The sequence below is a fragment of the Ovis canadensis genome, chromosome 15, assembly GCF_042477335.2.
Source record: "Ovis canadensis isolate MfBH-ARS-UI-01 breed Bighorn chromosome 15, ARS-UI_OviCan_v2, whole genome shotgun sequence".
Taxonomy (NCBI): Eukaryota; Metazoa; Chordata; class Mammalia; order Artiodactyla; family Bovidae; genus Ovis; species Ovis canadensis.
Genome location: NC_091259.1, coordinates 37,343,119 through 37,405,933, shown reverse-complemented (window position 1 = coordinate 37,405,933; position 62,815 = coordinate 37,343,119). Strand labels below are relative to the sequence as shown.

Genomic DNA, 62,815 nt, shown 5'->3' with positions numbered 1-62,815 from the left:
AAGAAAACAAGAAGCCTGTGAGGAGCTTTACTTGTTTAAAGATCTTTCTGGAAATAGCATGGGGAATGAATTGGCAGCAGGTAAGAGACTGGTTCATTGTGTCAGGGTTGGTCTATGTGGCCAATAGAATAGGACAGAAATGACAGTAGGTCACCCCTGAGGCTACGTCCCAAAAGCCATCACACCTGCCCCCTTGCTCTCATGGCTTGCTCACCCTGGAGGATATGGGTGCACCTCCATGGGGAGGTCCACGTGGCAGGGACCAAGCAATGGCAGCCCACTCCAGTGCTCTTGCCTGGAAAATCCCATGGACGGAGGAGCCTGGTGAGCTGCAGTCCATGGAGGCGCTAAGACTCTTCTTAGCAACTTCACTTTCACTTTTCACTTTTATGCACTGGAGAAGGAAATGGCACCCTACTCCACTATTCTTGCCTGGAGAATTCCAGGGATGGGGGAGCCTGGTGGGCTGCCGTCTATGGGGTCGTGCAGAGTCAGACATGACTGAAGCGACTTAGCAGCAGCAGCAGCAGCAGCCAAGATCCAAGGGGGAGCTGAGGCCTCCAACCCACAGCCATGTGAATGGGCGAGCTTGGAGACAGATCCTCTGGACCCAGTCAGTCCTTCAGGTGACTGTGGCCCAGGCTGACACCTTCACTGAAGCTTCATGAGACAACCGGCTAAGTCTTACTCAGATTCCTGATTCTCAGAGCAAATGTTTGCTTTTATAAGCCACTAAATTTGGAGATTAGCTGCTATGCAAGAATTGATAACATTCTTTCCTGGAGAATTCCATGGACAGAGGAGCCCGGTAGGCTACAGTCCATGGGATCACAAACAGTCAGACATGACTAAGTAACTAACGCTTTCACTTTTTTCACCAATATCTTGGGGAAGTCAGATGAAAGCGACGTTTTCATGTGAAGTGAAATGAAGTGAAAGTATATAAGTCTGGAGCACAGGAGAGAAGTCTGGGATGAAGAAAGGGAAGGTGGACAATGGCTAAAATCATAAATGTAAGGACTTCCCTGGTAGTCCAATGGTTAAGAATCCGCCTTGCCATGCAAGGGATGCCAGCTTGATCCCTGATTCAGGAAGATTCCACATGCCAAGGGGCAACTAAGCTCGTGAGCCACAACTACTGAAGCCTACGTGCCCGAGAGCCTGTGCCCTTCGACAAGAGAAGCCACCGCAATGAGAAGACTTTGCACTGCAGCAAAGAATAGCCCTTACTAGAGAAAGCCCACACAGCTCCACACAATACAGAATAAAAAATTTTTAAAAATCAGAAATGTAGAAGAGTCCTGGAAGACAGTGGTAGAAGGGAAGGATAAGAAAGCCAAGTACAGAATACTAGGGAACCCAGTGTCTAAAGGACAGATGGAGTGAGAGGAGCTGATGGAGGAATGAGCTTTAGGAGAAGAACCAGGAGAAAGTGGATGGATGGTTTTGCAAAGGAAATGTCAGATGGTATGAAGGTCAGGATTGGAGTCCAGTGGCTAAGACTCTATGCTCCCAAGGCAGGGGCCCTGGGTTCCATCCCTGGTCAGGGAAGTAGATCCTACATACTGCACCTAGAGATCCCGACTGCTACATCTAAAACCCAGCAGACCCAAATAAATAAATATTTTAAAAATATATTTATTTATTTGGGTCTGCTGGGCCTACCTTCTTGAAGGGTGTTGTGTGTCCTTCAGAGTAGGTTCCTGCAGGTGAGCGGGGCAGCAGCCAGATAGCAAGGGTTCAGGGATAACTGGGAGTAGGTGGAGTTAGAACTGTGTAGACTTCTCTGAAGAAACTTGGCTGCAAAGGGAAGGAGACAGATAACCGGAGGGAATTGTGGGTACAGAACAATCTCATCTGTTTTGTTTTTAAAGTTGAAGAGGGAATTCCCTAGTGGCTCAGGGATTAACACCTCATGCTTCCAATACAAGGGGCGCAGGTTTGACCCCTGGTTGCGGAAATAAGATCTCACATGATGTGCCATGCCGTGCCTTGCCATGCAGCCAAAATTTTTTTAATAAAATAGAATAAAGCATGTTTAAAACATAAACTAAAGATAAAGAGAACGGAAGGTATAATTTATGGAGAGCCTCCCGCAGGAGGGAGAAGATGGCACTCAGAAGTGGAGGTATTAGCCTATGGCAGTAGGGATGACACTTTCTAGCAGAGAAGAGAACAGGAGCAATGGTGCAGAGAAATCTTATACCTTCGGTGGGGGGCAGGGGTGGAGAGAAATGGGTTGGGAAAGGCTGGGAGATGAAAGAAGAAAGCTAAGGGAGCTCCCTCCTGAATATCTCTGCTTTCCCTGGAAAGTAGAAAGCTCATTGGGGAGGGAGGTTTGGGGCCTGAAGAGCTGTTGGGGGAGAGGAAGACACAGCTACCAAGAACCCTGAGGAAGACTGTGTTTGGAGAACATGGACAGCTGAGTGGGGACCACTGGTCTTCAGGGGCATGTGTATTAGTCAGGGTTCTCCAGAGAAACAGAACCAACAGGATGTGTATATATAGACAGATTTATTTTAAGGAATTTGCTCATGAAGTTGTGGAGCCTTGGCAAGTTCAAAATCTGAGAGAGGCGGGCAGGTTGGAAACTCAGGAAAAGAGTTGCAATTTTGGAGTCCAAAGGCAGTCTGTTGGCAGAATTCCTTTCTCCTAGTGGGGAGAGGGTGGAGGTCACCTTTGCCACATTGGAACCTTCAACCTTCACCCATATTGTGAGAGAATCTACTTTACTCAAACTCCACTAATTTAAATGTTAATCTCATCCAAAAAACACCATCACAGAAATATCCAGAATAATGGCTTGACTAAATATCTGGGCAACATGGCCCAGCCTGGTTGACACATACAATTAACCATCATACGGACCGTGACATGTTGGGAGTTTTTCAAATTACTCAACAGCTGGAATGTAGAAATGATAAAACTGTCTGGTTGTAGTGACTCAGGGTTAGGGTTTTCAAGGCATGGAAAGTTGAGGGTATTGGCAAGAGTGGAGGGATGGAGAAAAGATCTAGGCTGCTTTCAAGACGGAGCAATAGATAGGACAGGAAAAAGGATGGAAGGAGCGGGTGTTCAGTGAGGTCAAGGTAGAACAAGGCGTGGGAGAGGTGAAGGAGCAGGGGTTTGTGGACGTGGCAGGAGGTGACGTGGGGCTGAGGTGGGGCTGGGCGGCAGCTGAGGAGACAGAGCCAAGGTCTTCACTGCAGCTGGATGGGATCAAAGTGTTGCGAGGCTGGCAGGGGCTGCAGACCCAGTGTCTCCAGGGTCCAGGCAGATAACAGAAGTAGTAAAACCAGGTGGGTGAGACTGGGGCCAACAGGAGAGAGTGTAGCAATATGAGCTCCGTCTACTGAAAGAGTTGCTCTGGGGAAAGGGGAACGTAGTATGGTCACACCTCTGCGCTTTTTCAGGAGAAGCTAGAAATCTAAATTTTTTTGTAAAATGATCATATTTTCAAATTTTAAACTAAATATATATTAGGAAAATGCACTTTGTGAGCCAAACAATATACACCTCCGAGGCCAGCTTTGCCCTGGGGTCCCCAGGTCGTGTCATTTGGGACATAGGATGTTGGAAAGGTATTTGAGGCTGGAGCAGAAAGGCTGGAGGGTGTGGAAGCAACTAGGGGTTCAGTGCAGCCAGTGGGTGGGATCCTAGGCAGGAGGGTTTTCCACAGACAGCAGGAGCCTCCGACAGGGTTTGAGCAGGGAAGTGGCATAATTCATTCTAGTTGTAGAAAAATTACTGAGAGAGTAGGTGGAGGCTTGATTGTGGGGTAATTAAGCTTCTCCTTAGGCTGAAGGAGAGCTAATCCATACAAGAAATAATGATCGCCTGAATTAATTTATTCAATAAATGTTTATTAAATGCCTTTGCATCAGTCACTGTGCTAAGAGCTGGACATTCAGAGGTGAACAAGACATTGTTCTCCCTTAAATTATGGTCCAGTGGAAGCTACTGAAGAGGCCACTACTCACTGTGTCAGGGTTTTGGTGGAAGATGTAATAATAACATTTATTATTTATTGAGTGCTTACAACATGCCAGGCACTGTACTAATCCTTTATGTTTATTTTCTTGTTTAATCCTCATGACAACCTCTATTATTATTGTCCTTATTTTATTGTTTATAATAGTGAAAAAATATTTATTTATATGGCTGTGCCTTGTCTTAGTTGCATCATGAGGAATCTTTTATTTGCGGCATGCAAACTCTTAGCTGTGGCATATGAAATCTAGTTCCCCAACCAGGGATCAAACAGGAGCCCCCTGCACTGGGAGCGGGGAGTCCTAACCACTGCACCACCAGAGAAGGCTCTCTCCTTATTTTATTAATGAGGAATCTAAGGTCAGAGAACTTAAGTGACTTGTCAGAGAGGCACCTCACAGAAGGGGCCAGGGTAGTTCCAAAGGGCTTCCCAGAGGAAGCGGTGATTAAGCGAAGACCTGAAGGTTGAGTAGGAATTAGCAGTGTGAAGGCAGTAGGGGAGGAGTGGAGAGGGGAGACTGTTCTAGGCTGTTAGGGACCAAAGTGAGGGAATGCGCCCATCAGTGGGGGACAAGGTGGGGGCGTATCAGAGTGGATTTTGAGAGAGTCACTGGAGAAGTTACTGGGACCAGATGAAAAGTTTTGCAAGCCCCATTAAGCAATTTAAGTTTTTTAAAATATGATTTATTTTTGGCTGTGCTGGGTCTTCACTGTTGCACGTGGGCTCTCTTTAGTTGTGGTGAATGGGGGCTACGCTGGTTGCGGTGCACGGGCTTCGCACTGCGGTGGTTTCTCTTGTGGAGCTCTGGCCCTAGGGTGCTTGGGCTTCAGCAGCCATGGTGCATGGCTTAGTTGCTCCAAAGTAAGTGGAATCTTCCTGGACCAGAGATTGAACCAGTGTTCCCTGCATTGCAGGTGGACTGTCAACTGCTGGACCACCAGGAAAGTTCTAAGCAATTTTAATTTTTATCCTAAGGCTAAAAGGAAGCCCTTGAAAGGTTTTAAACTGCAGAGCATCATGATCAGATTTGTATCTTATAAAGATGGCTTTTGCTGCAGTGCAGAGATTTTGTTGGGTGAACAGCTGGGAGATATTTTGGACATCTCTGACATGCTGTGGAGATAAGATTCCAGGCAAAAGATGATAGAAGAGGAGATTGGGGGGTGATGGTTGGTTTGGGAAGGCTGTGGAGAGGGGTGAAGAGCAGAGTTAATGATGCCTCCCAGGTCCTGGCTAGGGCAGCTGGATGGAGGATGGCAACATCACTAGCTGGGCATGCGTTGGGGTTGGAGGGACAGATTTGTGGAAAGGGGGTAGAGATCATTGAATTTGCTGAGTTGAGGTGCTGGAGGACACCCAGGTGGAGGTGTATGGAAGGTGGGTGGGTGCATTTTCTGGAGCCCCAAGGGTTGTCGGCTCAGATATGACAGCTGCAATCTTGGAGAGAAGGATGTGCCAAGTAAGAGGACAAGGTCAAGGAGAGAAACTAGGGAACACCAATACTATGGGCAGAGGAACAGAGGAGCCTGCAAAGGAGACTGAGTGCATGTGTGCTCCATAGCTTCAATCGTGTCCGACTCTTTGAGACACTATGGACTGTAGCCCGCCAGGCTCCTCTGTCCATGGGATTGTCCAGGCAAGAATATTGGAGTGGGTTGCCACTTCCTTCTCGGGGGAATCTTCCTGACCCAGTGACTGAACCTGAGTCTCTTTTGTTTCCCACATTGGCGGGCGGATTCTTTACCTTCAGCACCAACTGAGGAGACTGAGAAGCTTCCCAAAAGGAAAAGAGAAGAGCCAGGAGAGGTATCTCAGGCACAGAAAGGAGAACACTTCTGGGAGGCACGTTCCCCATCTAGTTGGTGCTCAGCAAATAAAGAGCCGTGACGTGTGCTCTGTGCACGTGGCAAGTAGGAGTCATGGAGACTGCTTCAGACTAGGGGGACTCTTGAGTGAGGGGGACTGGGCTGGGCATGAGGGTGTTAAAGGCTGGCCGGTCTGGGAGGAGCTGGGTCTGAGGCTCGGCGAAGGGCGAGTTGGCCAGTCTGGGGAGGACAGGTGTGAAGGAGGACACCGAAGAGGCTCTTTTTCTCACCCCCACCCTCCTGCAATCCAAACCCTTTTGGGTCTGGAACCTGTGATGCGAACAGGGAAGGAGGGTCAGGAGGGCCATCCTGGATGTTGGTGGCTTGTGGAAGAGATGGTGTGAAATGAAGCAACAGAAGCGGGTTGATCTAGATCAGCTTTCCCTCAGGCCTCAGGAGGAAGGAGGTTTACCTCTGTTCCCCACCCCACCCCGGCCTCCGCCTCCGCCCCTGCCCCCGCCCCACCCCCTCCTCAACCTCCTCTACAGGGGTGGGGGGCAGGGACCTGGGATCTCCAGCTCAGAGACAAGCTGGAGCCACTACAGGCGCGCACGCGCGCGCACACACACACACACACACACACACACACACTCTTCCTGGTTAGGGTGTGGCTCAAGCCAGCCCCCAGAAAGAGTTGTTTCAAGGTAGCCAGGTGGGCCAGAGGGCCAGAATCCCCTTGAATCCCAGGGCATCCTCCTGAGGGGGAGGGTGGTCTTGGCAGAACTGCCCAGGCCACAGCCTCTGACTTGGCCTTCTCCCACCTCCTCTGGCCCTGTTTAATATGCGCGTCAGCTACGGTGCCCTTTGCAAAACTGTTATTTGTACAGAAGCCCGAGGGAGGAGGAGGGAAGCCGCGCCCCACTTCGCCCCCTCCAGGCACTTCACTTGCAGGGACCTGCAGTCAAATACCAGCCCCCGGTCCCTCTGGCTCACTAGCTCAGAGGCTTGCAAACCAAGACCGCAGGTTCCCCGGCTCCCCACGTGGCCGCGCTGGAGTTCCTCCGCAGCACTGCCGGAAATGGTCTGGCCTCTGCGCTTCCCCCACTCCCACGGTCCTCCCCACCTCAGCCCTTCCTCCCCACTCCCGCAGCCCTGAGCTCAGAGCACCCCGGCGCCTCCCACTGAGCCCAGAGTCTGGCTGCTGTGGTGTATTTTCCTCCCGTTTTCCCAACTCTATCTCTCAGAACGGAATGAGAGCCCCTAACTCATCTACCCCTCCCCTCCCCACCCCCAACAGCGCCCATCCTGCCCCGTCCAGTCCCAAGGGGGTGCAGGAAAAGCCAGGCACTTCGACACAGGTTCTGCAAGGTAGGCAGAGGGCTAGGAAGGGAGGAAATGGCTTTGGAGGAGATGGGCCCCACCGCGCCCCACTCTGGCTGCTGCTTGCCAGCTTGGGGCCTTGTTCGAAGTTTCCTGCCTACCAGTGGAGGCGATCAAATCTCCCTCCAAGGGCTGTGCTGCAGACGGAATGAAAAAACGCCTGAGGTGCCCAGCACAGTGTTTGGCACATAGTAGGTGCTTAAAACAAGTTCCCTCCTCTCTCTTCACTGATGAAGAGGTAGAATGACAGAAACTAGGGTCTATGGAGAGAACTCTTCAAGAGCCTAGGAAGCCTAGGGTAGGGGGGCGCCTGGGGCCCTCCTTTGCTCCTTGCTCCCCACTGGCCTTCCCACTGGCCACACAAAACCTCTGAGAAAGGCATTCCTATGTATTAAGGAGGTCTGGTGGGGAGGGCCTGAGGTGGGGACACTGCCTCTGGGTCTTGAGCAACCCTCCCTCTCCACTCCCCCAACTCATAATCCGATTTATATTCCTACTCCCTCCTCTGGACCCGTCACCATGGCAACAGTTTTCTCAGTTGCACTTCATCAGTTTCTCGGCAAATCTTTTTTTCTGCCCCCTTCTTGAGTCTGGTTTTCCCTTCTATCAGTCTGCCTTTTTCTGTACCCATGGTGCTCACCTTTCCCCACTCTCCCACCTGCCTCCCCCCACCCCCACCCCTTCAGCTTTTCTGTTTCTCTCTTGCAGCTCACTTTGTCCCTGCCTGCCCTTCTCTACACTTTCCCCTTGTCTTTTCCTTCTCAAGTCCAGGATTGTAGTAACAAGCTAGAGCCTATTGGCTGGACAAGAGCTTGAATTCCTTCTGACATTAGGGTAGAAAAGCGGAGAGTTGTGGAGGGACACAGTTTGAGTTCCAGTGGGCTCTGGACAGAGGTCAGTGATGCGAAGGTGGATGGAAGGTCTCATCTCTATTCAGTTCTGACCAGGGGGCAGGAGATGGGAGTGGGGGCATGGGGGGATCAGACAGTTTCTTCAGTCCCAAACAGAATCAGTGTGGTTCTGGGAGGTCCCCCATGGCACAGTCCTTGGTTCACTTCCCAACTCACCCTCAGAGACCTCACGCCATGCCTACAACACCCAATGGCATGGGGTGTGTCCCAAATACATGAATCTGGCTCTGACTTCTCTCCAGGCTTTACTCAAGTCTCTTACTTTCTCGGGGTCAGAACCAGGGTATACTTCTCATCATGCTTGATTCAACAACTCTAACCATGAACCTGTCTTCTGAACACCATCACCCCTCCTTATAGTACTTCCTCATCACCACCCAGTGTAAAAACATTGGTGCTACCTGTGAGTCCTCTCTCTCTGTCATCCTCCATATGTAGCTAGAGTTCAAGAGGTATCAATTCTTTGTAAGAGGAGAATCTGCTTCTATCCCTGTACCCTTTCATCTAGATGACCTGAGACCAAGTTCCCAGTGAGTCACTTGGGGCTCTCCCTATAGCCTCATTCTCTCTGGGCCGCCTAGAAAGATAGTCTCCTCTTAGAAACCAGACCCATCTGAGACATGACTTTCTTCTCTCCTTTTTTCTCTACCTGATTTATTGAGTGTGCATGCTCAGTTATGTCTGACTCTTTGTGACCTCGTTGACTGTAGCCTGCCAGGCTCCTCTGTCCATAGGATTTCCCAGCAAGAACACTGGAATGGATTGCCATTTTCTCTTCTAGGGGATCTTGCCTACCCAGGGACCAAACTGACATCTCCTATGTTGGCAGGTGAATTCTTTACCACTGAGCCATCTAGGAAGCCTAGATTTATTGCACACCCATTATGTATTAGGCTCTTTATATATGTCATTTAATTTAATCTTCACCCTAGTCTATAAAGTAGGTATCATTTTACAGAAGAAGGAATTGATGCTCAGAGTGGTTAATCTGTCCAAGTTCTACAGCTAGTAAGCAATAAGGCTAGGACTCAAGTCCAGATCTGTGGAGTTCCACAGTTAGTGTTTTATTCTGTTGCTATACCTAGAGTCTGCTTCCAGGTGACTCTTCTACTCAAAAACTCTGTTCTGGTTCTGAGCCTTCCGACTTTCTTAATCTTCTGTTAGGCTTGTGAGGTTCATTATGATCTGACCCATTCCACCTACAAGACCCTGGATCTTGCTACTTCTCAGTATGACATGGACGGGTATCAACCAGGAACATTTGTTTGCTTTAGGACTTGCCTTCATCTCTGTCCTGTTAAATATTTTTATATAGTATATACAAAAATATAGTATCACATTTCACAGAGATAAACCTCGAGGTATAGCAAACGCTTTGAAAGACAGGCTAAGGATCCAAATATCATCTCCATGCGTAGAATGGTAGGAAAACCCAACAAGATGAAATGATCAGAGATCTGTGTAAGATCCCAGCCACACACACAGACTACACGTCTTAGAGGCAGTTCAGGTAAAACAGAATCAGGAGGATTAGTAAATTCAGTCCGAGTCATCAGTGTAACACGGTCACCAAAAGTGAATCCAAGCTTAAGCCATATTAATAGAGGTTTAGTTTTTGGAATAAAGGAGAGGACTGATAGTCCTGCTTTACTTTAAGCTGGCCAGGTGTCATTGTGGGCATAACATTAGTGAACTGGGAATGTTTAGGCCAGAGAAAAGAAGAGTCTGAAATCATTAAAGCTTAGATATATGAAGGGCCAGGAGGTAATTCATGGACTAATGAATAGAGACCACTAGGAGATAGAATTCAGCTCAAAGGAAGGAAAAAGATGTTCATAAGTGGAATGGACTGTCCCATTACTGGAGATATTCTTCAAGATGCTGATATACTGCTTGCTTGGGATGTTAACAGAGAGCTGAGAATCAGAAAGAATTAGAGCTAGGTAGTTGGTCTTTGTGGAGAAGGCAATGGCTCCTCACTCCAGTACTCTTGCCTGGAAAATCCCATGGACAGAGGAGCCTGGTAGGCTGCAGTCCATGGGGTCGCTAAGAGTCGGACATGACTGAGCGACTTCACTTTCACTTTTCACTTTCATGCATTGGAGAAGGAAATGGCAACCCACTCCAGTGTTCTTGCCTGGAGAATCCCAGGGACGGTGGGCTGCTGTCTACGAGGTCGCACAGAGTCGGACACGACTGAAGCAACTTAGCAGCAGCAGCAGCAGCAGCAGTTGATCTTTGAGACCCCTTCCCACCAGGATCTGTGATTCCTCCTGCTTTGGCTCCATCTGCGCCCCTCACCAAGGCCTCTGTGGTCCCCTGTACCTGAGGTCAGTTTCCTGTTTCTCTTCCATGTCGACCAAAGGATGCAACCTGCACTGGTTGCATCAACCTCACATCTTTTAATGATTTAGCATCTTTTATTGTTCTTTAGTTGTCCCCATTTTATAAGCTCCTTTAGGGCAGGTGCCTTTATTATCTGTTACAGGATAAAAACTTCTGTTCTCAGACTCCCTCTGCCCTGCAGCCCCTCACCCCCGAGATAATTTTATCCCTCACTTGGTGTTGGAAATCTTGTCGTGGCCTGCTCAGGGCTTTTGTAACATAGAGCTGGGAGAGTAGGAGGTGATAGATAAGACTAGAGAGACAGGAGACAGGTAACTTTCTTGTGGGTTAGGGAGAATCTGGGTAATGGGTGAAGGAAAAAAGAAAATAATGAAACCTGAGAGGCTAAGCTACTCTAGGAAAAAGTAAAAAGAAGGTGACTGGCGAAAGAGACAGAAAACTGTTTTGAATACAAAGAACAGAGAGAGGCAGAGAAGGAGGCTGATTTAGGGTTTGCAGAGAGCAATTTAACTGCTGCAAGGTTTAGCAGAATAGAAGAGGAAAGGGAATTTGAACAAGATGTGCTGTAGGTTAAGAACTGGATCACCTTCAAGAGATAAAAGTAAATAATGCTCTGTGGTTACCTGAATGGGAAGGAAGTCCGAAAGGGAGGGGCTATATGTATACACATAGCTGATTCACCTAGCTGTGGAGTGCTGTGCTAAGTTGCTTCAGTCCTGTACGACTCTTTGTGACCACCATGGACTGTAGCCCGCCAGGCTCCTCTGTCCACGGAATTCTCCAGGCAAGAACACTGGAGTGGATTGCCATGCCCTTCTCCAGGGAATCTTCCTGGCCCAGGGATCAAACTGGAGTCTCTTACACCTAACCTGCATTGGCAGGTGGGTTCTTTACCAGTAGTGCCACAGTAGAAACTAAAAGAACATTGTAAAGCAACTATAGTCCAATAAAAATTTTAAAAAAGAAAAAAAAAAAGAGATACAAGTAAAAATTGTAATTCCTTTTCGAAATTATTCTTGTTTGGGACCCCGGAATATACTCAGGCTACACATTTGTCACTTTCATATGACCTGGCATGGTATCGAGGTATCAGTGCCTGCATCAAGCAGCACCTAGTCCCTGCAGATAGAGCAGACATAGTCTGCTGGGGTTATGGGGTCCTGCAGAAAGGCAGAAAGTGAAGTGAAAGTGTTAGTTGCTCAGTTGTGTCTGACTCTTTGAGACCCATGGACTGTAGCCTGCCAGGCTCCTCCGTCCATGGGATTTTTCCAGGCGAGAATACTGGAGTGGATTGCCATTTCCTTCTCCAGGGGATCTTCCTGACCCAGGGATTCAACCCAGGTCTCCTGCATTGCAGGCAGACTCTTAACTGTCTGAGCCTCTGGGGAAGCCCCAAAAGGCAGAAAGGTTAAGCGTTTACCCTACTTCAGAGTTATAGCTTTAAAAAACACATCCTAATCTGAGATTTCAAGTTACAAATACTCCAGGAGTTAGAATTTGCTATAGGTCTCGACAGATGGTGAAAACGAGGCCCAGGGAAGTTATTCAACTTGCTCAGAGTCACAGGCCTGGGAATATGTCTGGCCCAAGGCTCTGTCCACAATCCTGGGATGCCTTTTTAGATTGAGTCAGAGAACTACGTGCATGTAAATAGGGTCATGATGAGAGAGGAAAGGGCGGCTGGGAGACTGGGAGTTCTGACCACCTCTCCCTCTGTTTAGAGCCATGTACCAGGCTCTGGGGGACGTCCAGATAAGGAGGCCAAGCCTGCCTTCCCAGATCTTATGGCCTCACTGGGAAATGAGCCAGACGCAGGAAGAAGTCCAGTGGAAAGTTGGAAGCAAGTGCTGCAGTGGTGTCGTGGAAAGAGTCTGGACTGGGAGTGAGGAGACCCGGGCGCCCCTTCCAGCTGTCACTCACCATCCATGTGATTTCAGGCCTGTCCTTTTACCACTCTCTGCCTCAGTTTCCTTACCTCTGAATATCCTATCTCTTCAAAATAAAAGCTCTATGGTGCTACATGGGCTTCCCTGGTAGCTCAGATGGTAAAGAGTCTGCCTGCAATGCAGGAGACACAGGAGATGCAGGTTCCATCCCTGGGTCAAGAAGATCCCCTGGACAAGGGAATGGCAATCCACTCCAATATTCTTGCCTGGAGAATCCTCATGGACAGAGGAACCTGCAGTCCGTGGGATCACAAAGAGTTGGACATGGCTGAGTGCGGGAAGAGCAAATTAATGCAGCTGCACTATATTGATATTTAGGGGGTGCTGTCCCCCAGGGCTCACCCCTCATAGCACAACCTCAGAAAGGCTCTTGCTTTGAGTTGATGACACGAATTAAATGTTCCCAGGACTCACAACTGCCAGGCAACCTGGGAGGTGAGGAGTAGGTGGTGACTCAAGTGGCTTTCTCTAGGCCTTGCCTCCGCCAGCCTTTCCTAGGCTTATGAACTCTGCCTTCTATTCCCAAGCTAGCCAGAGCCACATAATTGTTTTTCTCTGAACAAACTAAGCCTGCTATCTAACTGCTATCTTCCTGATTAAAAAGAGCCTGGAGATAAGCGCATCCAACTCTCTTGTTTTTTGAAGAAACTAAGGTCCAGAGATGAGGCTGACTAGTCCAAGGTCATATGCTCTTGGCTTTCCGGCTAGTCTCCTTTCTTTTGGAACTTGGAGAACTTAATAGAAATGGATTGTTGGTGAATGCAGCCTTGGCGATCTCTCTTTTTTAAAAATTTATTTATTTTTAAAATTCATTTTTATTTTTATCTGGCCTGCGTCTTTGCCACTGCGCATGTTGGCTGGTGAGCAGGGGCTACTCTAGTTGTGGTGGGCTGGCTTCCCTTGTTTCAGAGCAAGGGCTCTAGAGCACTGGTTCAGTAGTTGTGCTGCACGGGCTTAGTTGTTCCGCTGCATGTAGTATCTTCCCAGACCAGGGATCAACAAGCAATAAAACCCATGTGCCCTGCCTTGGCCTTCAGATTCTTAACCCCTGGACCACCAGGGAAGTCCTCAATAGATATTTTTTGAACAAATAAGTAGATGTCAGAGAAGGATTCCTGGAGGAGTCAGGTATCATAGCCTCCAAGTAGGACAGGATTGTCCTTGGTTGGGTGAACTTCTTATGGGAAAGGAAGTCTTAGATAGAAGATAATGGGAAATGGGAAATGGGGGAGGGAAGGAAGTAGGGGGAAAAAAGGAGAAAGCAACCCTTGAAGGTCACTAACCTGGGAGGGTTTCTGGGTAGAGGGGAGGAAGGGTGTTAGCCCTACCTGCGACAGGAAGAAATGGTTGTGAGCACCTCAAATCCATCAAGAGGCCTCCTTTATGGGGGAGAAATCTGAAGGCAACTGAGCTTGAGGGGGGGGACACTGGTGGGGGATTATGTAGCTGATAGGAGTGTTGAAGCCTGGCTAGAGGTCTGCTTTTGCTGCTGGGGTCTGGAGGGAAGCAGACTCCAGGGAGTTCTGGGAAGGCCTGGGGAATAGAAAAGAAGATGAGGGACAGCTTCCCTCTACTGCCCTCCTTCATTAGGTTGAGACTCTGGCAGGATAGGGTGTCTTCTATTTTTCCTATCCTCCTCCAGGTGTCTGGGCACCTGGGACCCCCAAGTAGAGTCCCTAGGGCAAACATCTGGAAGTGACTGAGGCAGCCTGGTAAGTGAGGATGGCATGGCAGAGATTGTGGAAGCTCCACCAGCCTCCCCAGAGGATCCTCTGTCTCTCCGAAGGTGCTGCTCCTGAAGGAGTACTCGAGCAGTCTCCAAAGTTTTCTTTCCACCAATCCCCACCTGAGCGCATCCTTTGCCAGAGACTGCTAAGCCAGGTCTAGCCACCAGGGGGCAAAAGAGCAGCCCTGAGGTCAGCGTCCCTCCGCTTCCCCACAAGCACACCTGAAGGCCAAGATGGGCGGTGCCTCACCTGGCTCTCACAGGGCGCCTGGGAGCTCCTTTAACTCTTTACTGCCTAGATTGAGGCACTGCCTTCAGGCAGAGCCTTCCGTGGCAGAATTGGGCGCGCAAATCTGACGAAGGAAGTGCTGCTTAGGCGAGGGGCTAGGGTGGAAGTGAAGTCAGGGTTTCCGGCTCCTCGGGCTCTTGTCCTAGCTGGGGCTGGGGGAGGCTAGCATTCCCCGCCTCGGTTAAGTAGCTACTCCCGCAGATGGGTGAAGGCGCCCTCTGGAATCCAAAGAGGTCCCGGGCTGCGGTCACCTGCGCGGGGCCTCGCGGGCGGGATGAGGAGAACGCCGAGGCCGCCACAGCACCCAAACTTCCGGGTTCCCTGCAGCCCTGTATCTATCTGTCAGGGCTCTTTGCAGCAATTAGTGGGGGTGGCGGCGGGAGGGCGGCCAAAGGGATGAGGAAGAGGCACCGAGGTGGCGGGGGAGGGTAAGAGAGTTAAGATTTGGCAGAAGAGCGGGCTGGGTTACGCAGCTCTCAGGCGCCGGGTTTTGTGGGTCGCTTTTCGAGGACTAGGCAGCTTTCCAGGGCTCTGACAAGACCGAGTTCCAGAGACTGGGTTCTGGGCCACAAGGTGTTAAGCCATGGGTGGGAGTGGGGTCTGGAGTCCCTCCCTCTTGCCCTCCCTCACAAGCGTCACCACCTAGGAGTCCACCGGGCTGGCGCTCAAGGAGTTAAGTCTGCCCGCATTCTGCAAAGACTGGAGCCGGGGAGAGGGAGGAAGGGGGGAAGGAGGGGGTAGAGGACAAGGGTAAGCAGACTGCGGGGAGACAGCGCCAGGAACCCCCTCCCCAGGGACCTGGCCCCTGGGCCCCCAGCCCCAAAAGAGGCCCTGCCCTCCCCGGGGTCGTGCTCTCTCCCCCGCCGCCCTGCCTCCGCCCTCCAGCTTTGTGTCCCCAGGAGGGTGGGCTGCAGAATTTCCAGCCAAGCCTTGGCTGCCTGCTCAGTTTTTCCAAACCCTCCAGTCGGGGAAGGCGGGAGCCCTGTCAGGATAAGAGTCCCTCCCCCACTGCCCCTGCCGGCCCCCTTTCCCAGCCTCCCTCTCCCTGCCCCCCGCACATTTTCCAAACTCCTTCCCCAATCCGACCCTGGTCCCTACGCCCCCAATCCCCACCTCTATTGGCTCCCAAGTTCCAAGTTCAGGTTGGAAGGGGCCAAGTGGGTCCCACAATTCTGGAGAGGCGCTGGTAACACCGTACTCCTCAGGCCAACCCTGAGACCTGCTGGGCGCCCGCCGGACTCCCAGCCTGGCGCCCGCCCCCATCCCAGGACGTGGCCCCAAAGGCCACCAGGGAGGGTGGCCCAGGGGTCTCCCGCCCCGGAGTGGAGGCGGTGCCGGGGGCGCCGGTCGAGCTGGGCGGCGGGCCCTGTGCTGCTGGTGCCAGGCCCTGGGGCAGGCTTCGAGGAGGGGCAAAGTGTTCCGAGCTCTGGCACGGCTCTGTCCAGCAGGTCTATTATATAATAATCACCATCTATCAGGAAGCCAGGCAGCTGGAGTGAGTGGAGAAGCCAGGATGCCCAGATCCGCTCCTTGTCCAGGGCTCAGGAAGGTGTCTTCATCAAGGTGGGGGGTGTGGCTGCAGCCCAGAGGTGAAACCAAGTTGGGGGGCTAGGGGCAAGTGAGGGGAGCTGGGCAGTCCGAAGGCAGCCCCCACAAGCCCCGCCCCAAAAAGCTGACTGACAGTGCCCTGAGCCAATGATTGAAGTCACTGTGGGGGTTCAAAGTTAACCCTTTCTTGGCTTTTTTGTCGCTTAGGGGATAGAGTCCCCTTCCCAGGAAGTGTTCCCTAGTTCAGAATTTCTCCCACCTGCCCGAGATCGGCGATGAGTACCAGCTGGAGGGTCCTTTCGTCCTCGTCATCCCAGGTAGAAATCTCAGATAATCAATAGCCCTAACACCGCTCACCCCCTACCCCCACCCCAAAAGTTAATTGCATTACAAAATGTGGTTGTGTGTACAAGTTGTGGTTCCAGAAACAGACCCGCGTAACGCTGGCTCTCCCACACTGCACCACGAACACGCACTCTCACACAACAATACCCATGCCCGAACTTCCACCGACACTCGCTGACACACCTGTGACACTCCTCGTGACACAGTGACACAGAGATAGGGGAAAACACACGGTGATTCCCCGAACTCGCCAGTAGAGGGAGCCACTCTGTTCCAGCAATGGGCCACGGGCCTCTCTCCTCTCCTCCTCGCTCACTCCAGGGTTCCACCCAGAACTCTTGGCTGCCTAGAGCTGGGGCTCCGCATCCCAACCTGGAACCTACGCTGGGGCAATGAGTCACAGCCCCACCCAAGGGAGTGCTCTACATGTCACCTCCACGGGACATGCCGAATACACTGGAACTTACAGTGTGCCACAGTTAACTGACCCCTTGCAACATGGCCATCACTCCCTGCTACAAACATTGTTTTCTGGACCTGCTATGAACCCGCATGGTGCCAAACAGATAATCAAGCCCATGTGTCTTGTCACGTATGTAAATAGGAAACTAACCCAAGTAACTGAATGGACCCTTCCTTCTAACAAGCAAATCCTCTGAGAAATAACCCTCTTGTCTTGTGGCTCATCTTATATATACCCTCAGGACCTAGAGAGGGGAGAGGAGATGAAACCCTACTTCTATGGGTCAGGTACCATCCTAGGCTCTGAGACCTTTTATACCAGAGCTGAGCCTCTCTGGGCTTTAGTTTACTTTTCGTTTAAGTGAGAATAATACCTACCTCATAGAGCTGTGATGATTCAATCCCTGACCCAGCTTGATCTTAGCATAGCAGATAATAGACACTTGTCAAAGTTTTGTTGATTGGCTCAAAGCAGGATCAAGAGATAATGTGTATGAAAATGCTTCGTAAATGTCATGTTAGGCACCCGCAGGGAGTGTTATCTTCTCTCAGGGTTTCTCCCCCTTTTCTACCTGGGCCTCCCCAGACCTTGCTCAGCTCTCAACTCCAGGTAATCAACCCATCCAGTGAGTATTTCAGTCAGTTCAGTTCAGTTCAGTCACTCAATCATGTCTGACTGTTTGTGACCCCATGAATTGCAGCACACCAGGCCTCCCTGTCCATCACCAACTCCCGGAGTCCACTCAAACTCATGTCGGTGATGCCATCCAGCCATCTCATCCTCTGTTGTCCCCTTCTCCTCCTGCCCCCAATCCCTCCCAGCATCAGGGTCTTTTCCAATGAGTCAACTCTTCGCATGAGGTGGCCAAAGTATTGGAGTTTCAGCTTTAGCATCAGTCCTTCCAGTGAACACCCAGGACTGGTCTCCTTTAGAATGGACTGGTTGGATCTCCTAGCAGTCCAAGGGACTCTCAAGAGTCTTCTCCAACACCACAGTTCAAAAGCATCAATTCTTCAGCGCTCAGCTTTCTTCACAGTCCAACTCTCACATCCATACATGACCACTGGAAAAACCATAGCCTTGACTAGACGGACCTTTGTTGGCAAAGTAATGTCTCTGCTTTTGAATATGCTATCTAGGTTGGTCATAACTTTCCTTCCAAGGAATAAGCATCTTTTAATTTCATGGCTGCAGTCACCATCTGCAGTGATTTTGGAGCCCCCAAAATAAAGTCTGACACTGTTTACACTGTTTCCCCATCTATTTCCCAAGAAGTGACGGGACCAGATGCCACGATCTTCGTTTTCTGAATGTTGAGCTTTAAGCTAACTTTTTCACTCTCCTCTTTCACTTTCATCAAGAGGCTTTTTAGTTCCTCTTCACTATCTGCCATAAGGGTGGTATCATCTGCATATCTGAGGTTATTGATATTTCTCTCGGCAATCTTGATTCCAGCTTGTGCTTCTTCCAGCCCAGTGTTTCTCATGATGTACTCTGCATATAAGTTAAATAAGCAGGATGACAATATACAGCCTTGATGTACTCCTTTTCCTATTTGGAACCAGTCTGTTTTTCCATGTCTAGTTCTAACTGTTGCTTCCTGACCTGCATATAGGTTTTTCCTGGATCCCTATTATGAACCCAGCACTTGAGTGCTTATTATGTAGAGGCATAGAAGGCATGGTCTGGGCCCTCAAGAATCTTTTGGGGCAACTAGACATGCACACAGGAGAGTGAAGATAAAACATGCAAGTAGGTACTCAGTTGGGTGACATAGATGTAATAGGTGGTCAAAAGAGTAGGAGGGCAGGGGCAGGGGAGAGCTCAGAGGAATCAAATAGCATGAGCAAAGGGGCTTGCTAGTGTCCTTCCTTCCTGAAGTGTCCATGCTTATTCTGGGTGCTTGGGGACAGTGGGATCCAGGGAAAGTGCCCTGGGATAGAGACCCAAACTCTAGTCCTTGGCTTGCCACTTTCTATCAGAGTAACCCTGAGGAAGTCCTTAACTAATGCAAGCCGTGGTGTCCTCATCAGTGTCTTGGGGCCATAACATTTCTCATAGGTTTGTGGCACACATTGATATAACATATGTGAAATGCTTTTTTAAAGCCCTTTACTTCTTTTTCATTGGATCTATTCTCCTGTAGGGTCTTGGGTGTTTTTCCCTAGCACTTTGAGACTGGGATAGAATTCTTTTGGGAAAACAAAGGTTTCATTTTCACAAGCACTTTATTAGTATCCACATTGCACTCTGCTGAGGATCCAGCTGAAAAAATTCAGTCCACATCCTCAAGGACCTCATGGTCTACTAGGAAAGAGCGATGAATAAAGTGAATAAAGAGATGTTCAGCGCATAATGAATGTGGGTGGGTACGATGAAGTGGGGACCTAGTGGAGTGCGTGTGTGTGTGTGTGTGTGTGTGTGTGTGTGTGTGTGTGTGTTGTGGGGTGGGGAGGTCTAGGCAACTCCCACTGCTTCCAGTCAGTGTAGATAGGCAGGTAGGCTTGTCAAATCTCTCCCCAGCCTGAGATGTTGTTAGCACGTCTCCTGCCCAGTCCTTGGGAATGGGGTGGAGGGAGGGATAGAAGCCCCCACCCCGCCCCCCGGCCAACCAGCCTCCCGCTAGCCGGCCGGGCGCCTTACCGAGTCAGACCACTGGGAGGCTGGGGGAGCCGGGTTGGGCGAGGAGGCGAGCGAGATGGGGGAGCTCTTATTTTGACAGGGGCCTCTCCGGGCTCTGGTATGAAGGCAGAAGGAGGCAGCCAGAGAGCCCCGATGCTTATTCAGGCTGGGGAGCGGAGCCGAGTGGAGGGGCGAGCGAGGCTCCGGCAGCGCAGGGGAGCCCGGGGAGGCGGCGGCGAGCGGCGGAGCCAGTGGCCGGACATGCCCCGGACTCGGGGCCGCTGCACCACCGCCGCCGCCCGGAGCCAGCCGGCCGGACACCCGCACGCCTGGGTCCCCCGGCGCCGCGCCGCCCGGGGGCTGCGACCCGGACCCTTCGCGTCCGACCAACAATAAGCGCCCAGACAGACCCCTCCCCGCCCCGCGCCCGCCTTCCCCGCGGGCCTCGGGGAAAGTGAAAGGAGGAGGCGAAGGAAGGAAGGAAGGAAGGAAGGAAGGGAGGAGGAGCAGGAGCCGGAGCCGTGAGGTTGGGGCCGAGACCCCAGCCCCGAGCCCCGAGCCGGGCGGGTGCGCGCGCTCTCCCGCCGCTGCCCGGCACCCACGACCATGCTCCGCGGTTGGGAGGCAGGAACCCAGGCTCCCAGCGACCCTCGGATACCCACTCCCGGGCCGGGCTGGTATTGAGATCAAGGCGTCCAGGATCAAAAGATCACCACCTGCCCGCCTTCCTCCGCACCTCCAACTGGCGAGCAGGAGGACCCCAATCCACCCACCGACCCTGACCTGGTCATGGCGTCCAACTCCGGCCTGGCGTGAGGACCCCCGACCCGCGCGAGGTGAGGGGTGGGCTGGGACCAAGGGGGAAAAGTCATGCCAGGCCAGCTGAGGCGCTAGGAGGGAGATCCAGTTCGAACTGGGGAGGGGGGACACAGTTTGATTGTCTCTGGCCCTCTGGCACGCACCCTCAAGCTGTATAAGGGGTGGGAGACGCCCCCAGGGTTAGCGGAGGCTACTCTTGGGCCCCCAATCAGGTTGGCAGCCCCAGAGCCCAGCGGGGAGGGCTCAGGGGCAGCCAGGGGACCCTGCCACCCTAGCGCAGAGAACAAGGCCGGCCTTGGGCCAGCTGGAGCAGCAACCCTGCCCTGGGGGCTTCTGGGAGATGTAGTCCCCCTCCCAGGCTCACCAAACCCTTGGGTCTCAGCCCCCAGCACTCCTCTCCTGGCTGATAGGAGCCTCCGGAAGGAGGTGCACTCGGATTGGAGATTGCTGGGGGTCCCCCTCTGTCCCCAAGCACTGTCTAGGAGCAGCAGGGGCTGTGACTAGAGAAGTCTCCCCGAAGACTCTGAGTGGTGTGGGCTTGGTTGGGGGGTGGGGCAGTCACACAGTTCCTTGGAGGTGTCTCTGGCCAGGCTCAGAGGAGATGGCCCCTGCCTTGGTCCCGAGAGCTCTTGGGAGAGTAACGTGAGGAAGAGAAGGGAGGTTTAGGGCTTCTTGCTTGGCTGGAGTATGCCCTGTCCCAGGGCTGTTGGAATTTGGTTTCAGGGGACACTGAGGTCCTCTTAGGAGCTGAGAGGGAGGGTGTCCCTGATGGTCAGGGAGTTGGGAGGGTGTCTCTCTGGAGCAGGGAAGCCAGGATCAGCTTCTATCTGTCTGTCCAGCTTCCTTCCTTCCGGGTTTTTCTGACACCCCCTCTTCCCTCCTCCTTCTGTCTGTCTGCTGCTTGGGGTGTGGGTCTGTGTCTGTGTCTGGGGGGGGGGGCTCTGCTGCAGGGAGGAAAAGTGTTATTCCGGGAGAGGTGTGCGGGGCATGTGATTGAGCCCTGGGAAAGGGGCTTGGAGGCCCCCTTGATCTTTGGCCTTGGTTTCCTGTTTTACCTAGGAAAGCTGTCTTTACACAGTGTCTGCTGTAACCCTGCTGATGCCTCTGGAGGAGGGCAGCTCTCTGAATAAGGCCTGCAGGGTGGGTGGGCTTCTGCTCCCCTTGCTCTCCCCCATTCTCAGCCTCTCCAAGGATCAGCCACTTCTTCTGGGCCGGGGCTGCCTGGCTTGTCTGCTGCCCCCCAGCACTGGCTTGGCTGCCTTCTCTAGGTCAGGACCATGATTTCATGGCCCCAGGGGAAGAGCATGTTCAGGCCCTGTCTTTCTGGTATCAGCTCTGAGGCGCCTGCTGATAGAAGCCTCAGGACAGAGTGAGAATGGGAGAGAAAGGTAAGGAGCAGGGAGGTCTGGTATCAGGACATAAGGTGCTGCCCTCCCTCAGCTGATCAGGCTCCTTGGTCTTAGAGCACCAGGCCTGGAAGATCAGCCTTCTGGCCACTTCTCTCTGGAGGTTCTCTGCTAACCTGTGTTGCTTCAGATTGGGGTGGGGCAGGGACTAATGTTGGGGAGAATTATCTCCTGAAGGAGAGAATATATATAGTCTTGGATCCAGAGTAATCTCTGTGCTTGGGCTAGCAGGGTCCTCACGCTGGACACGACTTCTGGAGGGCCATATGGAGACTCACAGTGAGTCTCCAGGTACTGAGGTTGAGGGTCCAGGTGGGAAGAGATGACAAGAGCTCCGGAGAGGGACTAGTGTTTGTGATCACAACAGTGATGATGTGGGACCTAGTGAACTTGCTTTTTGAGTCTGTGTTGGGCACTCATGCTTTCTTTGGATAGTTTCTGCCTCCCAACTTCTGGGTATATGAGTTAAACAGGAGCCCTGGGCTGGGGACTCAGCTTCCATGAACAGGCAGGGCAATAGCCTTCTGGGCACAGGCCTAGTGGGTGGCAGTGTCGACTCAGCAAGGGCTGGAATGCCTGGCACCTGCTTTAGATTAAAGGAGATGCCTGCAAAGGGGGCTGCCTGCCTGCAGGGGGAGGGGCTGGGATGGAGCTCCGTGGAGCCCAGGAGTGGGGTGGAAGGAAAGGACCAGGGTTGCAGGCAGCTCTGGCAGGAGTGGAAGGAGCCACCCAGAATAGCAGCCCACCTCCAGGGAGTCCAAGGCAGGAACTGGGGGCCCTCCACTGGCCTCTGGCTCCACAGGCTGCCACTCTGTCCCAGCACCCTGAGGGGCAGCTGCGGGGAGCCAGGGTGTCTGGGTGTCCGTCTTCCCAGGACTGGAAGAGGCTTCCAGGGAGGTTGGGGGTGCTTTGGGGTTCTCCTTGGCCTGATGCCACGTTGACTCTTCTGGGGGCTCCTGGGTTGCTGGTAGTGAGGCACCCCAAGAGTCTGGGCACCCAGGGGTGCTGGAAAACAGCACCCTTTCCCGGTGCCAGAAGCCCTGGGCTCTGCTAGGTTGCCAGCTTGGGGGGGAGGGGGCAGAGGGGATGACACCGTGGGAAAGTGGGCAGCCGTGGGAGCCAAGCGGGTACAGGCTGGGTGCCGCGGGCAGGGAGCCTCTGCCAGGCCTGCTCTTCCCGGGGTGGGGCTGGTTGTTGCAGGGACTGGCTCGACCTGTTGAGCGCCTGGCTGCTCTAACCTGACATCTGTGTCCCTGGCTGCCAGCCCCACCGGCTGCCCACCCGCAGCCACGCTGTGGGGGCTGCCCCCGAGGATCTGGGGCCAAAAAGCTCTGACAGGCCAAAGGGCCAGTCGAGGCTCCTCCAGAGGCTCTTCCAGGGTGTGCCGAGTTTCCCCAGGTTCTACCCTCTAACTCCCAGAGCCAGGGCTGGAGCCAGTTGGAGGGCCGGGTAGCCAGAGGCTAGGAGCGAAGGGGCGAGGTGAAGAAAGCCACAGCGCTGGATCCGCTGCCGGGCACTCCGGCCGCCCTGAAGGCAGCCTGGAGTTACCGCCTGGAATTTCCTCCGCTGGGTGCCAGGGCCGGGCCTCCGGAGCCCCACCCCCAGCCTGGCCTGACCTCCCCTCCTTGGGAGAGACTTTCCCTGGGGCTTGGGGGAGGGGCGGTGAGGACGTTCTGGTGCCCTGGGAGGAGAGGGGTGACTTCCTGGGTGTGAGGGTCTGTAGTACTGTCAGCCTCCTAAGTAAGGGCTGGCTCTCCCCATGGAGAAGGGGGAAGCTCCGGGTTCCCTGGGAGATGTCCCCCACCCTGCCTTGAGTGTGTGTGTGTTGGGGGGCCCCTGGGTCCCAAGGAGGGTCCCTGACCCGCTGCAGGCCCTTGCTGTCCTCCCACACCCTCTGCCCTGTAGCTTGAGGCCTGCCTCGGGGCTCTGCTAGCCGGCAGCCAAGGGGAACCAGCTGCCACTCTGCCGGGGAGAAGGTGGCCACCACCACCCCCAGGTAGGGGGAGGGGCCAGGCAGTCTCCCCCGTCGCCTTCCGACTTCTCCACTCCCCGGCTGGAGCAGAGGCCTCCCCTCCTCCGCCTCCTTTCCGCCCCAGGCCCTCCCTGCTGGGCCCTGGCCACCTGCCCCTCCTAACCTTGGTGTCCCCGGGGGCCGGGATGCCCTCTGTCCAAGTCCCTCCTCCCACAGGCTGGTGGCCCTGTGCTGGCCTGTCTTCCCCTCCCCCGCCCCTCCCCCCACCCCCAGCCTCAACTGAGAATGGCCCTGAATCCAGCATTTCCAGCATTTCGAAACCAGGATTGTTTTGAAATCCCTGAGCACTTCTCCACCCTCCTCTGACTCCCCTCCTCCCCACTAGCCCAGAATTTAGTGCTCTAATCTGGCTTCATGCTGTGCATTGCCTGGGTGTGTGAGTGAGAGAGTTTGTGCTAGCACAGGGCCATGTGCATACTACTCAGTGTCTGTGTGTGTGCGTGTATATTCCAATGTGGGTCTACCTTCTGTCAGCAGTTCTGTGTGACCAGCCGACGTCATTTGTGTTTCCTGGGCCCCCTTGGGCTTTCTCTATGAGTGCGGGCACCTCTGTGGGTCTGAAGGAGTCAGTTTTGGAGAGTTTGTGTTAAAGGGGTATCTTGGATGTGTGTGTTTGGGGGTTGTGTCTGCTTCTCTCTCAGGTACACAGGTCTGAGAGTATCTGAGAAGTGTGTGTGCCTGGGGTTGTCTTTGATGCATGTGTGTGTGCACGCGCGCACACTCTGTGCACTCTGTTCCCGCCTCTTTCCTCCTCCCTTGGAACATGTCTGGGGGTGTAGCCACAGGTCTCCCCACGGCTCCCTGGGACATGAAGTCCTCTGTCCTTTGAAAGGGAGGTTTCCTGGAGGGAGGCCAAGGCTTCTGGCAATTCTGTGGTCCTTGGAGAGAAAGTGCGCAGTGGGGAGACTTTGGGATAAACTGTCCCCAGGGCTGGACTCTCCTCCTCTGCCCTCCCCAGACACCCCACATCTCAAGGGGTCTGATGCTCCCAGTCCATCCTCTTCTTGTCCTGGTGCTGTCCTGGGGCTGTGACAGAGAGGCCCAGTGCTCTTCAGAAGGGGATGGGGGAAGGGACTTAACCCCCTGCCCCCGCCCCTGGGGTGGCTCGCTTCACTGAAGGCAAGAAACAGTCAGCCTCACCAGACCTGGGAGCTTTCAGAAAAGTTGACTTTGCTCGTTAGGGGCAGACAGCAAAACAAAACAAGACACTCATGTTTCCAGCCTAAGCAGAAGACAGAGGGGCCTGGTCTCTTGGGGGGTTATACCACCCCAAAAATATGAAGCATTGGCTGTGGGGCCAGCTGCCATTGTAGCCTTGACCCTGAGAAGTCCTTCTTGTTCTACAGTCCTTTATCGTGTTCTGCGGGGTGAGGGGTTGTTAGGAGGAGCTTTATTTCCTTTTTTTTTTTGCCAAAGCTAAGATTGTGATGGTCATGTCTGCATGGGATACAGGCACTTGGAACCCTGATGCCTTGCTATGACTCAGTTTCCCATCCTGGGACCTCAGGCTATAATTGACGACTTTCTTCTAGAAGCACTTGTAGCAAGTCAGTGAAGAAGAAGGGGGCTGGGGCAGGGGCTGGTTGTCAGAGTCTACGGCCTATGGAGACAGCAGCAGAGGTGGGCAGAGACAGAAGCTGTCTCCTTCTAGCCCCGCTTCCCATGGCCTCTGGTCCCAGGACGCGGTGGGAGGAGGGGAGGGGTAAAGGCACAGGTTGGTACAGTGCTCAGTGACCCAGCAGGGGGAGGGCCTTGGCAAGGAATCTTCAGTTTGTTTCTCAATCTCTGCCTCTGAGACCTGCGCACACACGTCACTGCAGACACCTTCAGGAGATGAGCCCAGAAAAGTCACCCAGGTGATGGTAGGACAGGGCGGTACCAGATGGGGACAGGTGGTACCATGTTCTGGCAGGCATGCTATGCTTGCCCCCTAGAATGGGCAGTTGGGCCCAGCAGGAGGTCCCCTTTCCAATTCCCCTGTCCTGGGCCTGGGCACACCACAGGCTGGAGAGGGTTAAGTCTGGTTGGCAGGGACAGCGCCCCCCCCCCCCCCCCAGTGCAGTGAGAGAGAGAGGGAGGGGTAGTTAGCAGCTTGCTCTAGTTGGCTTCTCTCCCAGAATTCTTCGGAAAAGAACTCCCCTTTGACCCCCAGTACAAACTGAGCCGAGCCACCAGCCTCCCTCCCGCCCGCCTGCCTGTGGGAGCTTCACCCAGCCCCCTCCTACTGAACTGCTAAGCCTGATTCTCTCCCTCCAGGCCCTCCCAGCTAGGCCTAGTCCCCAGGACTCGAGTCTTCCGGGGACAAGGGAGACCACACAGGGACAGAGGACCCACACCATTCTTTTCCCTGACACAGGATAACCCCGGGGTGGTGGGTGCTGGAAGCTGGGGTCCTCAGGCCAGGATGCGGGAATCCTGCCCACCCCACCCCCGACCCTGGGGCTGAGCCCTAAGGCATCTCCAGGGCCTTCTCCTTTCCTGCTTCCAGAGGAGGGAGGGGGAGCCGTGCGGTGGGGCGGCTGGGTCAGGCCTGGCTCCCGGCCAATCCACAGAAGTCGTGGAGGGGGGGTGGTGTCCGAGTAGCTCAGGGACTTCCTGGAGCTACAAGCCTGTCTGTGTACATGCCTAGTGGTGTGCGTGCTGGGGGTGGGGCTGGGGTTCTGGGAGGAGCAGGGGTAGAGATTGCTGGCCCGGGGCTTCGAGCTGTGACCCTCTCTCCACAGGGAGCCCCAGCCCCGGTCACACCCTTGAGCCCGAGCCCGACACGCGTTATCCCGAGGTGAGAGGTCTGTGTGCCTGTGTGTGTCCCCACACCCTCCGCGCTCAGCTCTGCCTGCCTCTGCCGGAGCCTCCTGCTTGGCTTTTTGTCTTGGGCGCCCTCCTCCTGGCTCTCTGCCCCTACTTCTCCTTTCATTCTCCTCCCCCAGAGGAGGGGTTGCTGACAGCTTACAACCTGGGACCCAGTGGGGATGGGGGCGGGGCCTGGGCAGGAAGGGTTAAAGCGCTGAAGCCGCAGCTCCAGTGAAAGTCCCAGCTGGGGTGGGTGGTGGGGAGCCCCAGCCCAGTCACCCCTGGAGGGCAAGGTATGGTTTCCTTCCTGGTCATCCCAAGGGCCTGCTACCCGCTGCCTGCTGGCTTTGGCCTGAGCTGGCTGAGTCAAAGCCAGGACGGCCACCAGCCACGGTAATGTGGTTTCTGCCCTGGCCCCTAGACACACACACACACACACACACACACACATTCATGCACACGCACCCTTTCTCCCTACTGCCACCCCACCCCCTCCTTCCCTCCTCCCTCCCTCCCTCCCCTCCTTCCTTACTTAGCAACAACTCCCTGAATTCACAACAAACATGCCTGTAGGATCCCAGACTAGGGAAAGCTGGAGAAAGTACAGATCTAGGAGGAGGCACTTCTAGACTGTCCTCAGGAGGGAAGGGCTTCGAATCCCCCCACCCTCCCTGTTGGAGGCAACCACCCGCCAGGGACGGGGAGGAAAGTGGTCCTGCTTCCAATCAGGCAGTGAAAACACTGAGGGGCAGTGGCCAGGTGTGGCCGAGAGGTTGGGGAGCAGGGCTGAGACTCCACCCATCACTAGTGGAGTCCCACTTGACTTTTGACCCCCACCTGCGAAGTGGGAGGGGCCACAGACTCCTGCCCCTGGGCGTCTCTGCAAGGGCCTGTGCTATTGTCATGGTAACCTGCCGGGCTCCCTCCCCAGACTCTGAGGGACCAGGATGGGTGACGGGTGGGTGGGGCTGGGGTGGCCCGAGAACTTTACTCTCAGCCCCAGCGGGCCAGGCACCTGTGTTGAGGGGGCGGGGAGTTGTGGCCTCTCTTTGATCTTGTCCCTGGGTAGGAACTGTGGCCTCTGGCTAGGACCTGGTGTGCATCAGGTTTGGAGGGAGTCTGGAATGAGGGAGTGAGGCACCATTCTTTCGTCACAGCACAGAGGGCTTCTGCCAGGGTGAACTTGTATTGTGAAATGGTTAAGAGCAAATGGCTGGAGTATCTGGGTGCAAATCCTGACTCTTCTAAGTTTGGACTGTCTGCCTTAGGCAGTGTCCCTGTGCCTCAGTTTTCTTATCTGTAAAGTGGGGATAAGAGACTTTTCTTGTAGAGTACTAAATTAGAGAATTAGATAATGCCTGTGATTACCAGCTTGATGTTACAGAGTAAATGCTCAATAAATATTAGAGATTTTCCTAATTATTATTAGTCATAGGAACTCCTGATCCTCCTAAAGCTAAGAGGCTTTAGCAGGGAGAGATGGGCGTGGGGAAGAAACAGCCTTTCCAATCCTTGAGACTCCTAGATTCTAATACCCTTCCAGATCCACCTTCTTGCTGCCTCAGTTTCCCCACTGCTGGTGCTGGCAGGCATCATGATTGCAAGTTTGGGGAATAGCTGTGGGCCTCGAGAAGGGTCTGAGGGCTTAGGGCCTGCCTGCCTCCCCATCGCCCAGCACTTCTCAGGGCTGAACCCCTCCTCCGGCGGGCTATTAGCTCAGATCAGCTTCACCACCCCTCCCACCATCCCATCTCCTGCTGCTCTGTTCCTTTACCAGGCTGAACAGCCATTAAGACACTCTGTCCTTCAGTGGCTTAAATGGCTGCCTCCTCTCTTTCCTGGCCTAAGGGGTCTGGGACCTTCCTTGGAGAGAAGAGTAGCAGGGAGGAGCTGTGACATGGATAGCAGCTGTCAGGCCTGCCTTGGGGCCCAGGGTCTACTGGATTCCTTATACCCTGCCTGGGCATTTTCCCTGAGGGTGGCAGGGCAATGCCAAGGTCTATGATATGTGTAGAAGCCCAGATGGGCAGGCCCAGCACCTGCCGCACACAGATGGCCAGGAAGTCCATTCTGAAGCCCAGAGGAGGGCTGGGGTCATATCGGCATCCAGAGGACACCCCCGGAACCCTTTCCTCTGCTGCATGGGTGCATGTGAGCAGGGCTGAGAAACGTTCTGTTTCAACCCTGTGTGCCCTGGGGCAGGCCAGGGGAGAATGCTGAGTGACTCTGGGTGACCAAGGCTCCCAAAGGCCCTGGGATGACAGCAGGATGATGGACGGGCTAAGGCTTGGGAACTTCTGGGTGAGGATCCCAGGACGGGGTAGCAGGCATGCCCACCAGGAGGAAAACTCTGCAGACAGGTGGTTTGGTCTTCTCAGGAGTAAAAGTGATCAGATGTGGCAGAGTGCCTGGGATTCCAGGACTCCTAGGGACCTTCTCTGGCCTGGTACTAAGGGGGATGGGCTGGAGCCCCTGGCTCTACTCACCACTTCTTTCTGGGAACAGAGGGATCTCCTCGCTTCTATGGGCCTGGGAGTGAGGCATCAGTGTTGGCCTGAGCCATGCCTGACTGCTGGGCCGGCCATGCCGCCTTTGCCCAGCCCCTGGGGCCTGTTCCTTGGGCAGGCTGGGGCTATTTTTGGGATCGGGCTGGGGCTCTGGGGCTGGTTTCAGATGTTCCAATGTGAACAGGAGAAAATGGGAACAGATGGCTGGAGGGTTCCAATCAGTGGGTCCTGCTGGGAGCAGGTTATTTTTAGGGCCTTGTTAACCCTTTGGGGGCTACGGAGCCACCCCAAGAGGGACAGCCCTCTCTAGCTGAGAAGAGGATAGGTCTTCTCTCTAGACCTCTACTTTCAGAACTGCGTGTCCCAGTTGCTCTTCTTACCTTCTCAGACCCTCCACTCTTTAAAGAGGCCCATGGCAACGAAGTAGGCTCCTGCTTCCTCCCAGCCTAGACCCTGCAGGGAGACTGCCAAGGGGTGGGGGTGGCTGGTGGAGGGGATGTGGCCTCTGTTGAAAGGAAACTCCCCTTTGCTTTTTTCCTGCTGTCTCCTGAGACAGCCTTATGGCTAAGAGAGTGGATAACTGCTCTCTGGATTCATGCTCTGGGTTTGAATGTTGATAAACCCAGTGAGGCCCAGAGGAGTCCTCGCCGAGGGACCTGACCTCTGTGAGGACGGAGGAGGAGCCAAGTTTTTGTACTTGATACCACTGAGATGATGCCTGTGGGCCCGATGTCTTGAAAGTCACTCAGTCATGTCCGACTCTTTGTGACCCTATCAACTATAGCCTGCCAGGCTTCTCTGTTCATGGAGTTCTCCAGGCAAGAATACTGGAGTGGGTAATCATTCCCTTCTGCAGGGGATCACCCTAACCCAAGGATCGAGCCCAGGTCTCCTGCGTTGCAGGCAGATCCTTTATCGACTGAGCTATCAAGAGCAAATCTCTCGACAGTGCCCATCTTTACCAAATGCCCATGGATTTGGGCGCCATGTAGGAGGCAAATAAGGGGGCATCATGGCCCAAGGTGGTTTGTTGAGGGCTATGTCACAGGCATTCTGTTGGCTAGTTTCGCTATTAGCATCTCACTTGATATATTGATCCTCATTTTGCAGATGAGGAAACTGAGGCTCTAAGGGCTGAAGGGATGGATAAAGTCCTGTCATTCAGAGGGGGTGGGATGTGATTGGCAACCTTGTCAGCCTGACTGCAAACCCACCGCTCATTCCACCGCATCACTCATACTGCCCGCCGTGTCCTGGCCCCAGAGGGCGGCTAGGCTGCCAGGGCTGGGCCTCCTCGGGGAGCAGGTCTGAAATGAGCGTAGGAACTGAGGCCTGGGGGCAGGGGACCCTGCCTGTCACCACTCTCACAATCCCCTAAGCCCTTCTGCCCTGAGGGTGCCAGGACTGACACCAGAAACCCCATTTGGCCTTCCTGTCTTCCCTGCAGGAGGATCACAGGCACACATCCTGTCTCGTCAGCCCCCACCCCCACCCCGTCCTGGCCCACATGCCCCTGCTTCCTGTAGGGTCATGGCAGTCTGGATGGCAACGTGGGCAGAGCTGGAGGGCTCTCCAGGTGCTGCTGGTGCCAGGAGTCTGGGCCTGGCCGGCGAGGTGAGGGCTGGGAGGATGTCTCTGTCGCTGGCAGCACCTGGGGGAGAGCCGGCGGGCAGGCGGGCTCTGGGTGAGGTCCCGCCCCTGGTGCGCTGCCTGTGCCAGCAGTCTGCCCGCACTCCACAGCTCCCACAATGGCCCCATTGTTCCCAGCCGCCAGGCAGTTTGGAGGAGGTTCCTGGGCCACCCCTAATCTCCCCCAAAAAAGGGTCCGATTAACCCCTTGGGGGATAGAGGCCAGGTGAGGTTCCCCAGGGAGCTACCCTGTCCATTCCTCTCTTCTGGGGATCCAGGCTGGGGACGCCACCTCCTACCACGTGTCCACAGCAACAGGGCACCTAGAGAGCCCGGGGTCCCCTACAGGGGAGGGAGTAGCCCCTAGACCCTCTCCCACCCCCACGGTGGTGCAGGTGCCAGGGGGCAGGAAGTGCCAGAGGGGTGGCAGGCAGAGACCAGATATATTTGGGCCGGTGGGGCTAATTCCAGCCACCACCTCCTGCCCTACTGGCTCCTGAGCGCCTTTCCTTCCTGTGAAACCAGAGCTGGGTTGGGCCTAGCTCAGGATTTCGGTGGATTTAAAGAGGCAGCACCCTCCCTGGCAACCCGGCTTCCTCTCCCCCTCCCCAGGTGGGGTCGGGGGCTGAGAGAAGGCTGGAGAGCCTCTGCCCCTCCCTTGCCCCGGGCTAACCCCTGGCCCTTGCCCCCGCTGGAGTACCAGGCTTTTGGCACTCCTTTCTCCCAGAGCTTTGAGCGGGTGGGGTGGGCGGGGGTGGGCTGTGGTTTCCTGTGTTGGCTGTTTGTGCCTGGCCCAGAGTGCCCGCCGCCTGCCTGGGCTTCCTGCCCTGTCTTGTTTCCTTGTGCCCCCCACCTCCTCCCCCGCCTCCCCCCTGGGGGGAGGGAGCAGCCAGGGATTGGGCAGTAGCCTTTGGGGGCACCCCACTGCCAGGCTATGACTGCTTATTGAGGCCTGGCCACAGGGGCCCTGACTACGGGAGCCAAGTGAGGCGACCTCCAGCTTGTCTAAGCAATGCTGCTTAGCCTGGTGGTCCCCACAAGGGCAGAATCCACCGCTCACCCCGAAGCACCCTTCAAAGACCCCAGACTGGAGGGTCTGGGGCCAGGAATTTCCACGTCCCAGCAGGGCTGGGGTTGCCAGACATCACCCTGGGGCTGCAGGTGGGGTGGGGCTGGAAACTCCCAGACAAAAATGGTTGATTTGCATGGTCTCCTTTGGCAGGAGGTGGGGGGAAGTGGGGAGAGCTGCTAGGAACCAGGGTGAGGGGAAGGCCCCCCAACCCTGGAAGTCCCCACACGGAGGGTCCCCAGCAACACCTTAGTTCTTGAGCAGATTTCCTGCTGGGCGAGGAATCCTTGACCTCCCCACCCCGCTGAGTCACCATCTCAGGAAGAGGAAGTGACCTGGGTGATAGAGGAGAGCTTCTAGGGACCCTGGAGAAAGGGGACTCAGGACCTCGTTGTCCTGGGGGCTGCCTCTCCCTAGGTCAGTGGCCGAGGATCCCACCCCTAATACTCCCAGCAGGTCTCTGTTCTTTCAGCCACACAGGGTTCCTAGCTGCCCATTTCCTCTCTAGGGGTGTCTGCCCACTGCCTATGGAAGCATGGACCCTCCAAGCAGTGTTCTCAGTGCCCCTTTGCGGTGGTTTTGAGCTGGGCTTTGAGACTGGTGTGCTGGTAGGCAAATCAAGCAGAGGCTCCCAAGCTGGGAGCTGCTAAACAGAGGCAAGTGGCCATGCTGTGTGCTATACCTGTGGCAGTTCTGTGCTGAGCAGGGAGCTGGCCTGTCCCACCTGGAGGCCCTGGGCATCCATCAAAGCCTTCCTGGTCTCCCTCCCCCAGCTGAGGTCAGGTCCACTTTGACCAATAGGTCACTGCTTCTCCCCTGCTCCCGGCCCTGCCTGACCCTCAGCGTTGCACCGGGAGGGCAAGATCTCAGGCAGGCTTTGTCTCAGCAGCCTCCTGGGCTCCATTTTTATGGGCCTGCTCCTGGCCTTTCACTCAGGTGACTGTCACCTGCTTCGTTTGTGAGCATGTCACTGCTCCCCACCCCACCCCATCCCCTAAGAGGAGTCCAGGTCTGTGTTCGCAGAGCTGCATCCCTTTCACCCGTCTCAGGGGGCTCCTGGCCTGGTGCCAAAAAGCTCCCCTCACTTTGTTTGTTCCTGCCTCCATCGCCAAGGCTTTCCAGGTCTCTTCCGGGGACTCTAAGTACATAGAGAAGGAGGGTCTCTGTGATCTGGGGCGGGCTGCTGAGGGGCAAAAGGGGGAGGTGTGAGATGGGAAAGTCCTGACTCATCTGTACTTGACTCAGCTCGTCCTGCTGGGTGGGATCGAGGGGGTGGAGTCCTAGAGGGGAGGGAGACTGGAAGATTCTTCTGGAGAGGAGCCTTGGCCCCACTGGTTACCCTGGACAGGATGAATTTTCTAACAGCCCCTTCCCACGTTACTAAATGCCCCGGTATTTGAAGCTGTAAACAGAGGAAAAAGTGGGTAGCCTTTGCCCTGCTGGAAGCCCGTCTGTCTGATGCAGGCACAGACAAGGCGTCATGACTGGAGGGGAGGACACTGCGGTGTAGGGGAAACACCGGCGGAACAGGGTCTTGGTAGGCCCCTGTAATGGTCTTGCGACCCAGGGGCCTCTGACTTCTTTCTCCCAGATCTCAGTTTCCTCATTGTGAAATGGGGATAGAAATACTGCCGTGGCAGGTGGTTGGTAGTTTTGAGGATCAGCGAGGTGGGGAAAGGGGAAGCCTGGGACACATGTCAGTCATGGGCCTGCCCCTAAGCCCAGGTGCCCTCCGGCTCTCCCCACCTCACCTCTCCCCCAACGTGATGCAAGCCTGGGGACTGGCCGCCGGCTGCTGTTCAGCCAGGCCTGGAACCGGAGGAATCTTCCGCTGAGAAGGCCAATGTGCCCTGGGGTTAAGTTAGGGTGAGACTCCCACAGGGTCCCTGGTGTGGCCCCCTCGCCGCCCCCCAGGTCCCAGCTCGGCCTGCAGCAGCCCGCCAGGGAATGTGCCCCGGTGTCTGGCGGGGCCTGTTACCGGGACGGAGCTCCAGGCCCAAGGCTCCTCCCCTCCCCCACCCCTTCCTTGGATCTGCGGGAGGGGCGGGGGGACAGGACCGGGGGCAGTCGGGTGAGGCTTCCGTGTTTGTGTAAGTCTGCTGGTTGGTGTATCTCTGGCCCCGTGTGTGTTTCTTTGTCACTACCGGGCTCAGCTTTCTATGGCTCCCTTGTTGTCGGGCCTCAGTCTTTTCATCTGTTCAATGAGTCGACGCGCCCCCTCTCTGCCTTCTGGCCGCCTCTGGAAACGTGCGCCCCCGGTTATTTCTGCGCTCCTGCTTCGGCCAGCGCCTTCCTAGCGGTCCCGCACACCTCCGCGGGCCGGCGTTTGAGCGCGCCTCTAGTTTCCTGGGCTCCGTGCGTGTCTTTGTCTCCCCGTCCACGTGTGAGCTGCGAGTGTGTGTGTGTGAGTCCAGAGTTCGGGTGCTGGTGGGTCCCCGGGGCTCCTGCCTGGCGGCGCCCGGTGCAGACCTGCACCTCGGCCCCGCCGCGGCGCGCGCCAGGCCCCTCGCCGCACTTGGCCGTGGGTCTGTCGGGGCGGCGCGTGCGGGGCCGGGAGAGGCACGCTGCAGCCCTGCCCGTGGCCCGCTCCCCAGCTCGCTGGCTCTGTCGCTCGCTCGCTCTGCCTCTGCGCTCGGGCTCTGCCGGAGGGGGCGGGGTGGGGTGCCGGAGCGGGGGGAGGGGAGGCTCCTGCATTCTTGCGGTCGGGGAGGAATCTGAGCCAGCGTTACTGGTCTCCAGAAGAGCCCAGCTGCAGCCCCGAGGCCCCGCCAGGCCTCTCGCTGCCCGCCCGGGCCTGCTGGGATGGGCACAGGCTAGGCCTCGAGCTGGAGGCGGGGCATCGCCCCCACCTCCAGCCCCCTTCCCGCCCCGGCGCCCGGGGGCAGGGCGCAGCGCTGGGGCGGGGCGCCAGGGGTTCCCCCGCCCCCCTCCCCGGGTGAGGGGCGTGCCTGGGGGCGGGAGTCCCCCCCGCCCCCGGGGTCCTGACAGACCTCTCAGCCGCCCCACGCGGGCACCTTGGCAACCTATCTTTTTAGTGAGTTCGGCCCCTGCGGCCCCGGGGGCCTTGCTAGAGACTGCAAGCTCCCTGAGGGTAAGGTGCGGGAGGGATGGATTCAGACCCCGGCCTGGAATCCTTCCCGGCCGTTCCCACCCTACCCTGTCCAGTACCCTAGTCCCAGGGCTGCTGGGTCCTCCCGTCTCCCCTCCCCTCCTCGCACCCCCTCCCCAAGTCACAAGTTTTCTCTTTGGGGCTTGTTGCTGCAGTCCCTGCTCCAGTACCGAGTACCTGGCTGGGCCCTGGGCACGCACAGGGGCCGTAGCCCCACTGTGTGTGGGAGCCATGAGGATCCTGGCTAACAAGACAAGGTGTGTGGGTGTCGTGGAGGGCGGGACGTGTGTGTGGAGTGAGGGGAAGGGATGGGCCCAGTGCTGATGGGGCTGAACCGTGCAGGCTTGGAGAGCACCCCCCCCCCCCCGCAACAACCCCCGGGTACCTGGCTTCCGGGCCACCGGTGGGCTAAAGGGGGTCAGAATCGGAAGGCCTGCCCCCAGGCAGGAGCCCACAGCTTTAGCGCCTGAGCCCAGGGGATAGAAGGGAATGGCAAGCGGCTAAGCCTGCTGTTCTAGTCCCTTCCAGTCCTTTCCTCTTAAAAACGGTTCGAGCAGACCCCCGGCGGCCCCGCTGTCGGGTCCGCTGGCGCCCTCTGGCCTCGGTCTAGCTGGGGGTGGGAACTGGAGGGGCGGTGCCTGCCTCCCTCCCCTTCCCCGGGAGAAGCCGGCAGACAGGGCCAGGCGGCAGCAGCAGGACAGCAGAGCTGAAATAAATCTGAGCTGGTGTGGAATGAGGGGGGATAAATATCCTCTCCCGTGATGTGATCTTTCCAGCGGCTATTAATAGGTCTCCGGGGAGGGGGAGGCGGTGGGGGGAGCGGGCTGGAGCTTAAAGGGCCCGCAGCCTAGGCTGCAGGAATCCTTGGCTTCAGTCTTCTCCACGCACCAGTCCCCTCCCCCTCTCCTCTTGCTCCTGCCTGCCGGCCAGACCTGCTGGTGCATCCTCTAAAGGCATTCCCCTCCTGCCCTGGGGAGCTGTCTGGACCAATGAGCCCCGCAGTCTGGTGTGCTTTCTCCCACTTCCCCAAGGGGAAATGGGGCTGGGCCAGGAGCAGTGATTCCCAGGTCCTGGGTTCCTTCCCTGCTGGTGTTGGGACACATGGAAGTTGAGGTTGGGGGCCCTAGGAAGGAGTGTGAAGACAGCAAACCCTTGAAGAGAGAATGCTTAAGGGTTGGTCAGGTGCTAGTGGAGGGGGTTGCCATGGAGGCTTGCAGTCTGAAGGATGCTGGGGCTTAGGGGCCGGGTTGGATTCTGCCAACATAAGGCCCAGGTTTTCATCTGGGAACTGGAGGGTGGAGGAGGTTGCCCCATCTTCATTCCCCAAGTGGAGAAGGGCACCAGCCCTTGTTTGAGGAGCCATGGAGGGAGATAAGGGATAGCTGGTGGTCCTAAGATGCCACTCTGCTCCCACCTCCCCAACCATTAGGTGAGGCAGGATGGGGTGATGAAAATCCAGGCCTGCTACACCCCTGGCACTGCGATTAACTTTTCATGTCTCTTCCACCTCCCAGGTTACCCCACCCCAGGAGGAGAGAAGCTCCAGGGAGCCCGCCGCTGTCCCCCCGCGGCCACTGCCCCCCTGCCCCAGCCAAGCCAATGCACCCAGAAAATAAGTTGACCAATCATGGCAAGACAGGGAATGGCGGGGCCCAATCTCAGCACCAGAATGTGAACCAAGGACCCACCTGCAACCTGGGCTCGAAGGGCGTGGGGGCGGGGAACCATGGGGCCAAGGCCAACCAGATCTCACCTAGCAACTCAAGTCTGAAGAACCCCCAGGCAGGGGTACCCCCTTTCAGCTCGCTCAAGGGCAAGGTGAAGAGGGAGCGGAGCGTGTCTGTGGACTCCGGAGAGCAGCGAGAGGCTGGGACCCCATCCCTGGATTCAGAGGCCAAAGGTACCCCATTTCCTGATCCCTAAGACCCCAGCATCGTCCACCGTCTTAGACACACAGGGGCTGGGAGAGCATCTTTCTGCACCCCTGGCCTAATCCTCACTTGCCATTCCTCTCCAGCATTTATGCAGGGGCAGCCTCTTTCTCTAGCCGCCCCCCACCCCCATTATGCCCACCCATCTGCCCATTCTCAGGACTGGGTGGAGATGTCTCATCCTTAGGGCCATACAGGGTGATGGGGCCTCCCGTCGGTCAGTGTCGGTCAGCCTAAGGCCTCTCCTGCTTTCCCACCAGAGCCCCCAGAGGAGGAACAGGAGGTGCTCCGGGGTGAGGTGCAGACCCACACACCTCCCAGGAACCTCCTGGTGTTCCAGCTGGTGGGAGCAGGCCCTGGGGCCTGGAAGAGTAGCAGCAGCTTCCCCCTCCCACCCCTCAGCCCTAATTAGAACCAGTTGTGGTTGGGGATTACTTTGGGCTTGGTGCTGGGTGGGGGAGGGGAGACAGGCAGCAGGGCTCTAGAGAGAAATCAGAAACAAATGGTGTTGCGGTGGGGGCCAAGGGCTGGCAAAGTGCCCACTGCGGCCTGGGCAGTGCCCCCTGGGCACTGGGGCATCTAGGGGAATGGGCTTGGGGAGGCCCCAGGTGTGGGAGGACGGGCCCTCCTGGGTGCTCACTCACTCTGACCCCTGCCTGCCTGCCCGGGCAGAGGCGGCACCCCGGAGTAAGCGGCGCTGTGTGCTGGAGCGGAAGCAGCCGTACAGCGGGGACGAATGGTGCTCAGGCCCGGACAGCGAGGAGGACGACAAGCCCCTTGGGGCCGCCCACAGTGAGTGCCCATGCTGCCAGGATGCTGTGGCCCATGGTGTCCCCGGGGAACAGTTGCCCTGAGGGAGCCTCCTCTCTTCACCTAGGGCTTTCGAGGACCCAGGCTGGGCCAAAAGGAGCAAGGGATCAGGAGCCCGGGCTCCTCTCCCATCTCCCATCTCCCGTCTCTGACTCAGTCCCTTCCGGCACTGACAGCTCAATCCGTGCCTTCCAGGTGCTCAGTAGCCCCCTGTCCTTAGGGACCTGGGTGGGGTAGGTAGAACCTTAGGTGGCTTCTTCAGCCACGCTGGGAGGCCTCCTCTCCTGAATTCCTGTCCTCTGCTGCCACCTACTGGTCAGTAGAGGGAGGGCAGTGAGGGTTCAGCATCCCTGGGAGCTGGACAGCTGGCTGGACCCTGCAAAACTGCTAAAGAAGCCTGGGTGTGGGCTGACATTGACTGTGTCTCTGGAGCCCTTCCCTAACCTCTAATTGATGTCTGGAGCACATCACCAAGATGAGGAGTGAGTGTGGGGGGGCGCCCACCTGTCTCATTCTTGCACAGGTCAGTGTATACTTTGGCCTTTCACAAGTGATGGGGGAGAACCAGACATACTCCTGCCCTTGGGAAGCCTGTATGTGTTGATCTCATGCTTTTCCTCCAACCTTGCAGCTATGTGTGGGGATAAACAACTCAGTGCCTTATGAAACTAGTCAGAGAATGTTACACTGTAAACTTTTCCAAGGCTGGGACTGTAGAAAGGAAGAAGAGAAATTATGGGAGACACTTTGCTACTTTGTTTTATTTAATTATGATAACAGTGCTGTGAGGTAGGTGTTATTAGGAAGCAAAAGAGGAGACAGACTCAGCAGATGTTTTTAGAAGGAGCAGATCATGTCTGTGGAGATGGTGTTTGGGATCAGACATAGCCTATGCAGCTGGCCGGCACTTTAAACATCACCTGGTCCCAGCATCCCCAACCCCCAAGGGGACTGACTGGTGGTTCACAAACCCTGGCCAAAGCCTTCAGTGGTAGATGGGGGTAGACACTGCTTCCCAGGACAGACCCTCCTCAGTTCACTTTTACAACAACTAGACTGTACCATCGTAGAAACATGAAGACACAGGGAAATCAAAGAAGTTGCTAATATCCCATACTGAGCACCAAGGCAATCAGTTACTGTTTTAGCTATACTGACATTAGATCCTTGAAGAGTTCTTAACGGTAGGGCAGTATAATGTAGAAGTTAAGAGCACAGACTATGCAATCAGACCCCCCTTGGTTTATATCCTGGATCTTCTACTTCTCATTTGTATAAGTCTGGGAAAGGGCTTCAGTTTCCTCATCTATAAAAATTACATTTCCCTCCTAGGGTTGTCATGAGGAGTCAGTGAGCTGATACATGCAACACACTTAAAACAGTGTTAGCTCTTTTATTATCATTGTATTAGAAGTTTTCATGTTGAAATAAAGCCCGGGGGCTTCCCTGCTGGTCCAGTGATTGCCAGTGGTTAGGACTCTGCACTTCCAACGCAGGAGGCCCAGGTTTGATCCCTGGTCGGGGAACGAAGATCCCACATGCTACATGGCGCAGGCGGAAAAACAAAGAAAAAAATAAAACAGAGCCTGCCTCTCTCCCTGTAGCTTTTTCTCAGGAGGCCTAGTTCTGTGTGTTGAATATGCACCGTCCTCTTCTCCAGGGCAGTCCTCACACACAGGTTGGCTCTCAAGCCCCCCCACCCCCCAAACTTTTGGCTCTATGTAAAATTGGAGGGACAGGGTCCAGATCAGGGCCGTTATGTGGTAGGAGAGTCACAGCAGATTTCTGCAAGGAGAGGAGCCTGCCCCTAAGCTGTGGGAAAGTGGTTCTTCCCCGGTTCAAGGGAGTCCTCTTGAAATAGTAAGTCCTGGCGCTGTCTGCAGGCCACACGTTGACTGGTGGCAAAGGGCCCACCCACTCACTAGACCCAATAATGACCAATTGAAGTGAAAGTCTCTCAGTTGTGTCTGACTCTCTGTGACCCCATGGACTTTCTCCAGGCCAGAATACTGGAGTGGGTAGCCTTTCCCTTCTCCAGGGGATCTTCCCAACCCAGGGATCAAACCCAAGTCTCCCACATTGCAGGCAGATTCTTTACCAGCTGAGCTACAAGGGAAGCAGTAATGACCAAGTGTAGATATCTTTTCTAGGCTAGGACTTACTGTCAAGCTGGTGACCGTGGATGAAAACCTCTGTCAGTGCTGTGGGTGGCCAGTCTACCCCACACTGGAGTGAACCCAGTGTGCTAGGCATTTGTAACTCTGTTTTCCAGTTTTTTTAGTTTGTGACACAGTTATGAATTTGCTGTAAAAATAGATTTCTTTGACCAGCCCCTCCCCACTCCTGCTGGACTAGAGTTTAGTGTTTCCATTTTACAGATGAAGGAATGACACCTTGAAGTATCTTGTTGATACGGTTGCCGGTCAGTTAGCAGTAAGGCTAGAATGAACGCCATTCAGCTTTTGGACCATCAGTTGTACAAGCTCATTGCCTGCTTCCCTCATCTGGCCAGTGTGTGTGCACACATACACATAGCCGCTGCACAGCCCACAGTGAGGGGCCGGAGCCGGGCCAAGCGCAGGGCTCTGCGCTGACTGCCTGTCACCTTGGGGGAGTAGTGCCACCCTTCCGAGGCTGTTTCCTCCTCTCTCAAGTGGAGTGCACTGACTCCTTCCTCCCAGGGTGTGACGATGGTAAGGTAGAGTCACTTCCAGAGGCGTAGTCAGGGTGCCAGGCACATGGGGGCCTGTTGGTTTCCGTCTCCTCTCTACATGGTCCACACAAGTGCCGTCCTTGTCAAAGGCTGGGCTCGGGCAAGTCTCTGGAAGCTAGACTAGAGAAAATGCCAGATTGTGGCACCAGATGACCCTGTGGGCACGAGCCTCTCTATCCCTGGGCGTCCCTGGGATGGGATGGTAGGGTGTGGACTCCCCTCTGGCTCTCCTCTCTAAACCTGGGCCTCTTTCCCTTTCCTCTCTTGTGCAGATTGTAATGTAGCAGACCCAGCCATGGCGGCCCCACAGCTGGGTCCCGGCCAAGCCCCCCAACTGCCCCTCAGTGAAAGCAGCGCACCAGGCCCTCCGCATGGGCCCCCGGCCGGCCTCCGGCCTGACGCCCCCGGGGGCGGAGGCGGGGGTGTCCCGGGAAAGCCACCCTCCCAGTTTGTGTATGTCTTCACCACCCACCTGGCCAACACGTAAGTGCCCCCTGCCATCGTTTGCCCAGCACCCCTCAGCCTGGGGTCCTGACTGCCTGCAGGGGGCCAGGGCTGGCTGGGGGTGGGATGGGTGAGGTGGAGGGCTCCCTCCTGCCCGTCGCTCTGAGGTGGTTGTGCCCGACCCTCCTGTGCAGGGCTGCGGAGGCTGTGCTACAGGGCCGAGCTGACTCCATCCTCACCTACCACCAGCAGAACGTGCCGCGGGCCAAGCTGGACCAGGTGAGTATGTCGCTTGGTCCGGGCACAGGGCTCCATGAGCAGTGGACCGGCCACTGCATCCATCGGCCCATCTCATGGGTCTGTCTTTGTCCTCTCGCAGGCCCCCAAAGTGCCGCCCACCCCGGAACCGCTACCCCTGAGCACGCCGTCAGCAGGCACCCCTCAGTCCCAGCCTCCTCCTCTGCCGCCACCGCCACCCCCAGCTCCGGGCAGCGCCCCTCCTGCTCTGCCTTCTGAGGGGCCTCCTGAGGACGCCAATCAGGACCTGACGCCCAACTCGGTGGGAGCTGCCAGCACGGGCGGCGGAACTGGGGGGACCCACCCCAATACCCCTACAGCTTCCACCGCCAACAACCCGCTGCCTCCTGGAGGAGACCCCAGCAGCGCCCCCGGCCCCGCCCTGCTCGGGGAGGCCCCCACCGGAAATGGGCAGCGGAGCCTGGTGGGCTCAGAGGGCCTGTCCAAGGAGCAGCTGGAGCACCGGGAGCGCTCTCTCCAGACGCTTCGAGACATTGAGCGGCTGCTGCTCCGCAGCGGGGAGACTGAGCCCTTCCTCAAGGGGCCCCCCGGAGGAGCGGGCGAGGGGGGACCACCAGCACCAGCTCCTCCCGCTCCCCAGCAGCCGCCCGCGGCCCCGCCCAGCGGGCTGAAGAAGTATGAGGAGCCCCTGCAGTCCATGATTTCGCAGACGCAGAGCCTCGGGGGCCCCCCGCTGGAGCATGACGTGCCGGGGCACCCCCCGGGGGGGGACGTAGGGCAGGTGAACGTGATGATGCAGAGGCTGGGCCAGGACAGCCTGACCCCCGAGCAGGTGGCCTGGCGCAAGCTGCAGGAAGAGTACTACGAGGAGAAACGGAGGAAGGAGGAGCAGATTGGGCTGCACGGGGGCCGCTCGCTGCAGGACATGATGGGCATGGGGGGCATGATGGTGAGGGGGCCACCGCCCCCCTACCACAGCAAGCCAGGGGATCAGTGGCCCCCTGGGATGGGCGCCCAGCTGCGGGGGCCCATGGATGTCCAAGATCCCATGCAGGTCCGGGCCGGACCCCCCTTCCCCGGCCCCCGTTTCCCAGGCAACCAGATGCAGCGGGTGCCAGGGTTTGGGGGCATGCAGGGTATGCCCATGGAGGTACCCATGAATGCCATGCAGAGGCCTGTGAGGCCAGGCATGGGCTGGACCGAAGACTTGCCCCCTATGGGGGGGCCTGGCAATTTTGCCCAGAACGCTGTGCCCTACCCAGGTGGGCAGGGTGAAGCGGAGCGATTTATGACCCCTCGGGTTCGTGAGGAGCTGCTGCGGCATCAGCTGCTGGAGAAGCGGTCGATGGGCATGCAGCGTCCCCTGGGCATGGCCGGCAGCGGCATGGGGCAGGGCATGGAGGTGGAGCGGATGATGCAGGCACACCGGCAGATGGATCCAGCCATGTTCCCTGGGCAAATGGCTGGCGGCGAGGGCCTGGCGGGCACTCCCATGGGCATGGAGTTTGCCGGAGGTCGGGGCCTCCTGAGCCCCCCCATGGGGCAGTCTGGGCTAAGGGAGGTGGACCCACCCATGGGGCCCGGCAACCTCAACATGAACATGAACGTGAACATGAACATGAACATGAACCTGAACGTGCAGATGACCCCGCAGCAGCAGATGCTGATGTCGCAGAAGATGCGGGGCCCTGGGGACATGATGGGGCCGCAGGGCCTCAGTCCCGAGGAGATGGCCCGGGTGCGGGCCCAGAACAGTGGTGGAATGATGGGAGGCCCGCAGAAGATGCTTATGCCCTCGCAGTTTCCTAGCCAAGGCCAGCAGGGATTCTCTGGGGGCCAGGGACCCTACCAAGCCATGCCCCAGGACGTGGGCAACACTCAAGACATGTTCAGCCCTGACCAGAGCTCAATGCCCATGGGAAACGTGGGTACCACCCGGCTGAGTCACATGCCCCTGCCTCCTGCATCCAATCCTCCGGGCTCTGTGCATTCAGCCCCGAACCGGGGGCTGGGCAGACGGCCTTCAGACCTCACCATCAGTATTAATCAGATGGGCTCGCCGGGCATGGGGCACCTGAAGTCGCCCACCCTCAGCCAGGTACACTCACCCATGGTCACCTCGCCCTCCGCCAACCTCAAGTCACCCCAGACTCCCTCACAGATGGTGCCCTTGCCTTCAGCCAACCCGCCAGGACCTCTCAAGTCACCCCAGGTCCTCAGCTCTTCCCTCAGTGTCCGTTCGCCCACCGGCTCGCCCAGCAGGCTCAAGTCTCCCTCCATGGCGGTGCCTTCTCCAGGCTGGGTCGCCTCACCCAAGACAGCCATGCCCAGCCCTGGAGGCCCCCAGAACAAGCAGCCGCCTCTGAACATGAGCTCCTCCACCACCCTGGGCAACATGGAACAGGGTGAGTCAATGGGGCCGGGCAGGTGGGCCCTGGACTCGCCTCCCGGGCGGGTGTGTTCTTGCCCGGCTGGGGTGTGTGTGTGTGTGGGGGGTGTGTGTGTGTGTGGGGGGTGTGTGTGTGTGGGGTGTGTGTGTGTGTGTGTGTGTGAAGGGGTCTGTGCCGGGGCCCAGAGGCGGGCAGGTGGGCCCTGGACTCGCCTCCCGGGCGGGTGTGTTCTTGCCCGGCTGGGGTGTGTGTGTGTGGGGTGTGTGTGTGTGTGAAGGGGTCTGTGTGTGTGTGTGTGTGTGTGTGTGTGTGAAGGGGTCTGTGCCGGGGCCCAGAGGCGGGCAGGTGGGCCCTGGACTCGCCTCCCGGGCAGGTGTGTTCTTGCCCGGCTGGGGGGGGGGTGTGTGGGGTGTGTGGGGTGTGTGTGTGTGTGTGAAGGGGTCTGTGCCGGGGGGTGTGTTCTTGCCCGGCTTGGGGGGGGGTGTGTGGGGTGTGTGTGTGTGTGTGTGTGTATGTGTGTGTGGTGTGTGTGTGTGCGTGTGTGTGAAGGGGTCTGTGCCGGGGCCCAGAGGCGGGACGGCTCTGCTGGAGAAGCAGCCACTGGCCCCCATGTGTGAGCTTCCATGGGGGCCATGTTCATTGAGCAGGGATTTCGAGGGGGGTTTGTCATATTTAGGATCTCCTTTCTGTTCAGGGCCCTGAGGCTACGGGAACTGCCTGGAGATGGGTGGGCTGTAGTGATCATGGGGGAACCTGAATTGACGGGCCATCTGTGCCTGGGAGTCAGGTGGAGGTCTGGGAGTTGACCTCTTCCTAAATCCCCAGTGCGAGCAGCCAAATTCACCCTGGCCTCCCCCCCGCCGCTCTCTGTCTCCCCGCTTCTGTAGGTGCCCTCCCGCCCAGTGGCCCCCGGAGCAGCTCCTCAGCGCCTCCTGCCAACCCTCCCAGCACCCTCGTGAACCCCAGCCTGCCGTTCACTTCCTCCCCAGACCCCACGCCCTCCCAGAACCCCCTGTCTCTGATGATGTCCCAGATGTCCAAGTACGCCATGCCCAGCTCCACCCCGCTCTACCACAATGCCATCAAGACCATCGCCACCTCAGACGACGAGCTGCTGCCTGACCGGCCCCTGCTGCCCCCGCCGGCACCGCCACAGGGCTCTGGGCCAGGTGCGAGCAGAGAGGGGGTCCCCGGGAGAAGAGCCCACATGGGCTCTGGGAGGATGAACAGTGGCCGTGGCCAGCGACCGCCCCTGCGGTCACGCTGGCTTTTTTGTGCTTCCAAGGGGCCCTGGGTGTTGGGGGTTGTGATGTCCTGGGACACAGTTCCCACTGGTCATTCAATGAAACCAAGCCCGGCTCACTGGAGTGGTCTTTCCAACATCTACTGATGTGTCTCTGGGTAACAGGGCCAGAGCTTGGGTCTCTTGGCTTCTCACCTAAATGCCTTGAGTCCCTGCCCTCGCAGCTAGGGCAGGCCAGTGGTGAAAGCCGTCACCCCTGGCACCAGCCTGGCTGGGGCATGGAGAAAGGACTGAGTTCTACAACCTGCCCCAGCTGGGTGCACACGGTTCCTGACCCCCATTTCTCTTTCCCCGCAGGGATCAGCAATAACCAGCCCAACCAGATGCACCTGAACTCAGCTGCTGCCCAGAGCCCCATGGGCATGAACCTGCCAGGCCAGCAGCCCCTGTCCCATGAGCCCCCAGCTGCCATGCTGCCCTCCCCCACCCCTCTGGGCTCCAACATTCCACTGCACCCCAATGCACAGGGGACAGGAGGGCCCCCTCAGAACTCGATGATGATGGCTCCAGGGGGCCCAGACTCCCTGAGTGCCCCCTGTGGCCCGGTGCCCAGCTCCTCCCAGATGATGCCCTTCCCCCCTCGGCTGCAGCAGCCCCACGGTGCCATGGCCCCCAGTGGGGGCGGGGGCGGAGGCCCTGGCCTGCAGCAGCACTACCCCTCAGGCATGGCCCTGCCCCCAGAGGACCTGCCCAGCCAGCCGCCAGGCCCCATGCCCCCCCAGCAGCACCTGATGGGCAAAAGCATGGCCGGCCGCATGGGCGACGCGTACCCCCCGGGCGTGCTCCCCGGGGTGGCATCAGTGCTGAATGACCCCGAGCTGAGCGAGGTGATCCGGCCCACCCCAACGGGGATCCCCGAGTTCGACTTGTCCAGGATCATCCCCTCGGAGAAGCCAAGCAGCACCCTCCAGTACTTCCCCAAGAGCGAGAGCCACCCCCCCAAGGCCCAGCCCCCCAATCTGCATCTCATGAACCTGCAGAACATGATGGCGGAGCAGACCCCCTCCCGGCCCCCCAACCTCCCGGGCCAGCAGGGCGTCCAGCGGGGGCTCAACATGTCCATGTGCCACCCCGGACAGATGTCCTTGCTGGGCAGGACAGGCGTGCCCCCGCAGCAGGGCATGGTGCCCCACGGCCTGCACCAGGGGGTCATGTCCCCCCCGCAGGGCCTCATGACCCAGCAGAATTTCATGCTGATGAAGCAGCGGGGCGTTGGGGGTGAGGTCTATAGCCAGCCCCCCCACATGCTCTCCCCGCAGGGCTCCCTCCTGGGCCCCCCGCCCCAGCAGAACCTCATGGTGTCCCACCCCCTGCGGCAGCGAAGTGTGTCTCTGGACAACCAGATGGGCTACCTCCCGGCCCCGGGTGGCATGGCCAACCTGCCCTTCTAGCGGGCCCGGCAAGGGGCTGGAGCTGGGGCCATGTTGCAAATATGATAACCTTAAAAAAAGTTTCTTCCCCTCCAGTGTTGGGATGGCCTGGGTCAAGGGGTGGGGTGGAGGGGCTTGTGTGGGGAGCGGCATTTGTGGAAACCAGATGTGCTGGCAGCTTAGGGAGAAGTGGCAGAGTGGGGTGGGGGATGGGTTTGGTTCCATTTTGGCCGCCAGGACCGTCGCTCCCCTTCTCCCGAGTCCTATGGAGCCTCTCCTGTTTCTCTGTACCCACCCTCTTCAGCTTTGCTGTCCGAGTCCTGTGTCCCTGTATCCCTGTATCGAATCCTTGGCCGGATTGGAAGGAGAGAGGTCTCCCCGTCCTCTGTCTCCCCGTCCCACTGCTCTCTCCTCTTGGAGCTTCACTTTCCTCCTCTTGGTTTCTCTGCCCACCTCCACCCCGGTTTTTTCCTTCTGTCTTCTCCTGCCTCAGTTCCTCTCCCTGCTGTGGCTGACCCCCTCTCCCACCCCAACCTGCAGGCGGCTGGCCAGGTGGGCAGGCGCCAGCTGTAGCTGTAAATAGAGCGCTGCGCTTTTGTGCCGGTTTGTGCGTGTGCTGTATTTCTGTGTTTGATAGAAGTCACTCAGAAAAAAAAAAAAAAAAAGGATAAAAGAAACCCTCCCCACGCCCCCCACCCCCACCCCTTCAAATGATTGCCCCTTCCATTTCCCCTGGACCCAGGGCCAGACAGTCCGACACACCTACCTGCTGCAGGGGAGTGTCTCTGGGTCCAGAAAGGATACCATTCCTGTGCCCTCCTCCAGCGGTGAAATGACATAGCTACTATCCCTACACCTAAACTGAGGTCAGACCACCTTAGGCTCCCACCTGGTGGGCCCCAGCAGGGCTGAGGCCTCCCAGGGCGGCAGCCTGTCTGCTGCTGAGCGATTCAGGAGCGCGCATGCAAGTGCATGCGTGTCTGCCCCACGCAGGCGACATGGGGGCCCTGGCTTCCCAGCTGTGGATGTCTGGTGTCCCCTGCTGCTACATCTTAAGCCAGAACTTGAAGTCCTTGGTCCCCAGTCTGGGCTGAAGGAAAGAAGGACGAGGCAGAGGCTGAACGGGCGGCCCCCCGGCATGGAGGGGGCCGCGAGGGTCCCCTGCCTGCTGCAGTGGCTCCGGGCCAGGTAGCCCCCAGGGCCCCAACTCTTTCCCCAGGCTGCCACCTCCTTCCTATCACCAGAGAAGGAAGGAAAAGGGTTAGGCCCAGTCAGTCTGTCTGCCTCCACCTGCTGAGGACAGAATAGAGAAAGTGTTCGGCTCGGAGCAGGGCTGCGTCCTCTGCATCTCTCTGCCTCCGCGGTTCACTGGCACGGCCCCTCTGCCCAGAGCTCGGGGCTCCCTGCCCACCCAGGCACAGCCACTGCCTTCCAGTCAGCCCCCGGCCCTTTCCCAGAAGAGCTCCCCTCCTCCTCTGGTCAGAGCTGAAGCCATACACGGTTGGGTGTTTTGCCCCCCCCCCCTTGGCCCCAGGAGTAAAACACTTCTCCTTTTCTCACTTCCTTTCCTGCCTTGTGAGGTGGCGGGGCAGTTCCCTGGCTGAGGCCTTCCGTGCCCGCCTCCAGGACCCAGGCCCATTTCTCGGCGAGGGGTCCTCCGCCATGGCCCGTCCCTGGCCTTCCTGACCTGAGGGGGCCTGGGCTCCCATCGGCAGCTGTGATACAAAGGGAATTTGTCCTCGCTTCTCCCAGTCTGGTGCTGTCCTCAGTCCCCCGTCGGCCAGGTCAAGCGCTTCCTCCAGGGCTGGCTGTGGACTCCTGCCTCCCCCAGCCCCTCCCGGGGGGGCCAGGGCCTGGGGCTCTGGGTTCAGGGGCCACCTGCCCTCCGCCCCACCAGACGTGTTCCCGCCCTGTGTTCAACCTGGGCCCCGTGCCCTTGAGCCTCCCACCCCTGACCCAAGACTCCCCAAGCCCACTCTTAAGTGTCCTGCCCAGAGGAGAGACGGGTCAAACTGAAGAGGGCCTGACGCCCTCCCCCTGCCCCTCTCGTCCCACCTCTGCCACCAGACTAGCTTTCCAAGGTGAACTCCACAGGCCAGCTTCCCTCCATCCGTGGCCACACCCCCAGCCATTTTGTACCATTATATAAATATATATATATAAATATAAATATATAAATACAATATGTGAAGACATCTTCGTTTTTATTTTGAGACAATTTTTAGGCTTGTTCGGGGCTCTCTGTGCTGCCTGTACTGTATTGACCTGTTTTATAGGTGCCTTTTTATTAAAAAGACAAAATTAAACATCTAGTTTCTTGCTTTCTTCTTTCATGTCTGGCGCCTCCACTGCCCAGCTTACTACTGGAGGCTGGGAGGAACAGGGGACGCCAGGGTTCTCCAGTGTTCCACGGTGAAGACAAGAGTCCCCTGGGTCATAGATCTAAAATTCCCTGCAGAGAGGCTTCTTAAGGACCTCCGCTGACGGGCTTGAGTGGGCCTGAGCAACCAACACGTGCCGTCGGCAAGTGCAGGAGTCCCATTCTGATCAGACCAGAGGCCAGGGTGGCAGGCGAGGGGGCAGGGGCAGGACTGGCACAGAGCAGCTTCCTCCGGTTCCATTTGAGTAGTACCCTCTCGGGGCAGGGCTCAGCTCCCTGGAGCCTGGGGACTTCCTTGCCCAGGCCTGCTTGTCACACTGCCTAGCTCCTCGGCTCTCACTGAGGCCCAGAAAGATGGCCTGGCCTGCAGGCAGGGGGCTGGATGAGATGACCCCCAGGGACCCTTTAGATCTGTCTCTCTCCTCAGGAGGTCTCTCTCTCCACTGACTCTTGGCTAAGTGCCCCCCCCTGCTGTGGTTGGATTTTTCTCTGCGGCTCCAGGGGTTTCCCTGGCAGTGTAGTTTGCGGGGAGAGGGGTCGGGGGAACACATCTGTCTCCTTCCCCGTCAGCTCCCAGACCCACCAGGGCCCTGGACCGCACTGGGAGCTCTCTGCCCTGGGCAGAGAAGACAGCTGGCTTTGGTGAATACGTTTGCCTCCTTGGAGCGGAGGAAGGAGAATCTTTCCTTTCCTTGGTGGGGTGCCTCTCATCTGCCCTTACGTCTTCTCTAGGATGCTGGCTTGTCCCTGAGGGTGCCTGGAGTCTGCCCTGAGTCGGTAGGCCTCCCAGGGTCCAGTGATGTGGGGCTGGCCCAGCGCCGTTTTCAGCAGAGCCAGGCAGCCACGTGGACTGGGTCGGCCTGAGCTTTCCGCCTGGTCAGAACTCTGCAGGGCTGGTGACCTGAAAGAATGTCTGGGCTTCTTAGTCACTGAGACATGTCAAGGCCACACCCGCTCTGTTGCCAACTGACCTTTCTTTGGCTTTAACCTCCATCCAACCCCTGGTGCTCAGCTTCTAGTTTCTTTTGGCAGGTGAGGTGAGAGGAGATGCGGGTGGTTCTGGAGGTATGTGGTCCATAAGATGACAGACTATGTTCTGGAAGGGGAATGACTTTCCCTATCGGCAGGGGCAGAAGTAAAATTTGTTCCTCGAGCACTGGATGGTTTGGATGAGAGAAGGCAAGTGTGGTTCTCTCAGCCTGAGGGCACAGGTATCCTTGGCTCTGCCTTTGGGATGCTGTCCCCTCCCTGGACCCCAGCCTAGATGTGGGGCTGGGAGAAGAGCCGGCAAGGATGTCCTGGAAGGAGTGGTTGGTTCCTCCAGCTGCCCTGTATGAGGATACTGGCCAAGGCAAGCTCTTCGGATCCCAGCTCCTGCAATGCCAGCATCACTGCCTGCCCCAAGGAAAGCTGAAACAAAGGGGAGGGGGCTGGGACCTAGAAGGTGGTGAGGGACGTGGCATTCTCTGACTCCGAGAGGCTGCTCTTGCGCCAGCTGGGGAAGAACTGGCAGAGGGAGGCAGGGCCGGTGCAGCCCAGCTTGGTCAGGAGCCGTGACAGGTCACTGCGGAATTTCACACCAGCGAAGGTGTAGAGCATGGGGTTGAGGCAGCAGTGGGCCAGGCCCAGAAACTCGCTCATGGTGATGGCCACGGAGAGATAGCTGTCCAGCTCACAGCTGCTGCCCAGCATCTTCAGCCTCGCTAGGGTGTCCAGGAAGATAACGATTTGGTAGGGTGACCAGCAGAGAAAGAAGACACTTGTCACCAGGATGGCCACCCTGACAGCCTTCTGCCGCTGAGGGCGCCGCTGGGCCTGGCACAGCCTGTGCACCACCCCGACGTAGCACCAAGCCATCACCAGCATCGGCAGCAGGAATCCTCCGATGTGGTAGAGGAAGCGAGAGGTGAACCAGGCATTGGTTTCGGCTTGGTTCTCCTGGGAGAAGGTGCAGTGTGGCAGGGAGTCATTGTAATGGGGTTCACTGACCTTGGCGAAGAGGATCTCCGGCAAGGCAAAGAAGCAGCCGGCCAGCCAGATGGTCGCGCAGGTGATATGAATGGAGAGGAGGCGGCGGTGGCGGTAGGCGTGGACGGCGTGGACGATGGCCAGGTAGCGGTCCACGGCGATGCAGGCCAGAAGCAGGCTGCTGCAGTAGAAGTTGATCTTGTGCAGAGAAATCACGGTTTTGCAGAGGAAGTTGCCCAGGACCCAGCCCACGGAGCTCTCGGCCACGGCGAAGGGCAAGATGAAGACCAGGAGGAGGTCCGCCACCGCCAGGTGAAACAGGAAGGTCTCAGTGGAGCTGCGCGTCTGCCGGTGCCGCTCCAGGATCACCAGGACCAGAATGTTGCCCATCATACCGAGGAGGAAGATGAGGCCATAGGCCACAGGCATGAACACGGCCTTGAAGGAGGTCAGCAGAGGCCCCTCGACGGTGAGGCAGAGGTGGTTTTCCTTTATGGGGGTCTCTGTACTGTCATTGTAGCTCCCTAATTCCTTGTACTTCAAGGACAAGGAGACAGGAGAGCAGAAACTGAGAACCAGTCTTTCCTCTCGGAGAGGGATCCTGACTCCCTGGTAGAGTTATCCCGTTCCCCTCCCCCCCAACCCTGCAAGCTAACTGCTTTTGTCCCTGCGCCCCCAAGCCGCCCACAGGTCAAATCCCAGTTTCCCTTCATGTTCCTCCAACAAATCACTTTGCCTTTTCCAACTTCAGTTTTCGTCTGTAAAACAAAGACTAAAGGAAGGAAGGTGGCGTGGGAATATGAACTCTGGAGGGCTGTGCACCTGTGAGTCATTTCTCATCTCTGAGTCCTCAGGTGTGGAAGGCTGCAGGCTCGTGGGGCTGGGATCAGGACTTCCGTTTGGGGAGTGAATCTGGTTGGGATAAGGAGTTCCAGTTTTGCACAGGACGAGGGCACTAAAGCCTGCGTGTGTGCGTACTCAGTTCCTCAGTCGTATCCAACTCTTTGTGACCCCGTGGACTGTAGCCCATTAGGCTCCTCTGTCCATGGGATTTCCCAGGCAAGAATGCTGGAGTAGGCTGCCATTTCCTCCTCCAGGGGGTCTTCCCCACCCAGGGGTGGAACCTGCATCTCCTGTGGCTCCTGCATTGGCAGGTGGGTTCTTTACACTGAGCCACCTGGGAAGCCCTGCTAAAGCCCAGGATCCTGCTGAAGGGCTGGATGCTGATATGGGCTGTTGGCTTCCCCTCGCCTTGTCCCCTTCTTCCTGAGTGCCTTCCTTATAACTGAAATTGTTGTGAGAGCCTCTTGCTTTGTCTAACGTGCACCACAAGCTCAGGTATGTAATATCTCTGCTTCACCGATGTCTTGCTAGAGAGCAGGCCTGCTTGAACCCATGTTGATGTAACTTCCACCAATACGCGGCGCTGCCCGGGCTGCCCTGCCTGCTGCTCCCCGTCACTGCACACTCCTTGCTCTGCGCCCTTCCCACTTGAGAAGCAGAGGGCCCAGAGACAGAGGAGAGCGATAGGAGGAAGTAAGGGAGGCATGGGGGTGGCGGTGGGGTGTGGGGGTGGATACCTGCGGCAGGGGTGATGGTGGGGGGGGAGCTGGGGAGGTCTCAAAGTGAAGGGCATGTGCCCACTCCGTTTCCGGAAGCTCACTCCTCCCCCTCTCCCCCCACCTCTGCCAGCACTCAGGTTGTTTACTGAGCAAACCGCAAAGGAAGGCAGGGTGCCTGTTTTCATACCTTTCACTCACAGCTGTCCCCCTGCACCTGCTCCTCCTCACTTCCCAGCTCTGTTCTTCCCACCCTCCCCGCAACCAGACCCCCCTCCACGGCATTTCAAAACCACTTATAACCAACTTATGTGGGCTCAAAAAGTCACTTCTAGAAATGATGAACCCCTGGGAGGGAGAAGATGGGAGCAGGGACTTGGCACCCAGTCTCTGGGTGCCCTCCTTCCTGGAGAGTGAGGGTCCCCCCACAAGCGGGGGTGGCTGCACTGCTAACCAGGACCCCAACTGGGGGTCATCCTCTCGCTCTCAATGGTGGGAGGACCCATTCCCCAGCCTGGGTCTTTCTTCTGGTTCCTAGGGCAGGTGGTTCTGGAAGAAGGGGTTGGGAGGATACAGAAGTTTAGCAGCAGAGCCATAGGCTCGCCCCGACCTCAGCATCCTCTACCAAAGCTCTAGCCCTTCTTCACGCTCATGCTCAGGTCTACCGTCTCCCCACAGTCCCATTCCCACTAACTTCTCCACTCTTGTCCAGCTCCTACACAGAGGGCAGGATGACTTTTCCAACCCACGAACCTCATTACATCAGTGTCCTGCTTAAAATCTTTTCCTGTTCCCTGTTACCTCTAAGCAGTGATTTTCTTATCTTTTTCTTCCAGTTTCATACTTTAAAAGTTTATTGGAGTATAGTTGATTTAAAATGTGTTAGTCTTATTTAATAGCAAAACAAATTATAAGAAAAAGTCATGTTTGGAACCAAGTTCATCGATAGAAGTTTGGAAGACGCCAACCTCTGTGCATTCACAGAGCAGACTACAACGCAGTGCTCAAAACCAGATGAGGTTTATCTGTATGTTCTCTTAGGGAGAGATGTTTACCTTACATCACTCAATTTCAGAACTAATTGGAGGGCATCCCACAGAGGATGAGCCCGTGGCTGTCTTTGCAAGTTTTACCAGGGATGGAGTGGAGGGCAAGGAGAGAGTCTCCTTGAAACCAGGATACCCTTGTCTCATGTAGTGTTTCACATACTAGATTTTGTTTAAGAATATGCTTCTGCTTTCATTCAAAAGCCATAAGCTTGTAGTGCCAGTGTGCCAAGTCACTTTAGTCATGTCTGACTCTTTGTGACCCTCTGGACGGTAGCCTGCCAGGCTTCTCTGTCCCTGGGATTCTCCAGGCAAGAATACTGGAGTGGATTGCCGTGCCCTTCTCCAAGGGATCTTCTCGACCCAGGGATCGAACCTGTATTGGCAGCCGGGTACTTTACAGCTAGTGGCACGTGGGAAGTAGGGTGAGGTCTAAACTCCCCTACAGGACCTTTACATTGTTGCAAAATGTATATGTCCCTGACCTTTCAAACCTTATCTCTTCCTCTTCCTAGCTTTATTCCTCTCTTTCAGGTTCATCATCCTCCTGACTGCCTGCCCCCATCACTCCAACATAGTCCTGTCTCTAAAATTCTTCCTTTTGCTGAGGAGTCCTTTCTTGCAAAAGCTTACCTGTTCCTATGTTTTTCTCAATGCCCCACTCAATCCCATCTTCCTATGTCCTTCCTAACTCTTCTGTTTGGAATTATTGGGTTGGCTTAAAAGTTTGTTAAGGTTTTTCTGTACTATCTTATGGGAGAAGCTGAACAAACTTGTGGGCCATCCCAGTATATTCTGTCTTCTTTTGTCACAAGTGCCTTTATTACATCACTCAGGGCCGGGATGTCCATGGCCTCAGTACAGGGCGAGCTCCTGGAGGCAGGCCTTCTGTGTCCGCCTTACAAGGCCATGTATTCTGCACATGCCGGATAGGCTTCAGAGAGTAGTTTCGAAAGAAGACCAGGGACCCTCATATTCCAGGACTTCAAGGCAGTTCCTCTCTGCCCCAGCAAAGACTCAGACACTCCTCCTTACCCTTCTTCAGGTCTTGCCTCCTTCCAAAGTCCTTGACAGCCTCAAGCCTATCGAGTTCTCTATCCATACTGGGAGCTATTTCCAACATTGTCATTAAATACAACCCTTTGATTCAGCCTGGAATTCAGCAGGAGTTAAGGAGAAAGCAGTGAGATGAGCTGTCTTCACGCAGAACAAAGCAATGGAGACAGAAGCAGAGGTGCAGGGTTCGGCAGTCAGTGGGACTGGGCAGGACTCCATCTACCTCGCGGTGGGAGTCTGGCTGTCCCACCGCCCAGCGGAGGGCTTCAGTGCAGCTAGCCTACCTGGCCCAGGACCACTCAAGACCTGCTGGCTAAAGCATCTAGGTTGATGGGTTAAAATCAACATAGAGAGACGTGTCCCTTGGACCCTAGAGCCCCCATCTCCTGAACCAGGTTTAGAGAAGGATGGCTGGGGTGGGGGGTTGGAGGGGGCTTCCCAGGTGGCGCTAGGGGTAAAGAATCCACCTGCCAGTGCAGGAGACGTAAGAGACCTGGATTTGATCCCCTGGAGGAGGGCATGGCAACCCACTCCAGTATCCTTGCCTGGAGAATCCCATGGACAGAGGAGCCTGGTGGGCTTCAGCCCATGGGGTCACGCAGAGTCTGACTGAAGCGACTTAGCACGCACACATGGGGGTGGGGGAGTTAGAGGAGTTGGGGGACTGTCTCTCCCTTCTTGCCGAGAGGCAACCGCTCAGGCAGAGAGGAGAAGATGGAGGAAGCTAGTTTGAGGAGTACTGAGAGGCTGCGATACCGCTCAGCAGGAGGTGTCAAACAGACGGTTTTGGGGGCCCGGGAGTGGCACGTGTTAAACCATTTCCCACAGCCAGGGGATCCGGCACCCTCACCCTTCCCCAAATCATGGAGAGAGGTAATCGGACAAGGCTGACTCTAGCCCAGCAGGAAATCAGAAGTCGGGAATCCTGAAGGTCATGGGAACGAGGCACGGAAGGGCCCCTCAAGATTCACACCCAGAGGGAGTTCATTGTGGATGATATGGCCTCATTCTTTCCTATGACAAGTTTCAGGAACCCACAGCCCTCAGGCGCACACCCTCTGACAGCAGTGTGTACCCTGAATAGCCTCAGACATGTGCCAGGTGGGGCCATGACAGCAAGCGGCATGAGCAGGTACCCAGTGGAGAGCAGCCTAACAAAGGCTGGGGACCAGGCCTCAAAGGAGGCAAGAAGACACAGTGACGGGGACAACGCTGAGCAAAGAGCCAGGCATCTAGGTAGAAAATTCCTACGACCACTGGGGAGGGGCAGGACTGGGGGCTAGAACATTCTGTGTCCTGGTATTGAGGTGCCAGGAGAAGGGAGGATGGGACTGCAGTGCTTGGGGTTGCAGACTTGCCTGGTGGTCCAGTGGTTAAGCATCCACCTGCCAGTGCAGGGGACATGGGTTCAATCTCTGGTCCCGGAAGATCCCACAGGCTGCAGGGCAATTAAACCCGTGGGCCACAACTACTGAGCCCACGGGCCGCAACTACTGAGCCCACGGGCCGCAACTACTGAAGCTCAAGGGCACTGGAGCCCGTGCTCTGCAGTAAGAGAAGCCACAGCAATGAGAAGTCCTCACACCTCAACTATAGAGTAGCCCCCACTTACTGCAACTAGAGAAAGCCCAGGCAGCAGTGAAGACCCAGCACAATGAAAAATGAGTCAATACAAAAATTTTTTTTAAATGCTTGGGATTGCAAATGTTACTCTTCCTCCCCCGCTCCCTTCTTTCCTTCCTCTGGATCCCCTGTAGGACCCAGGCCTCTCCCTGGATAATTAAGGCCCCCAGGCCCCATCTGACTTCTTTACATAATGAGGCTACCTTGCTGCCCTGCCCTGGCCTGTGTGAAGCTCACAAACGTTTGCTGACGGGTCTCTGTGTCAGCAGGTGGGCAGGGGAGTGTCTCAGACCCTCCCCAGGGGTCTGCCCTGGATCCTTTCCTTGTTTTCACTCTCAGCCCTGTCCTGGGTGACACAGCTGGGGGACATTTTCAGATGATGCAGAGTTCTCTACAACCCAGAACTACAGGCCCAAACTGACCAGATAGAATTGATCAGGAAAAATGTAGAGACCGAGATGGGGTTTCAAACTTTAACTCTTCAGGGACAGATGAGGGAAGACGTGACTTAACTGTTTATGAGAAAAAAGACCCGAGAGTTTGTTGACAGCAAGCTTCAGATGAGTCAACAGAGTGACGTGGCTGCCAAGAGGGCTCTGTTACCTTATCTAGGTGAACAGAAACCTGTAGGTGGGCAGCTGCCACCAACCCAGTTCCTTTGGGCTGGACCAGGGTGACCAGTGGTTAAGGGGTCCAGAAATCCCCGCCCTGGGAGGAAGCTTCCAGGTTGTTGGCTGTGGCATCCAGGGAAGAGAAGACTTGAGTCAAAGAGCCGGCTCCTTCAAGGACTGTAAAGAGCCCCCGTGGCGAGAGGGTAGGGTGGACTTATTGTGTGAGGTTCTAGAGGGTAGATCAGGAGGAACGGGCTGAGGTTGGGGTCAAGGGTGTTTCAGTCAGAGGAGAAAGAAAATTCTAACAGGTTCTAGCTATCCAACAATGAGTTGGGGCACTTGGGAGGAAGAGGAATATTTGAGGCCAAGTGTGTGGAAGGCATTCCTGCCCTGGAAAGGAAGCTGGGCGCTGCTCCCAGATGCGCCTTGCTCACAGCTCCCAGACGCTCCACATCTCGGGCTGTCATGCCCTGCCCTGAGCTGGTTCTTAGCCTTATCTTCATTTGCTTGGGAGCCATTGCTTCTCCAGGTTGTCTGTCCTTCAGGGAGGGAATGGCTCAGCCTAACTTTGCTTCTCAGCCCCCAGGAAGGAGGCAGGGCTGCTGAGGGCTTGGCTCATCCAGGACCAAGCCCAGGGTTCCAGGGGCCTGAGTCATACAGACTGCAAGAGGCACGGGGAGCACACATAGGCTCCATCTCCTTTTATGTCCCTGGCTGGACATTCCCAATCCAGAGTCGGGAGCCGTGATCGGGGCCAGCCAGGGCATCTCTTATTCTGGCTTTCAGTGGCTTGAGGGATGCCGGGGGTGGCGGAGGGGGGTGTCTTGAGGAAGGAGGCTGGGCTGAGGGGCAAGGGTGGAGGTCTGCACCCCCTCTTCCTTTAGAGGGCCCACACTCCCTAAAGACCATCTGAGACTCTGGCTTGCCATTCGTCACATCTCCCCCCCCTTTCCCCACCCCCAGCCTTCAGGAGTGACCTGCCAGGCTACTCTTCCATCTCCACCCGAGGGTTTTGGCCATGAGGAACAAGACACTACTCTGGGTGTGGTTCTGGGTGGAGACTTTAAGCTACCCCTACCTCTGCACTGAGTCTCTAGGCTTCAGTGGGTTCCCCTTGGTACCACAAATCAATTACACTTTGGGGACAGAGCCACACTGCCCAAGGGACAGGTGGACATGTCACTTGGGTGTGTATGATACCACAGCCCGAATTAGTACTGACTGGAAACATTTTGTCCCATCCTCCTGAAAGAAGACTCATTCTTATGTCCTCGTTGTCAGGGCGAGTTCAGGGCCGTTTTTTCAGCCAGTCTGCCAGAGGAGTGGATCAGCCACAGTCTGTCATTGAAGGCGAGAATTCCTGATGGAGACTGTGGTCTGTGTGCCTGAGTTCACACCGACTCTTCCCCAGGCAGGCCCTGGGTCTCCCCCTTATTGGACTCTACCAATCACCCCCAGGTGGGGCCCCTTCCACTGGGGTTCCTCTGGGAATTTCTGATTGGTTTGGGAGGGGGGTGAGCCTCCCCTCCCCCAAGGTAAACCCCATAAACAGCCTGAGCTGGTTTTGGTTCCTCTTCTTGACACCTTCTTGATGAAATGGGACAGTGCGTGTGAACGGCCTTTGCATCCTTTGATGCTCTGATCACGCTGAAGTCATAGTTTGTGGGGGTCATCCCTGGGGAGGGGTCGGGGAATCCAGGCCCTGGGGCTGGGCCAGACTCCCCCTACTCTATGGCTGGTATGCAGGGTGGGGCTGGAGATGCAGCTTATGACCGGCCCCTGGAGGTGCCTCAGGTCCTAGTTCTGTCTAGAGGAGGCTCCATGCTTTCAGGTCCAGCTTCCTGTGGACAGAGGCTTTTCCTGGTCTGCCTAGATCTGCCTTCCCAGGAGGATGGGTCCCTGGTGTGCCCACCCCAGGGACCTGGCTACTTGTTTCTGGCACCTAGCCATCTAGATGTCTTCTGTTTGGATCCTCCATTCATGGCAATTAGCAATCCATCTCAAGAAAATGGACATTTAAAACAGCTGATAGATGTTTAAAATAGATGCAAGAAGAGGGAGGTAAGACAGGATGGCCAACACTTGGTTTATGGCCAAGAGACCCCCAGCAGAATAGCAGGAATCAGCACACACTTGGTGAGAAGCTGGTGCATGCAAGCCTCTTCTGCCGCCCTGCTGTCCCAGGGCCCCTGTGCGGGGAGACGCTGTGGGGGAGGCTGTCGAAACTGCTTGAGGTCCTGCTGTGAGGGGGTGGGGGTAGAGAGAGGGTCTGTGCTTCTGAGGAGACAACAGCCCTAAGAGAAAATATATAGGAGGTGAGCATAGGTGAGATGAAGCAGTAGGAGCTGGCTAAAGACGAGTCCAGGGCCTGGGCGGTCCTGGGATTCCTGGCTCCTGGCCTGACTCTGATGCGAATGGGGTGGTTCAGGCCCACTGGGTTCCCTGGCCTGAGACCACCCAATTGAGGTAAGACATGAAGTGAGTCATCAGTTTCTCTCCCTGGCCTGTGGGTTTTCTTTGGTATGTGGGACGTGCCCCACTGTCCCCCTGCCCCCTACTACCACCTGTCTCTAGTAGGTCACGCAGTGGAGTGAGGCGTGCTGTTAGGGGAACTCTTGAGGTTTCTCAGAAGCCAGAACCAGCCAGGTCTTGAGTTGGTTACTGTGATATCCAACTGGGTCAGGGCTCGTGGTCAGCTTGAAGCTGCAGGCAAAGGAAGATGCCCTGTAACCTAATCAGGGAAGGCCAGGGGCCAGGGCTGGGGGCCAGGGCGAGAGCACGTTGCCTTGTCAGGGCTGTGGGGTTTTAGCCTGATTGGACTCAGGGCCAGCATTATGGGCGTGCTACCAGGACAGTCACGCAGCACCCAGCGCTTAGAAGAGCCCCATGCTTGGCATGGTGCTCTGTTGTCGCTGTCTTGAAATTCTTAATAGGATCCCTACACATTTAGGTTGCATCAGGTCCCTTAATAGGAGACCTACATGTTCGGGTTGCATCGGGTCCCACAAATTAAGCAGCAGGTCTGATCAGACTGATGGTACTGACTCTGCTTTTATCTGGGGGTTAGGATCTGAGAAGCCAGACTTTGGGTAATTAGCCTTCCCCTCACCTCCCCATGTTCTACATATACTTCCAAGTCTTGGGGTCTAGGCGAGTGAGAGGCAGAACTTTCCAAGCAAGTGTGGGAACGTGGTTGATGGAGTATAGACTCCAGTCAGGGGAGCGAGAGGAGTCAGGGATCATCTCAGGGTGAGTTTAGGGCCAGGAGAGCTGGTGGGTAGAGGAAAAAGGGTTTGGACCTTTCATGATCCAGTCCAGACTGAGTGAGAAATTCTTCCCCTAGAAGTATCCTTGGCCATGGGGGAAAGGGAGAAAAGGCCACAAGGAAGTTTCCAAAAGATCCTTACAAACCATCCTCTACTGCCCTCACACAGGTGCCTCCAGTCTCTGGTTGAGTGATCCCCTACATACATCTATCGGGGACCCAGTGATGACCAAGCCAACTGGGTTCCTCTGCTTCACAGGACAGGCATGGTTGGGTGGCAGAGAGTGATGCTGGGGACTGTATTTTTCAGCCCACCCAAGAATACCTTGTTTCTAGAGAGCCCAGTCTTCTAAGGGAGACCACAACATATTCTAAGACATTTCTAGGATTAACACAAGATTCTTCCATGCACTTGATATTAGCTCAGCACCACCTGCCCCAGCCCACTGGGGTCTTCTCCCTTGCCAACCATCTCCTCGGTTTAAGCACATAATCCTTGTCTACAAGCTTCCAGTGAGTCATTTAGACTTCGTGGCTAGCCCATAAGCTATTTAAGGGCCAACACCAGGTTCTCAACTTCTCTCCCCAAGAGAGAGTGTCGTGCCCCAAAGACAGTCATATAGCAAGAGATGACTAAATATACACTGATCGGTCAGCTAGTAGTGCCAGCCTCTGGACATGAAGAAAAGCTCCAGTGTGCTTTCCCACGTACCCCTTATTCCAGCCCTAAGAGATGAGGAGAGGAGATCCTATTGAAGAGTTGAGAGGCAAAGTGACTTGTTCTAGGTCCCAGAACACATCAGGGAGGATGCAGGACCTAAACCCATCCTTCCAGTCCCCTCTAAATAAAGGATGTCTATGTAAGGCATCAGCTCTATTTATCTGCTACATCCATGGAATGAGAAATCAAACCTTAAAAGTCAGGGGCCAGGGAACCTGTCTAGAGCCTGCTGATCTGCTGTAGGAAGGGACTATCCTGTCTTCCCTTAGGCCCCGGGCCCAGGATATTTTGAATTCCTGGGCAAGCTGTCTGTACTTACCAGGTCCTCCAGGTTGTAGTTCATGAGGTCCATGTCCAGAGTGAGGGGGTAGTTCATGGTTGTAGCAGTATGTCAGCCGACTGGCCGCTGTCTGATTTTGAGAGCTTCTCCGCTCGGTGCCTATAGCGAGGTGGCGGCCGTCAGCTGCAAATTTAAACAAATGAACTGCGCGCTGTCTCCTGGGGCTGCGTAGGGCCCAAGGCCTGTCTCACAACTCATCACTTTTTTTTTTTTTTCCACTGGGTCTTTTCTGTTTTTTTGAAGAAAAAGGGAAAATCCCCACAGCATCAGTGCTAGTCAAGCATTTCAGCTTCTTTCCTGGCAATAGTTATCTCAGGTGGGGCTTATGACCGGTCTGAAGGCTGCCCCTCACTTCTCATCCCTGTATCTCCACCAGCCTCCCAACAGGGAGTTAGTTACGCCTTGTAATGAAAACCACCACACCGGTTGGTCGGGGGTGCTTCCTGGGAAACTCCACGTAGAAAGGGAACAGGAGGAGGCAAGCTCTTGCAGGCCCCCTCCTCCAAGCTGCCTCCCAGCCCTAATCTTTCTCACCACTATGGCAACCCAGCCTCCAGTGTGCCTGGGACCGAAAGTCCCTGGTCCTGGGAAACCCCTCAGTCCAAGGCAGACTAGGACACCCTATTTGCCATCATCCTTTTGTCCAGGCAGGGGCAAAACCCCTTCCCTTTCCAGCTCAGTTCAAAAGAGATAGGTTAGAAATTTTCAAAGGGAACAACACTAAAATATTACTGGCAGACAAAAATGAAATTACCCGAATCACCAAGCGCAAAAACAGCCACAGAAGAGTCATTTTCTTACTCAAAAATAATGATGTTCCAGCTATAAATGAACTTGGTTGGCACATAAATGATAACTGTCATAGACTTCCCAGCTAGAGTAGACGTGTACACAGGAGGACCCTGATGCTCGGAGAGGCAGAGTGACTTCCTTAGGACCTACAGGTAACCGATGGCAGAGCTACAACTTGAAGCCCAGGCTTCCTGACTCCATATTCAGTATTTTCTCTAATGCACCAGGCTCCTGCTCTTACAGGCTTGTCAGAACCCTTTTCCTTTCCTTCAACTCTGCCCTGAGTTGAAGGGCAGTTGAAGGGTTCTGTGGATCCCTACCTTTAAGAAGCTCCTTTGTAGACATGGATCAACTTCTCCTCCAAGGCTCACCTCTGTGCTTTTTCTTCCAGGAAAGGTCCACAATGATACAGAATCAGTGAGAACACACACAGAGGCACCTACACATGACGTGCTTTTTCTGGCCCCACCTCGTCCTCCCCTTCCAGCCAAATTGCCATTTGCTGGGATTCTGCTTGTTCTAGTGCCCTCCTTCTCTTTTTCTTCCATGTTCTTCTTCCCCTTTTCTGTCCCCCACACCATCCCCAACATATACATTTTTCTTGGAATTCAACAACCTGAGGAGTTTTCAGCCTCTCTATTTAATGTTGAGGTCTTTCTTTCCTCAATCTCCATTCAGTGCCTTCAGTAACAGCTTTTGAAAGAGGAAGAATTTCAGGACAAGGGGCCAGAGTTCCTCTTCTGCATTTCCGTTCCTGAAACCATTACAAGGAGGTTCCTCTGGTGTTCCTTGTGAACTCGTCATTCTTCCAGCCCCCCATCCCAATATCTCTATCCCTCCAGGCCATTGATATATTCCATTTAGCTTGTGCTACTCTAAGGAAGCTGATCAGAATCTCCCTGGTGGCTCAGTTGGTAAAGAATCTGCCTGCAGAGTGGGAGACCCATTTCAATCCCTGGGCCAGGGAAGATCCGCTGCAGAAGGAACTGGCAACCTACTCCAGTATTCTTGCTTGGAGAATCCCATGGTCACAGAAGACTGGTGGGCTACAGTCCATGGGGTTGCAAAGAGTCAGACACAACTGAGAGACTAACACACACACATGTAGAGAATCATGTAGGAATAGGAAGGGAATTTGGAAGCACCACCATTCCATTCTCATTCTCCCCTCCCCCACCCCCAGCAAATTCACGTTCCTGGTCACCCAGTATTAGTCAAACATCAACAAGGGTGAGAAGTTTGGTCCTTCCAAGAGATCATGTTTCAATACAGGATAACATAATCAATCTGTTCTTTGACCTCTGTGTGATTTCTGGTTAATGGTCTTGATACAATCTCACTAGGACAAAATACAGGAAGATAAGTTTCCTTGCGCCGTACTTACATAACTGCAATTAAAATGGCCTTTCTAGGGGGCTCCCATTCCCCTTGACAAAATGCCCAACAAATTTCATTTCAGTGGTTTTAGTCCATCATCTTGGGCTTCCCTGCTGGCTCAGCAC

General features: G+C 55.9%; 2 protein-coding genes across 3 annotated transcripts; one reads left to right on the top strand and one right to left on the bottom strand.

Moving 5' to 3' along the window:
- Positions 1-19,531: 19,531 nt before the first annotated feature.
- BCL9L (BCL9 like) lies at positions 19,532-46,558 on the top strand. 2 transcript variants are annotated; one of them, XM_069555248.1, is made up of 10 exons: positions 19,532-20,208; positions 26,353-26,408; positions 34,889-34,990; positions 36,248-36,633; positions 37,337-37,456; positions 40,460-40,670; positions 40,826-40,910; positions 41,011-43,294; positions 44,167-44,448; positions 44,880-46,558. In XM_069555248.1, exons 3-10 carry the CDS (start codon positions 34,965-34,967, stop codon positions 45,971-45,973), a joined length of 4,488 nt encoding a protein of 1,495 aa, XP_069411349.1. In that variant the 5' UTR covers positions 19,532-20,208; positions 26,353-26,408; positions 34,889-34,964; the 3' UTR covers positions 45,974-46,558. The 2 variants fall into 2 exon arrangements, with proteins under 2 accessions (XP_069411349.1, XP_069411350.1); XM_069555249.1 differs by lacking the exons at positions 19,532-20,208; positions 34,889-34,990.
- Positions 46,559-48,137: 1,579 nt separating this feature from the next.
- On the bottom strand, positions 48,138-62,593 carry CXCR5 (C-X-C motif chemokine receptor 5). The gene is made up of 2 exons (XM_069555250.1): positions 60,501-62,593; positions 48,138-50,837 (listed from the first exon to the last, which is right to left on the bottom strand). The coding sequence occupies exons 1-2, from the start codon at positions 60,555-60,557 to the stop codon at positions 49,770-49,772; spliced, it is 1,125 nt and encodes a 374-aa protein (XP_069411351.1). The 5' UTR covers positions 60,558-62,593; the 3' UTR covers positions 48,138-49,769.
- Positions 62,594-62,815: the final 222 nt, after the last annotated feature.

Bases quoted from the DNA above. Each gene is read 5' to 3' on its own strand.
- CXCR5 (XM_069555250.1), bottom strand. From the start codon at position 60,557: ATGAACTACCCCCTCACTCTGGACATGGACCTCATGAACTACAACCTG. The intron at 50,838-60,500 runs GTAAGTACAGAC...TTGTCCTTGAAG, and splicing joins ACTACAACCTGGAGGACCTG to TACAAGGAATTAGGGAGCTA.
- BCL9L (XM_069555248.1), top strand. From the start codon at position 34,965: ATGAGGATCCTGGCTAACAAGACAAG. The intron at 40,911-41,010 runs GTGAGTATGTCG...GTCCTCTCGCAG, and splicing joins CGCGGGCCAAGCTGGACCAG to GCCCCCAAAGTGCCGCCCAC. The intron at 43,295-44,166 runs GTGAGTCAATGG...CCGCTTCTGTAG, and splicing joins CCTGGGCAACATGGAACAGG to GTGCCCTCCCGCCCAGTGGC.